General features: G+C 37.7%; 2 protein-coding genes across 6 annotated transcripts; one reads left to right on the forward strand and one right to left on the reverse strand.

Annotated features, from left to right (window-relative positions):
• Positions 1-2845: 2845 nt before the first annotated feature.
• Positions 2846-33472, reverse strand: CCP110 (centriolar coiled-coil protein 110). Of its 4 annotated transcripts, none has more exons than XM_043975902.1 (15): positions 33277-33472; positions 28644-28799; positions 23464-23592; positions 17142-18801; positions 15048-15178; positions 13193-13370; positions 12466-12605; positions 12053-12169; positions 11523-11624; positions 10540-10656; positions 9807-9880; positions 9273-9335; positions 8050-8109; positions 7399-7484; positions 2846-4871 (listed from the first exon to the last, which is right to left on the reverse strand). In XM_043975902.1, the coding sequence occupies exons 2-15, from the start codon at positions 28782-28784 to the stop codon at positions 4819-4821; spliced, it is 3051 nt and encodes a 1016-aa protein (XP_043831837.1). In that variant the 5' UTR covers positions 28785-28799; positions 33277-33472; the 3' UTR covers positions 2846-4818. The 4 variants fall into 4 exon arrangements, with proteins under 4 accessions (XP_043831837.1, XP_043831836.1, XP_043831839.1 ...); XM_043975901.1 differs by having other exon boundaries at positions 33273-33472; XM_043975904.1 differs by having other exon boundaries at positions 7356-7484; positions 33273-33472.
• A 1234-nt stretch (positions 33473-34706) lies between these two features.
• GDE1 (glycerophosphodiester phosphodiesterase 1) lies at positions 34707-53190 on the forward strand. Of its 2 annotated transcripts, none has more exons than XM_043978356.1 (6): positions 34707-35143; positions 43869-44044; positions 45549-45654; positions 48477-48569; positions 51479-51690; positions 52509-53190. In XM_043978356.1, the coding sequence occupies exons 1-6, from the start codon at positions 34883-34885 to the stop codon at positions 52654-52656; spliced, it is 996 nt and encodes a 331-aa protein (XP_043834291.1). In that variant the 5' UTR covers positions 34707-34882; the 3' UTR covers positions 52657-53190. The 2 variants fall into 2 exon arrangements, with proteins under 2 accessions (XP_043834291.1, XP_043834292.1); XM_043978357.1 differs by having other exon boundaries at positions 35005-35143; positions 43873-44044.
• Positions 53191-60401: the final 7211 nt, after the last annotated feature.

The following is a 60401-nucleotide window of genomic DNA, read 5'->3' on the forward strand; positions in this document are numbered from 1 at the left end:
TATAGTACCTCTAGGTAGGAGCTCTTGCCCCCATCTCCTCAGTAGCCACAGCTACTGAAGACCCAGAAAAAAAAAGATCTACCCGCTGTGTACTTTCTCAGACCATTACCCACTTCTGACCTCATTGTCCCTTCCTAATCTCGACCCTCTAAGTTAAACAATTCCACCACACACAGTACTCTTAAGTCCTTCACCCCTTTGCCCTATCTTGGCTTCACCCAAACTCTGTCATTCTAACCACCCACCCATTCTTACTCCTATGCTGCCAAATGGAGCTTGAGAAAATCACACAATTGTGCTAAATGAGTATGGCAGACATTTTTGTTATCTAACTTCACCTGCACCCTCATTGCAGCAAGGCAATCCTTTTTGCACTCCCTAATTTATTCCCTATCTCACTCCTTATGGAAGCTCTTCCAAACATTCTCTTCTCAATTCAAGCATCCCATACTTGGCCCTTCCCCCCATGCTCTCAGCTAAGGACCATTCACCAGGAGTTTCCTCTTCTCCCTGTCTCTTCTTCATCTGAACCTTCTTGACATCAATCCCTACTCTCTTCTTCTTTTCTCCAGTCTCTGATACTGAAATGGGCCTTCTACTTGTTATGGCCTACAATCCAAGGCAGCAAGGTGGCTCAGTGGATAGAGCTCTGGGCCTGGAGTCAGGAAGACCTGAGTTCAAATTCAGTCTCAGACACTTCCTACCTGTGTGACCCTGGCTAAGTTATTTAACCCTGTTTGCCTCAGTTTCCTCATCTGTAAAATGAGTTAGAGAAGGAAATGGCAAAACACTCCAGCATCTTTGCCAAGAAAACCCCAAATGGGATCACAAAGTGTTGGACACACCTGAACAACAAAGGTTTTCTACTATATATGTACTTCATCCTATCTTTTCCATCCTCTCAAGCAAATTGTCCCGGCAATCATTCCTTTTCTCTTTCTACTGATTCCTTCCCTACTGCCTTTAAACATGCACAAATCTCCCAATACTTAAAAATTTTTATTATACCCTACTACCCCCCCAAACTTTTATTCTATATCTCTCTTCCTTTTTTTCAAACACCTAGGAAAAGCACTCTACCCTCCTTGCCTTCACTTCCCTTTCTCACTCAGCCTTTTGAAAGCTTGCCTTCTCACTGAACCAAAACTGCTCTTCCCAGTTACCAGTGATTTCATAATTGATGCATCTGATGGTGTGTCTTCATTCTTCCTCTTTCTTCACAGCATTTTAAACTGCTGGCTGCTCTCTCCTCTTGGATATTCACTCCTCTCTGGATTTTCATGTTAGGACAGAAGGGGAGGTTTTGGTACTATCATAGGAAGCTTAATATATATTTTGCAAAACAAACTACATATTGTAAGTTGGATTTCACATGTAATTCTTTTTTCTCTTCTTTGCATATTGAAATGTTCTTATTTGTTTACATATGGTCATTTCAAAATCTTTTTTTTTTTAAAGTGAAACTAGGGGAACAGTCTAAACAATGACCACAATAACATAATGGAAAACAACACCAAACATGCTTCAGAACTCAGATTAATGCAATAAACAATCTTGATTTCCAGGATGATGAAATCCATTTTTTACCTTTCATCAGAGATGTAGTGAACTAGAGATAGAGTGCTTCATATTCAGCCAGAAATGGTCACTATGTCAGCTTATTTTATTTAACTGTTTCTCATTATTACTAGGGAGGGTTCTATGGGCAAGAGAGTCATGGGGAAGAAGTAATGAAACAAAAAAACATCAATAATTAAAAAAAAAAAAACAGTCCCATCCAGAGATGCAAAACCCTCACAGGACAAAAGTGGGCCAGGGGTTGCCTCAGGCACAGGTAACTGAGGGGAAAAAACAACTTTGTTGCAAGTTTCTCTGATAAGGGTCTTGTTTCCAAGATATATAAGGATTCAGATGTATAAGAGCCATTCCCCAATTGATGAATGGTCAAAAGATATTAATAGGCAGTATTCTAAGGAATAAAGTCCAAGCTATTGATAGCCATATTTTTTTAATTCTCCAAATTACTAGTAATTAGACAAATTCAAATTAAAGCAACTCTAAGGTTCAATTTTTAACTCAAATGATTGGCCAAAAAAAAAAGAGTAAATTATAACTGTAGGAAGAAACTGGTACATTAATGCACTGTTGGTAGAATTGCAATTTGAATGCCCCGGCATTCTGGAAAGCAGTTTAGAATTAAGTTCCCAAAGTTACTAAAGGTACATATCCTTTGATACAGTGATATCACTTCTGTCTTGGTATGCCCTCTGTTTGCATTATCTTTGAGAATTTAGGATTAACCACCAAACTATGATGAAACACTTGATAATATTCCTTAATATTTCTTTTACTGATTGGATAAAATGTGATGATGCAGATGTGGCAGTTTTAACCTAAGAGACCCCTTTCTTGGGAAGTCCAATTAATCCAAGCTCAAATCCCATACCATGCTTTGGCATCATTTCCAGCTGGCAAGAACCTCAGAGGTCATCTAATCCAACCTCCTCCTTTTACAGAGGAAACTGAGGCCAACCCAGAAAACTGAAGAGATATGCCCAAGATAACACCAGTGAGTAAGTAGCAGAACCATAAATGGAACCCTGGTCCTTGGACGCCAAGTTGAACACATTCCTTCCTACTGTGCAGGGCTGATTAAAAGAAAGTATACTTTTGGCTGAATTTTTAATTCTAATTTAAGAAATATTGTATTTGTGTTTTGATGATATGAAAGGTTTTGACAAATTTCAGTTTTTACAGTGACCCCTTAAAGTGGCACATTCTTTTCTCATTCCTCCCCCCCACCCCCAAGTAACAACTAAAGAACAAACTAGAGATTTATGGATGAAAAGTTTATTTTGCTGCCTGCCTAGAAGCAAAGCTGGTGGAAATTACAGTAAGTACAAAAATAAATATAATTTAAATCAATGGGCACTCCACTCAAAATAAAAAACAAACAACAACTGAATACAAAATAGTATACATAAATAAAAATCCATCCAAAGCACAAAAAGGTATCTGGCACATTTTAAGAGAAAAATCCATGGAACATAAAATTTGTAGATGACAGTAATGTAACACACAAACTTTTTAAAATTAAAATTAAAAGATAATCAAGATTTTCAACTTTATTCTAAGACAACTTAGGTTTTTCTAAAACATATTGCTTATCTTGCTAACCAGCACTGCCACACACAAAACAATGGATCCATCTTTATCAATGGAGAGACCTACAGTGATAAGTAAGCAAATATCCTGAGGTTTTGATTTTTATAAAACAAGGTTTATCGTATTTAAATAGTAAACAATTTGATATGTTTCACTTATTAATAAGAAATCTAATTAGGGCATTTTGCTGGCTCTCCTATAATTTCCTGGTTCACTCAGGCAATAAATTATGTAAAAATTCCAAGAATGATAATCAAGTTTATTCCCAGAGTAATTGTTTTCGGTCTGTAGTTGGAGGCAAAAAGTGATTTTTAAATGGAGCAGAAAATTGGAGAAAACCAGCCTTCACTTAAGTAGACTCTGCTTTACAAAATTACCAGTATTCTCTCTAAAATTCAACATTATCTCTCTTTAAAATTCTAGTTTGAAAGATTAATGGTCCACATTTACATATGAGAGAAGCATAAAGCCTTTTCCTTAAGATTCCAAAATGTCTTGATAAAGAAGAAATGAAATTGTCTTTTTAAAAAATTGAGTTTTCTTGGCTCCTGTTATTCTGGGTAATGTTTAAATTTCAATTGTATGTGTATATAAAAACACACCATTATCTGTGTGGATACTGTGTGTTGTATGTGTATAAATACATACATATATGCACGTATATATTCATTCACACATTAAAAATCAACCCTTATTTGAAAATTTGGATTTCTTAAATACAGCCCTTTATTCTCTCCAAAATTTAGCATCCTAGAAAAAGCAGAATGTCATAAAGGAGAAAGACTGCTGAAAAAAACCTGTTATACTCAAAAAGAAAATATAATTGCATGCAATAACTTGTTTTTTAAACTATAGTGGATTTAGTACATTCCTAAATATGATATATTCAAGAAGATTGTGCTGTCTTCTCAAAAAATTCTTGCTCCATATGGGGAAGTGACAATCCTATGAAATTGCTTTAACAAGTATTAGTAACATATATGGGGATTTAATATATCTGTTGTTAGCATACAGGTATCCAGAAGAATAAAAATTAGTCAATGTGACAAAAAATGATATCCCAAACTTTCATTCTATGTTAATTTTTACCCAATTAATGCTCCCTAAACCATAGTTTTAGTTTATTTATGTAAATACCTTAGTCCATGTTAATATTTACAAATTGGGACTCAACTCCACTGAGGGTCTAATGAAAATTGTTTTTAAAAATTAAAAAAAAACCACAACAAAATATGTTTCTACACTATTCTCCCCTGGAACAAGGTATCATGAAATCTGTTTACCAAATACAATAGTACACATAAGTTTCTTATAAGTAAAATGTGTGTGTTTCCAGGACTGATGAAAATTTTGCCACATCTTTTTAATTTTCCACAAAAACAGTTCAAATGTCCTTAAAATCTGGAAAATATACATCTTTTGCAAGCTTATACACATAAACAGCAAAATTCTGACTACATAGTTAAAGCAGACTTGAAATATTTTTTTCTGTACTGTCTGTCCCTACCTAAACCTATTATTACTGAAAAAGTGGATTTAGAGTAGGATTCCTCTACATTATTGAATAATCCTCAACCTTCCACTTGACTTTCTTGGGCTGGGAAAAGTACATGAACACAACCACATTGTTTTATCCTAATGAATGCTGTCTTCTTAAATTGTCGCAACATTTGGCTGCTTTCTTTGGGTTTTTCCTGCATATGCTCCTAAAAATAAAGTAAAACAAGTTATTTTTTTCTATAAATTATAACTTTATAAATTACACTGTAGGTCACAAACTATCCAATTAAGTATACATAATTCAAATTCCACCTCTGACACCTAACAGCTATGGGATTATGGGCAAGTTATGTAACCTGTCAGCCTCAGGTACTTCCTCTATGATAGTAAGTTATCCATGGTTTTAAATCCACATGCACGGAGGGAATTTTCCCAATGGGAATTCCCAAAGTGATGAAATCATAGGCCTTTGATGTGAATGAAATAACTGATTTCAATTTGACTGATGAAAATCATAAATGAGCCTCCACAAGCTTCATAACTTTTACTACAGAGCCTAAATTTTCCATTTGAGATTTCAATTTTTCCTATTTTATGAATCCATCATAAATACAATAAGAAACACATAAAGTTCTATAATGTCAAAATAAAGCAGATGTTCTCTACGCAGGTCAGGTCAACATGAATTAAAATTAGAATAAACTATGTATTCTGTGAAGCAAACATTATAAATAGGGAAAGGCTATCTTTTAGAGAGACCTGCCTGCATCCCAGCATAAATAAATTCACAGATCATATAGGAGTCAAAAGTCATATTCCAATACTGTTGTTTATAGAACAGGAAACTGAGAACAAATAAGGAAAACAGTTAATATTAATTTTAGTATTTGATTAGGTGCATGTTAAATTTTACATTTCAAGGGTGAAATTCATCTGTAATTAGGTCAAAATACAAATCCATATGATTGTAAATACTTTATGGTAGACAACGAGCCTAGTGACTATATATGTCAAAATATACTGTTGAGTATTGATTGATATGCACTTATGTAATTAAGTGGTATTAAATAAGTGCAGATCATACAAATATGATGAATCAAAAGTGACAGACATTTGGAAATGAAATGAGAGGAGAGGGAAGATATAACAGGGGAAAATTCATTGAAGTCAACTGAATATTTGATTTAAAAAAAGAACCCCACAAATTACCTATTACAATCTGGAAATATCTAGAAATCTTCCAGTACTTCCCAGAATTTATCAAAATCTTTGTCTCTTAGACGCTAGAAAGAATTCTAATGCTTAGAGGGATTCCATCTACTGCCATGGCCTTAAAAAAAATAGCAGAAGCTGCATTAGTTGTTTTATGAAATTTTTCTTGATTTTGGACATCATTAAAACTATTAGATTCTAAATGAACTTGAGGGTAAGGTGATAATCAATAAATGATTCCCTTTAAAGTAACCCCACTTACTATAAATCATATGATTATAAATGGCTGTTTTAAAGTGGATTATACTACATACGCACTATTAAGAGTTATACTCACAAAGGGTGGTGCAGTAGGGTCAACAGACCTGCCTTCAAGGCCTGAAACTAACTGTGTAACTTTAGACATGTCATCTCCCCTCTCTGGGTCTCAGTTTCCTCATCTGAAAAATGAGGGGGTTGGACTAGATGATCTCCTAAGATCCCTTCCAAATGTAATAGTCTATGCTCGCTTATATATTTATAAACTGGGCATTTGTCTCACGAAGCAATGATCCCTTAAATTATTTAATGTTAAACTCATATTTAATAATGTAACATGAAAAAATCCTCACATTGCTCATTTTTTAACTCTGATGATATATTTTATTCCTAAGTAATAAAAATTCTGTGACTATGTCAAATTTTATATTTGTTATAGTATTAGTATTAATCTAAAGATTTATTCCACATTACCTGTTAGAATTTACTTTTTTATGTTGTTAATAAAAGTATTTTCAATAGTACCATGTAAATAATTTTAGTGAATCATTCCCAAATATTTTGTTAGTAAGAACTAAATATGAAACAAAAAACAGGTTTTATAAGCCCTTTGGATTTATTTGAATATTGTATTTCTCTTCTTGCCACCATTTAAAAAATAAAGCTCTGAAACAAGCCCCCTGTAATAAACTTGAGGATAACTAATGGATTTCTGTTCTGTATAAACAAGAAACTAAGGAGAAAAGAAAAAAAACTTTTCTAAAAAAAAAAAATCTCCTAAATCATCTTACAGTTGGGGGAGGTGGGGAGAGAACAAACGATTCTCCCTTTTTTTTGTAGTTACCATACTGTGCCACCAAACTACAAGGTCATTACTCTTCCTCACAGCCAAACGAGAGACATGCATAGATTTAGAGCAGCTTAGGCACAACACTGTCATTGCCCTGCATTCATTTTTTAAAGGGGGCAATATAATTCCTATTTCATATTTTTTTCTGAACTAAAAAGTTCACATGGTAGCTTCAGGATAGATATGTTTCCAGAAACCAAGAACATAATCAAGAATTTCCTTAATTCTCCACCACCCTCTCAACCCCACTAAATTGCAAACATATTCCTCTGATGAGGAATGATTTAAGAGACATGCCAAAGTGATAGTGGCAAGAAAAAGAAAACAATATATTCCACTTTAATGACCCGGTTTTGAGCATCTTACTCACTTTTTTCAATTACATGAGATTCAGAAACTCATTTTCTACACACCTGAAGCACGCACTCTGTTAGGCATTCTGCTGTCTGAGGACTTCTCTCTATTTTGCTCAACCCCCTTCACTGATGTCTTAGGGGTTCTAATTAAATATAGAAAAGTTAAGAAGCCACACATTAAAGTCTAAATGCTGTAACTTACAAAAAAAACAAGCATCACACTGTGCAGTAGGAATAACTGAAAAAGGAACACAGTAGCAGTCAGAAACCCTGTAGGAAGCTATAACTTGTTCTCAATGAGAGAATATAATCCATATTCCACAACCGCATAAAATGACTGCTTAAACCTCATCATTTTGCTTATGCTGACCTATACCCCTTCTAGCCTTAATGCGGTTTATAATGGCTGGTTTCTCATTGTTGTTAATGGAACCCAAACTGTATGAAGTGAATGCAAAAAACATGGCGAAATATGATGATAATGAAAACACAATACGCAACAGTATGCTCAATTTACTCTCAAATTGTTTTCTAAGATAAAAAGAAATCTGAAAAAATTTAAACATGCTTTTGTTACAGAAAAAAAGTGAGCATGTTTTAAAAGTATTTGCAACATTTATCATGAATATATTGGAAATAATTTCCTCTCAAAGTTGTCTTTTATTCTAAATATTTTCAAATATAAACAAATGTATATAGTGCTCTTACCCTTGTCTACAAAGCGGCCTATGAATAGGGGCATTCTGTCCTTGACTTGGCTGAAGTACTCTGTTAACAAAGAAAATAAGTTAGTTTACTGAAAAATAAATTAAATTAAACTTAGCTTTTGGCTTTTTACATTATCTTTCGATAACAATTTTTTTTTTCTCAGTGAGGCAATTGGGGTTAAGTGACTTGCCCAGGGTCACACAGCTAGTAATTGTTAAGTGTCTGAGGCCGGATTTGAACTCAGGTACTCCTGACTCCAGGGCCAGTGCTTTATCCACTGTGCCACCTAGCTGCCCCTTTACATTATCTTTCAAATGTCAGTTTTCTTAAAGGAAAATATTAAGTCAGGGGCCAATTGTGTAATAGGTTTTCATTGCCTATGTCCAAAGAGTTTTTACTGAATTTATAACCAGGAGCACTCATGTCAAATATGGCAGACAGTATTTATCTACTAACAGACTGGACCTATAGAAAACTATATAATGAAAAAGAACATTGTCTAAAATTAGCATTGTCTTTTTTTCTTCTGGGTCATACAGTGCTTCAAAAAAAACCACCAACCAAATCTTCTCAAATCTGATAGAATGTTATTCTCATCTTACAATAAGGGAAAACAAGTTAGAAACTTTAAGTGACTTTCCCAAAGCAGCTAAAAAGGCCATATCAGAGCAAGCCTGGATCCTGAACTTAAGTCATGACACAACTGACTAAAATTTCCACCAGAAGCAGCATTTTCCAAGGATGTCCTCATTATGTTCTTGCTATTATCTGGTAGCTCTGATTGGTAGCTAAGAATATATGACGACATCCTTATGTAATCCCCAAGTCTGTAATCCTCTATGTCAGCAAATAATATTCTACCAATGGAAGGCAGGCAGGCAAGAAGGAAGGAAGGAAGGAAGAAAAAGGAAAGAGAGAAAGAAAAAAGGGGGGAAGAGAGAAAGGAAAGAAGAAGAGAGAGAGAGAGAAGAAAGCAAGCACAGGATTTAATAAAAAACAATTCTTTCTCCCAGGAGAAAAATAACTTCTTAGAGGAATAGCTTCAGTTACTTTTTTTGTTTGTTTTTTGGTGAGGCAATGGGGGTTAAGTGACTTGCCCAGGGTCACACAGCTAGTAAGTGTCAAGTGTCTGAGGCCATATTTGAACTCAGGTCCTCCTGACTCCAGGGCTGGTGCTCTATCCACTGTACCACCTAGCTGCCCCTTCAGTTACTTTTATTCACCTTGTTTCAGAAGGCTTTTGTCGTATAAGAATTTTCTTATTTGGCATTCCCATTTCAGCAGCCCTAAAGAAGAAAATTAGGACAAAATGTATTTGAAGAAAAAAATATGCTTATAAATATCACAGGTAAAGTACATTACTCCAGGTCAAAACTATGTAATCTTTTTGTAAGAGAAAAACTTTAGAGCTTCTATGTCCATTTTCTCAAATACAGTCTTTTCTCACTAACTTTTTTAGTTCTGGGAAGCCACAAGCAGAAGGTGTCTAAAAGCTGAGGCATCCAATGTAGGGAACAATCACTTGAATACGAACACTAATGTTCTGGTCTCACAATTAGCTGTATATGTAAAAGTCACAAAGCAAAGACAAAGAAAATCAGACAAACACAAACTAATCCATATAAAGATGGATTCAGATTTTACAACTTTATTTTAATGGACCTGCTTTCTATGAATGAAAATTACTTTATTCACACTAAAAGTAAAGATTACTTCATTCAACTGGAAAAAAAAAAAAGGATTATGTCAATACTTACTTCATGTACTTCTTCCTATCCAGAGATTTCTGTGTTGCAGCTGAAAGAGATGCTCGTGGGTTCTTCATTTTATCCTTTACATGGAAAAAATATATATGTGATAAGATCAATTAATTGAGCATTTGTGTACTGTATCTAAGAATCTATCAATTTTAATTGAAAACCTTTTTTAAAAATAGAATTTACATGTACCTAACATAATCTTTCTTGGGAATTAATCTGCTGGCTTATTTTGGTAAAATATTTTTTAAAAATTTTCTTTCCCATATGCACACTATAAAAAATATGATTTCACATTTTTGTTCATCTTGTCAACCATCAATGGACAAGTTCATTCACAATCAGACATTGAACTACTTTAAAATGTTGCCTCTTCAAAATTTACTTGGGTCAGACTTTCTGCTCTGCTCTCCCACTTACTTGCAAGTGTAAAAATTACGTGACAATCAATGACTTAGAAAAATCAATAAAGGTTAGGTAGACTTCTCCAGGTATCATAAAAGGAAGCCTATCAAAATCAAGCTTAAAATCTTCCCAAGGATGATAGGTGAGAGAATTATACTATGTATTCCTTTGCATTTCTACAGGGACCAATGTAGCTGGCATTCTTGACTGTAACCTATGCCTCAAAACCTGAGAAGAGCTTAGATGCCATTCAATGAGAAATGAAGTAATGTTAAAATCCAGAGTGATTTCATGACATAAAATGTTACATCAATTACATTAAACATACCATTTGTCTAAGCATTTTCTCTTTACGCACTTCTCGATCGTGATGTAAAATGGACATTCTTTCTGTTGCATCCATTATGAAGAATATATCATGAATATCAAATAAGGCAGCTCGAAGCTATTTTTGAAACAAGAAAGAAGAAATTGTATCTTATTCTATTAAAAAACCAAGCTAAACAATAACTTAGTAGCATATGTTTTAAGTACATTTCAAAACGTTTCCAATGTTAATAATATGCATTCTTCATTCACATAAATAGTTCAGATAAAGATGCTGAAATGAAATGAAATTCTGACTTATTCAACAAAGTAAATCTCAGCAAAGTAAATAGAATATAAGCTAACTTTCCTATGCCAAAGACTGGTTCCATGAAAACACATATTACAGACACTTAAGAGAACTATGTTATAAGAGTTACATTCTTGGCAGCTAAAATTTAGATAATAAAAGCTACAGAGGTGACAATTCTTCTCCCTACCTCACAACTTTCCTCTTTTCCCACTCCAGAAATTTGTAGTTTTTTTGTTCTTTTTTTTAAAACCTGGGAAGCAGGAAGGCCTATGTGGCCTTCTATATTGTTGGTATCTAGCTAAGTGTATGGGATCAGGGAGGAGAAGGGGAGAAATGAAAGGGGATTCCCTTCATGGTCCTCCTGCCCTCAAACTTCATACCTTTATTCTCTACATTCTTACTACTTACCAGCTCTTCACAGAAGATTGGGGGACAGAAAAGGTCAGTGTTCCTGTGTGGCTGCCCCCTGGTCCCAGTATTAAAGATTCAAGCAGGCTGCTTCACATTCTCACCAATTAGAGGAAATCCAGGAGCTGTGCCTCCTGGAATCAGCTACCATAAGATTTTGCTACATCATTGTAAAGTTTGACTATAACCTATTAACCATGTTATTGCAAAACAGCCCTGATTAGGGAGATGTTATGTGAGGTATACTTAGAAATTATGCCTAATGTAGGCACGCAGACAATTACCTGAGCTAATACTCTTTCTTGGAGAGAAGCATCTTGTGCTGAAACCGAACCTCTTTTTAATGGAGCTTCTGATTGAAAACTTCTTATGAATTCCATAGTATCCTGTAAAAATTGAAGCAATTTTGGAAAAGGAATCTTTATGAATATTCATAGGATTTTTGAAGTCCCCCTTCTTTTCCTATTCCTTCCATCTACTGTATTTAAATCATTCAGGTTTCACCTTACCATATGAAGAATTATATCATGAGCTGCCCCAAATTTGTCAAGAAAACTATCATTATAGGTCAAGTTATATTTATCTTGAAGAATGATAAAGAACAGAATGCACCATTTAATTTTAGGCTGTAGAATCAATGACTTTTCTTCGCAACAACACTCAAATAGTTGCCTATACTACTTCATAAATAATTCCATCTGAGTTCTAATCTTATCTTGCAACTTGCAGAAGTCAACAGAAGATCAAGGACAGAAGGAAGAAAAAGGGAAAAATACTTACATAAAATAAAAAAATGTTATACCAATGCTCTTACTTTTACTGTTTGCCGGAGATGTTTCACTTTTTCTGTCTGTAGCAGCCGACGAGTAAGAAATCCTTTTGCCACTGCAGTTATTTTGTCAAATTTTGCTTGTACTTCTAGACTAAAAACCTTTAAGAAATAAGGACAAGCTTTTTAATATTTTGTATCATAGAATTGTTACTTAAGCTTGTAATGAGGTACTGAAACAAATTCTGGTTTTTATATTTTATATAGTTTCATTTTTAAACAATTTAAAATATTTAAAACTGGTACTGTCAAGGCATTCATGTTCATTTGCAGAGCTTGACAGAATAATGTAGCATATATATATACATATATAAGTATAATATATAATGTAGCATATATGCATATAAATATATAATACATAATGTAGCATAGATATATAAAAATTCAATTTTGCTAACCTGAGACCATCTAGGTTTGCCCCTTCCAAGAGGCCTTGTTACTGGGATTTTGGGCAAAGCACTCGTTGATGATCCCCAGAGGTAGAATGGTACTTCACTTGTAGAACCAAAGCTATGTTGTAGGGTAGAATTTGTAAAACCTAGAGAAAAGGTAAAAAAATAGACTATACTTAATATGGCATAAGTGGCATGCATTTACCAGCACCAATCAGTATAGATTATTGTGGGTAATAATAAGAGCTTTGCTCTTGCTAGGAACAATAACCCCCTAAATCCTGAGCCATATGTAGGGTTTTTGTTTTACTTCACTTTTAAGTTGATGCAACAGATGGAACTTTAAACAGGTGCACACACTCAAATAACAGCATCACTTGAAAATAAATGATGTGAAAAAGCAATCACAGGGGCCAGGGAGTTAGATATAATATAAGGGCACTCTGAAGATGACAAATTTTGGTTTTATTTGCCATATGTCACCTGCCACATGAATGAACACAGGCTGGGATACTTCCCTCACTAAAGTGATTAGTTTTCATTCAAACACCTGCTTAGAAAGACCTGGACCATTGCCAGCATTTCATTTCTGACTGGTTACCAAGCAGTTGGCAGATGGAGGTAACCTGGGAAAGCTATCGCCTAATAATATTTCTTAAAGACCTATCTACAACTTTCTGTATTAAGTAAAGTAGGAGAATTTTAAAGAAAGGAAAAGACTTTAAATATTTACCAGAACTATTTGAATTTGCAATATGGAGAGTGTCCACTTGTGATAGCATTGTTTCTAGTAAGCCACTGTCACTTATTTTTCTCCATTCTGATTCCACTGCATTATTAAGGTTCACTTCAGGTTTTTCTGCTGTAATTTCCTTCTTCTCTTTTAATATTCTCTCCTGTTCTTCTATTTCCTGCAGATTAATGGTCTATTATATGCCAGATCTCATGTTCAAACACATTTCCTTTATAAATTAATCAATCTATTCGTACAATGAAGTCTACTTTCCCTCTGATACAAATCTGACAATTTCAGTGTACTGAAAGTAAAGTGAATCCAACAAGCATTTTATTAGGCACTTATGTTTCAAACACCGTTCTAGGAGCTGGGGATACAAAAGCAAAACCCACTCACTCCAGAACCATACATTCTTCTGGGGCAGTTGGGGGAAGGGAATAAAAAATATACACAGGTAAGTAAATACAAAGTCATTTGAGAAGAGAAAAATACTAAAAAGTGAGTATGAAGGGGAAGGGTCAGGAAAAAACCTTCTTTGAAAATGGTACCTGAGCTAACCCTTGAAAGAAAAGAACTCTGAGAGGAGAAGGAAATGCTGTTCTGCTTGTGCAGATTTGCTGAGTTAGAATGTTGAGGAGAGGGGGCGGCTAGGTGGCGCAGTGGATAAAGCACCGGCCCTGGAGTCAGGAGTACCTGAGTTCAAATCCAGCCTCAGACACTTGACACTTACTAGCTGTGTGACCCTGGGCAAGTCACTTAACCCCAACTGCCTCACTAAAAAAAAAAAAAGGAAACAAAAGAAGCCACTACAACAGTCAGGGGTGGGAGTGGGAGTGGGGGTGGGGGGTGGGGGTAGGGACCAAACTATGATGGTAGCTACACAAATGGAGACTCAAGATAGATTTCAGAGATAATGTGGAAGAACTATTTAAAGGCATTTATTATCTTTCATTCCCACTCCCCCCACAACAATGAAAAGAAATAAAAATAAAACCCTCATAACAAATAAGTATGGTTGAGCAAAACAAATTCCCACAATGGCCATGTCCAAAAATGTCTGTCTCATTCTAGATTTTAAGGTAGAACTGACAGGACTTAGCAAGCTATTAGATACTGGAAGGTGGGGAGGAGCAAGAATATGTGACAGGGAAAAGAAAAAGAATGAGCAGGAGTAACTGGTGATGCCCCCAAGAGAAATAAGGAAATTTGGAGGATTTGGTAGGGAATTGATGAATTCTATTTTGGATATGTTGAATTTGAGTGGAAATGCTCAGAAACCAGTTAGAAATACAGTTAAGGAAGAGTCAAGGAAGAGATTAAGGAGGGCTATATTTGAGAGTTGCTTGAATAGAAACAAAAATTAGACCTATGAAAAAGGATGACTCAGCAGATGGTTTCTGGATTTGCCACAGCTAAAACAATTTATCGCCTTACAGTGATCATTTTCTTTGACATTAACTAGGCTATTTCTCGGATAATGGACACAATCAAGAGGCCTGTACCCAAAAGCTGTAATAGCTTACTCTTTACTAGCAAAGCCTTTGACATCTCAGGTTGTCTTCCACACAACACTGAGGTATCAGAGCCAAGGACTTTTCTTATCTAATAATGACAAAAATAAAAGGTTTGGATTAAACATTAAGCAGACTATGCTTTTGACATGCAATACAATTTTCTTTCATTCTCAGATGTCAAATGATTTCATATAGAGCCATTTTTTCATAAAAATGCTACAAACATGTCAAAATCAACTAGCACTTTTACAATTCACATTTTAGAAAACACCAAGGGCTATAAATGTTGTGCTAAATTTCACTTAACACCTCTACATATTTGTATTATAATTCCTCACCTTTTGTAATTTCTCTTGTTCTTTCTCCTGCTCAGCTATAAGTATTGATAACTGCTGAGCATGCTGTTCTTCGAGTCTCTTTCTCATTTCTTCAAATGCCAACATCTTATTTTTTAGCATCTCTTCTCCTTCTGCAAAGAAACGTGCATTTTGGGGGAAACTTATTGCATTTTAAACACATGACATTTTACAGTGTCATTGCATTGTTGCACCAAGTACTAAATCTCCTCAAATTATACAAAAAGTATGTTCCAAATACATGTAACCTCCATTTCCTACCACTTTGTATTTCACCACTGTACTCCATTTTTTTTTTAAGTGAGGCAATTGGGGTTAAGTGACTTGCCCAGGGTCACACACCTAGTAAGTGTTAAGTGTCTGAGGCCGGATTTGAACTCAGGTACTCCTGACTCCAGGGCCGGTGCTCTATCCACTGTGCCACCTAGCTGCCCCCTGTACTCCATTTTGATGCTACTTAATCAAAACCTATATTTTCACTTATGCTCTTTTGCTCTATTCCACCAATGTCAGAATTAAAGCAAAGCATGTGCGATCATAATTCTGTCATGTTAGTCTACTACAAGACAAAGCTTCTGTCAATACATTACACAGAAAAAGCAGAACCACCTGAATTTATTCCCTCACATCTTCTCTCTCTCCTTTGGGTTCTCTGTGGTTGTTTTTCAGTATGTTACTTTAAAAATTAAAAGACCTGAGTTTGGGTTTCTAAGGAAGAACATTTCATTTAGTTCCAAACATGAAAAAACAGGTGAATATGTAAAGATGAAACTTAGAGATAAACCCACTAAATGTCAGGATCATGAGATGCTACTGAATTTAGATGCAGGCTACATACACTGAAGCATTCCTCTTATTTGATGAAACTCAAAGAAATGTTCTTCTCTTACTGTTAGAGATTTTCATGATAGATAATATCAAGCTATTACAATGGTTCTCTCACAATTTGTTCTGAATATGTCAAATGGCCTAATTTACTCTATTCCTATCAAGCTTTTTTGTTAGCAATGACAATTATAAATGTCAAGCATCAAAATCTTTGATACGGTATACTTTATATTGTAAGACTGAAAAAAAGGGACATTAAGATAAAGGTTTTGATAAGACAGGATGGGGGAGAGAAAAATAATTATAATCAACAAAAAAATTATTCCATTTGGATTAAGCATTAAGCAGACTATGCTTTTGACATGTAATACAATTCTCTTTCATTCTCAGATGTCAAATGATTTCATATAGAGCCATTTTTTCATAAAAATGCTACAAACGTGTCAAAATCAACTAGCACTTTTACAATTCACATTTTAGAAAATACCAAGGGCTATAAATGTTGTGCTAAATTTCACTTAACATCTCTACACACTTGTATTATAATTCCTGACCTTTTGTAATTTCTCTTGTTCTTTCTCTTGCTGAACAAAATGGGGCAGTTAGGTGGCACAGCAGATAAAGTACCAGCCCTGGATTCAGGAGGACCTGAGTTCAAATCCAGCCTCACACTTGACACTTACTAGCTGTGTGACCCTAGGCAAGTCACCTAACCCTCGTTGCCCCGCCAAAAAACAACAAAAAAAACCCCCCAAAACCCCCCACAGGATATTTCTAGATGAAGTACACACATTTTTATTTATAATTTCTTGCTCTAATAATTTGATGTCAGTGTTTACTGAAGTAGTCAATGCCTTGCAAATTTAGCAATGAACATCATAGAAAACAGAGCTAGCAACTATAGCCCAAATGGAAGTGTACCAGATTCAAATCAATAGAAGATGTTCTATGCAAGACCTTTATTTTGTCATTAGGGATATCTCATCTCTAATACCATTACAGTGTGGACATGACATGGACCTCAAATAAGTACCTAAGTTTCATAATCTAATTAAGAAAGTCCATATGAATACAGAAAAACTCATTAAATGACAAAGTTGATCATTATAGACTGTCTTGCCTATATATCATGATGCGCAGATTAGAACAACTGCTTCCTTCAGAACTTAAACTAAAGAGATTTATGATAACATTGCCATTTGGTACGTGGTTAGCACCAACTGCATGTAAGTTCTCGAGTACCCTTACCTCTGGAACTAATTTCTAACATCTCATTCTTGTTCATGTAGACACATCCCTTGGGAAATCTTTTTTCCTGTATCCGTCGTCTTTCCCGTTCCACTGTCCCTGTTAGGATATAAGGGCTGTTTTCTTTTTGCAAGCCGTCAACATCCAAATCAAGTCTCCGCTTAACCTTCTCGAAACTGTTTTCCACAAACTGGTCATTTCCACAGGACCCATTCGGTGTATCCATCTGCTGTCTTTTATTCTGGCATTGCATCAGTAGTGGGGATGGGTTTTGTACATCGTAAGATTTATTCAGTTCCACTTGTGAATTATAGTTTTTTTCTAACACATGAGTTGGCTTAATTACATTCATTATTCCACACGTTTGACTTGCTATACACTGACTTGTTGCATATGGCTCGTGCAATTTTGGAACTATAGTACAATTATTGTCTGTTTTATGTGACTCTCTCTCATTAGATGTTATTTGACCCTCCATTGTAGCAGTTACATGAATGACTTTGTTTTCTAATTGGCTGATTGAATGTTGACATATTTCATTTGATTTACCTAAGACTGATTCTTCACCTCCAGTTTCAGACACATTTTTGCTGACAACATGAACTTTGCTAGAACAAGCTTCAGTTAAATCAATAGGGAATTTTGGCACAGACTCAGGTATATCTGTTTTTTCATTGACATCTTGTATGATTAAATCCACAGCCCTTCCTTTTTCCTTGGGACTCAATTCATAGGCATTGACTGGGTTATTTATAAGTATGTGACCTGTTGATGAAGACTTAGGTCGTCTCCGATGCATTTTAGGACTCACACTTGGCTCTGGACTAGGTAACTTGGCATAGGAACCTGTAAAACTTTTGACCACACTACTTTCAGGATCATATTTGGAAGTGATTTTAAAATCTTCATCTTCATCCGAATCCAAAAGAGTTGGCGTGCCCATTCGCACAGGTATGTCTGCTTTGGAGAAGCTTACCAAAGCTAAAGCGCTCATGTTGCTCATCTGGGTGGTAGCACTTTGGAGAAGAATGTTTGATTGATTAAGGCTTGGTTTATCAAGGGAAACTGAACTACAACTTTTGCTTATAAACCTTGTATTCTCTTTCCCAGAGTGGCTCATCTTAACAGCGTCATTCTCTTTGTCCGAGTGGCTCTCAGAACTGCAATTCTTTGAGTTATTTCTCATGCTGCGACGAGTTTGTTCTCGTTCTATATATTCCTTTGACTTTTTCATAAGATTCTGAAGGCTCATCATATAAGGATCTGAGGGGGCTTCCTCGACCAGGGAGGGCTCCAATTCTCCTTCTCTTTTGGGGATCTCATCTACAATCAGAGTCTTCTGTGAGGTATCTGAAGATGTCTCTGTAGAATTTTCATTTTCCAACAAATTAGGATTAGGGCTGTCACTTTGTTTGACAGAAATGCAAGTTCCTATACCTTGATCTGACTCTGTCCCATTCAATTTTACTTGAGCGGTGGTATCAGAAGGCAAAATTTCAATAGTCTCTTCAACCTTTTTTGAGGCAGACTCTTCAGGAAGACTTGGCAAACTATTGTTTGGAAGTATAGTGGGATCATCCAAGTCTCTAACTTCTGAATTAAGGTAAACTTCTTCAGGTTCCCACCGATCAAAATCACTTATATTTGGTGCTTTTCTGACCTGCAAAGAAAAATGTGAAAACTGATTATTCTAGTTATAGAAAAATGCTGTTTAAGCTTTATGTTATCCAACTGATATAGGTCAATGTGTATTTCTTAAGCACCTACTGTAAGCCAGGCACATTAATAGAAGCTGGGGTCATAAATAAAAAGAATGAAACCATCCCTATTCACAAGAAGCTTAAGTCCTAATGGTGGAAACAAAAAAGTACATATAAAAATATATATAGTATAACCATAATACGAATAAACATATACAGAGCAGTTAAATACAAGGAAGTTGGGGGGAGGGGGGCAATCAGCAGTTGGGTGGATAAGAAAAGGCTTTATACAAAAGATAGAGCTTAAATTGCACCTTAAAGGAAGAGAAGGACTCTAAACAGTAGAGATACGGAGGGAATACACTGCAGACATTTGGGAGATGGAGTTTCATGGCAAAGGAAAAGAAAGGCTAGTTTGGCTGGACGGCAGCATTGTTGTTGTTTGTCCTTGGTTCTCGAAGAGGACCAAGGACGTCAGGAGGGTGATGTCTTGACTTGCAAGTGAACTGGATTTAAGTGAGGCAGAGCTGTGCAAAGTCATCAGCCTCTCTCCTCCAAGGTTATCTGAGTCCAGTGGCAAGACATAGATCAAGATGACTGGCAATGACCCCAGATGTAGTGAGAGACCTTGGCCTTTTTGAGTTAAGGTTCTTCCCAGGTCTTAGTCTGAGGCAACACCCATTCAGTAATTTAAGACTAGGTAAGAAATGAGGCAAAAGATGGCCTAATTTGCCTACTCAAAAAAAAAAATCAAACAGACAAGGGAAGACTCTCAGGGTTTCTGATCAGAACAGAAATGATTGCTATTAACACTTACTCTGAGCCATCAAAACCCAAACAATGACCAAGTGAGATGAGGTCAGAAAGATAGATAAGGAGCTGGCTGTGTATGGCTTTTAAAGTTAAACAGTGGAGTTTATTTTTGATCTTAGAGGCAATGGGGAGCCACTGCAATTTCCTGAGTAGGGGAACCACACCATCATATCCGGGGTTAAAGAAAAATACTTTCACAGCAGAGTGTAAGATGCACTGGAGCAGGGAAAGATTTGAGGAAGGAGACTAATGAGGGGGAACATTGCAATTATTTAGGAGAGGGCTTGAACTAAGGTGGCAGTTATGTGAGTGGATAGATGAGGCAAAATGCGATAGATGTTGTAAAGGTAGAAATGGCAAGATTTGGCAAATGATTAGATGGGATAAAGGAGTGTGAAAAGTCCAGGATAATGCCAAGGTTATGGACGTAGGATACTAGAAGGATGGTGATGCCTTTGACAGAAAAAAGAAAGTCTGGAGGAAAAGGGGAAGGTTTGGAGGGAAAGACAATGAGCCCAGTTTTAGAAATGGTGCTTAAGATGACTCTGGGGCATACAGTTTAAAATTCCACTAATTTAAATTTCCACTAAGCATTCAGTGATACAGAACAGGAGCTCAGAGAAGACAGCTGGGCTAAATACACAGATCCCCAGATAGGAAGGATAGTCAAAAGCATGTGGGCTGATGAGGTTATCAAGAGAGAGAAAAAGTGTGGAGGGAGAGGTCTAGGGCAGAACCTTGGGGAACACTCCTAGTTCAGAAGACAGCCACAGATTACCTGAAGCAGCAGATGGATCTGAAACCTATATAAGAGGACTCCACTAATCAGGCTAGATTGTGGGTTTTTGGGGTTGGTTTTGTGGGGCAATGAAGATTAAGTGACTTGCCCAGGGTCAAGTGTCTGAGGCCGGATTTGAACTCAGATCTTCCTGAATCTAGAGTAGGTGCTTTATTCACTGTACAACCTAGCAGCCCCTAGCTAGATTGTTTAAAGAACAAGATGAAAAGTCTTATCTAAGTCAACTTAAATATGTGTCTATATATTATGCACAATTACATTTGTCTTTATTAAGGAAAAAAATCAGCATTATCAAAGATAAATGCTACTTACTATTCTTAAGAGAATTTTTTCAACTGTGTGATGGCTATGTTATCATAGTAATATTTCCTCCCATGATAACTTTCATATTGGGATACCAAAGCATAACATAAGCTATTAGTCATACAAAAGTGATGCTTTATAAGAAACTAACGTGTAAAGTAACTCGATGTTCAAAATAACTGATTCTTTAGAACAAAACTACAAACATTCTATAAATTGTGATTGAGGCAGCTAGGTAATACAGTAGATAGAGAGCGCTAGACCTGCAGTCAGGAAAGCCTGAGTTCAAATCTTGGCATAGAAACTTACTAGCTGAGTGACCCTAAGGATGTCACTTAAATTCTATCTGCCTCAAGTTTTCTAATCTATAAAATGAGGGTAATAATAGCCCCTAACTCCCAGAGTTGTTTTGAGGAACAAATGAGATCATATTCTTATATATAAATGTTTGTTGTTGTTATCATTCTTATTGATTAAACAGACTTAACAAATGCTTATTCAAAGTTTAGTAATATCTCAGTATTAACAATTATTTACTTAAGGAAAACAAGGCTAAACCATAATCTGGCAGTGTTTAAAAACAACTAGAACTGGGTTCTTAAATTTTCTGTGTTATGGAACCCTTCAGCATTCTAATGAAGCCTAGGGCCTTTCTCAGAATAATGTTTTAAAGTACATAATATTAAAAAGATACACAACACATGATATTTTTTTTTTAATTTATGGACAGCAGGTTAAGGACCCTTGTACTAAAGAAGGTATTTCTGGATAAGGAGATATGTAGAGATCACATGCAAATAAATAAATAGCAAACAATACTAAAAATGAGTAAAATATAAACGCAAGAAAACTTTCACAGAGCACATTAAAATAACATCTTGAGTCCTAGATATTTCCCTCTGGAAAGATGCAGATGCATAATTGGCAAATATAGCTTGAACTAGAATGTTTTCTGATACCAAGCAAGTTTGACTATAACAAAGGGTGCTGCCACCCATGTCTCCTAACGGCAGAGTATCTAAAATAGGACAACACATACTCCCCTCTTACCTTACAAATCCCCAGACATAATGGTTTCCAGGCAGTAAGCAGTAAACATTACAACAATACCACCTTGTTTCCATACATAGAAGGAAAAATAACTATATCCATACTTAGCACAACAGAGCTAGAAGGGACATAAGGGGATTCTTTAATTTCACACTACTCTTTTCTCACCATTTTACTGAGGAGGATACTGATAGCCACAGAAGTGAACTGATTTTGTTCCAGGCCCCAAAGTTAAGGTCAAAGCTAGGCCTGGAAAGAACCCAGGTCGTCTGGCTCCCAGTCCAGTCCACTTTGACTACACTATATAACAGTTAAAGCAAATCCTCTACCTGCTCACTAAAACCATGGACAGATCTGCAGTTCTAAACAGCATGGATTATTTTGCCAGAGTAACCACAACAGCCAATAGTTTTATCTCAAATGATGCTTATTTTTTCAATAAGCAATAGTATTTTTTTTTAAGTTTTCAACATTCATTTCTGTAAGATTTCGAGTTCCAAATTTTTCTGCCTCCCCAAGACAGCAAGCAATCTGATATAGGTTACATATGACTTGAAGTTTTGATTATAGTAGATAACATTTTTTAAAATTGTGCATTTTCTATAAAATATCTGAACCTGCATGATTCATAAAAATAATCTGAAGTGCCAATATTTCAAAGGTTCATTTAAAAGAGATTATTCTCTAACTCTAATAATCCTATTTCTATCGTGTAATTTATTTTGGTAATCTTTTGAAAACAATAACATTCAATTTTCTTTTTAATTGTTTACAATATTAACGTCATAGCCTACATGACAACTGATTATAGGTATATATGTGTTTTGTGATTTTAGAATTTATGATGTGTACTGACTAGGTTGATTACTATTGTTATGAAACTTAGCTCAGATAAACATCAGTGAGTTTATCAGTTACCCAGTGATATCCTAAAACATGATGCTAATATCAACTGGAGTGTGCAATTACACAGGTCCAACCACAAACCCTGGGGATTAAGAAAACAACAAAATACGTAACCAGCAGCATTAAGGTACTGAACATGCTGGCAGCTGCTGGGTTTGTTTTTTTCAAAGGGAGAGCCTTTATTTCATTTGTAGTGCTTGTTTACATGGCCTTTCAAAAGAAATGCAGTGCAGTAAAAGAGTTTTAGAATTAATTGCAAATGGTAAACAAAGCAAATAAAATAGCCCCCAGCTACATGTAGATAATTCTATCTTCTATTTCATTTACATTCACAGAAATTGTCCCTGGGTACTCAAGAGCATAATTTTACCTAAAATGAGTTTCTATGGATTATTTACCTTGTCAGAGAATGAAAATGAGATTACTGGTCAACTGGGAGAGCCAACTAATAAGTACAAAAGTAAACCTCAGTAAATACATCCAGGAATTTGCAACTAAACAGCCAAGTGTTTTACAATAGTAACAAGACCCAAACAATAGCTATTATATTCGTGTATGGGCCCCTTGTCTAACCATTCACTGATCTAAGTACTAGTCATCAGTCATCACTTAGAAACAAGCACATTTTTTGTGCAGATATAGAAAAAAAATCACAAACTGTGACTTCTCAAACATGATGGTTAACATAGTGGATCGTTAACAACCTAAGAATTATAAATAAATATCTTGGGGAACTGACTTTATCACACACCTGAACATTTTCCAGAATCTCCTGGACACGATTCAGTAAGGCTTTCTTCCTACTAATCTGTTTGCGTGCTTCTATGTCAAGTGCTTTCTGCTTCTCTTGCTGCATTTCTTTTCTTCTCTCAACATTGAGCTGTGAAATATAATAGCAAAGTATTTAGCAAAGTATTTTTTTTAGTAGCAAAAACACGATATGATCAAGGAGAAATTTTAAAACCAGTCAGTAACAAAACCAGTGGCTAACAAAGTGACTAAATAAATCTGTAAAAACTTGTTCACTTTTATCAAACACTCTTAAATGAGCCAGATATTAGACATTTTTACATCATTGAAATGGCATTAAGTTCCTGTTCTCAGTTAAATATGTTAAATCCATCAATTTTTATTCCCTCATTGAAATGTTTTACCCATTTTTGCCTTTAAAATAAACTACAAATAGTCCCGATAAAGAAAAAAGACAAAAAGATCCTATTTGTCACTATTCCAGAGAAAATGTATTTCTAGTTCTTTATCTTTGTACATGTCAGTAAAAAGGTACAGGATCTGAAATAAAAACAAAAGCTACCAATCTTCAAATCAAAACACCTATGAGGCTTCACTAGATACCCAGCAAATTGGCAAAGATGACAAAAGATATAAATATTAATTTAGGAAGGGAAGTAGAACGGCACGCCTTTTATGGAATTGTAAATTAACCCAACCATTACAGAAAGCAATTTGTAATTATGTTAAAAACAAAAGTTACTAAAATGCCCAAACCCTTCAGCCCAAAGATCCCATCACTATAAGGCATATACTTCCTGGAAATCAAAGACAGAAAGATACCAAAATGTTCATAGCAGGGTTTCATTTGTTTTTGTGGTAGCAAAGAACTGGAAATTAAGTAGACACCTAACAATCAGGGAATGACTAAACAAACTGAATGTAATGAAGGTAATGGAATTTTATTGTACAATAAGAAATGACAAAAATGAAGGATGCATGGGAAAACGTATATAAAACTGATGCAGTGTGAAGCGTGCAGAACAGGAAAAACTATACACAGAAACAATGTAAAAAGAAAGAACAATAAAATAATGAATGAGAAAGCATTTATTATATGCTTACCATGTGCAAAACACTGAGGATACAATAAAATTAAATGGAATACTGTGTAATTATAATGATAAGCTTGGCCTCAGAGGATAGCTAAGTAAATGTAACGCCCCCTTCATTGCACAGGCAGAAACTGCAGAGTGTGAAATACCATACATACTGACAGACAGAGTCAATATGAAGAGAGTTTAAAGGCCTAAAAAAGCTTATAAAGGAAGACTTTGCATTTGATTCTAGATATAACAGGGGCCCACTGAAATTTAATGGAGCAAGGGAAAGACATAATAATAACTAACATTTAATAATTCTTTAAGGTTTGCAAAGTGATTTACATACATGATCTCATTTGAGATCGTGCTATGGTCAGACTTCATGCCTTAGGACTATCACTTTGGCAGCTATGTATAAGAGGAAGAAACTTGAGGCAGGGACACCAATCGAAAGGATATTGTAATAGTCCAGGTAAAAGGTGATGTGGGCCCAAGCTAGGGTAGTATTACTTATTGGAAAGAAGAGAAGAGATGCACAAGATGGTTTTAAGGTAGAACTGACAAGTCTTGGCAACATATCTTGGTAAGGAGTAATGAGAAGCTGAGGATAAATAACTGAGGTTGCAAACTTGTGTGACTCAAAGGAAAGTAGTACCCTCAGTCGAGAGAGGGAAGTTTGAAAAAATAATGGGTTCAGGAAAGATGATAATTTCCTTCTGCTTTATGATCCCTACTACATTGTTTGTTATCGTTCCTCAGCTTCATTGTGGTCTCTCATCCTTCTACCTCTCACATCTTTCCCAGGCTATCAACCCAAAACTAGCTACCCTCTTCTCTCTTCCCTATCTCGACCCCTCAATCTAACTCTATGCAGTCCTCTATACTCCCTTGCCCCACTGACCTACTGCCAATCATTCCTTGCCAAACCCCAACCCAAACTCCTACCATTTGTCCCCTCTGCTCTATTCCTGTGCCGCTGACATGAGCTGGACAAAATCACAAAACTGTGTTCATGGCATCCATCCCAAATCTATGTTGTATGATCTCAACTGGGACCCTCCCTGTAGCAAGGCAATCTTTTATACTTTTCTAATTAATTCACACACAAACCTCCACCTTCTCACCATGACGACTGCTCCAAACCTTTTCATGCCCTTTCAAGAAGCTCATGGTACCCTTTCTCCCTATACTATCAACTGAGAACCTTGCCTCATCTATTGTTGTTTAGTCATTTTCACTTGTGTCTGACTCTGTGACATACTCCTTTGGGACTTTCTTGGCAAAGACACTAGAGCACTTCATACTTCCTTCTCCAGCTCATTTTACAGATGAGGAAACTGACGTAAAGAAGGTAAAGTGACTTGTCCAGCGTCACACAGCTAGTGTCTGAGGCCAAATTTGAACTCAGGATTTCCTGACTGCAGGCCCTGCAATCTATTAACTGTACCACCCAGCTATCCCAATCTTGCCTCATACTAATTTGAAAAAAATTAGGCCATTCATCGACTTTATATCACTTAAATGTCTTTCCCAACATCTCCTTCATCAATCTCACATGAAGAGGTAATCCTTCTCCTTGTCAAGGCAGATCCCTTTAACTGTGCAAATGATCCCATTTCATCACACCTTCTTCAGAAGACTGCCTCTCTTTCATACCTACTTTCTCACTAAGCTTCAATTTCTTCCCATCTGCTGCCTAAATACATCCATTTCCTCCATTTTAAAAAAAGCCATCCCTGCTATCTGTTTTCTTCTACCTTTCCTCCCTTTTAGTAGCTACACTTCTCGGGAAATCAATCTACATACAATCCATGCCTCCCACTTTCTCTCCTGTCACTCTCATATAAGCTCTCTGCAATCTTGATTCTGACTTATCATTTAACTGAAACTGCTCTCTCCAAAATTACCAATAATTTCTTAATCGCCACATTCATTGGCTTTTCTCTGTCTCTATCCTTCTTGACTTCTCTATGGCCTTTGATACCAACTATCACTTTCTCCTAGATACTCTCTCCTAAGTTTTTCTTTTTTTTCCCCGGGGTGGGGGGGTGGGGGGTGGGGGTGGGAGAAGGTCACACAGCTAGTACATGTCAAGTGTCTGAGGCCGGATTTGAACTCAGGTCCTCCTGAATCCAGGGTAGGTGCTTTATCCACTCTGCCACCTGGATGCCCCCTCTCCTAAGTTTTTCTTTTTCTTTTCAAATTTTTTGTTTTTTTGTTTTGTTTTGTGGGGCAATGAGGGTTAAGTGACTTGCCCAGGGTCACACAGCCAGTGTCAAGTGTCTGAGGCTGGATTTGAACTCAGGTCCTCCTGAATCCAAAGCCAGTGCTTCATCCACTGCGCCACCTAGCTGCCCTCTCCTAAGTTTTTCAAACAGTTCTTTCTTCTGGTTTTCCTTTCACCTGTTTGAACACCCCTCAAGTCTCCCTTGCTGGTTCTTCATCCAGGTTGTGACTACTAACCATATGGGTTCCCAAGGTTCTGCCCTAGGCCTTCTTTTGTGTCTACCATCTTGCTTGGTGATTTTTAGCTCTAATGAGTTAAATTATGACCTATATGAAAATAACTCCCAGATCTTTATATGCAACCCTAGTCTCTTTCCAACCAACTACTTCTTAGACATCTCAAACTGCATGTTCTGTAGACATCACAAATTTTATACATTTAAAATGGAACTCATCTTTTCCCATAAACCCTCTCCTCTTCCTATTACTGTCAAAGCCATCACCCAGGCCAACAGTACTATCTTTAACTCCTCCCTCACACTCACCACATATATCCTTATCTGTTCTCAAGTCTTGTTTATTTTACCTTCACAACATCATTTCCCTTTCTCTCCACTTACACAATCACCACTCTGGCACAGGCCCTTATCATTTCACACTTGGCCTATTGCAGCAGCCTGATGGTGGGTCTCTCTTCTTATTCATCTTTTTTTTTCCCCCTCTCATTCATCTTTAACCCAGACTGCAAAAATGATATTACTGGGGGCAGCTAGGTGGCGCAGTGGATAAAGCATCAGTCCTGGATTGAGGAGGACCTGAGTTCAAATAGGGGCTCAGACACTTGACATTTACTAGCTGTGTGGCCCTGGGCAAGTCACTTAACTGTCACTGCCCCACAGAACAAAACAAAACACTTAAAAAAATGATATTACTAAAGCATAAGACTGACCATATAACCCCCAATAAATTCCAGTGAATCCCTATTACCTACAGGATCAACTATAAAATCCTCTGGTTTTTAAAAGCCCTTCACAACCTATCTTCTCAGGACTCTTATTCTTTTTTCAACCCACTTCATGTACAGTCCAGCAACACTGGTCTTCATGTTGTTCCTACCACATGACCCTTGGTCCCCAGACACTGTACTTTTTCCCTGTTACTGGTACCTCTTGGCTTCCTTTGAGACTCAGCTCAAGTGCCACCTTTTTAAAGAAGCCTTTCCTGATCCCACTCAAATTCCAAAGCTAGTATCTTTCTCTTTCTCTCTCTCTCTATCTAATATCTTGCATGTTCTCTCCTTCATTCAAATTCAAGCTACTTGTGCAGGGCCTCTATCTTTGCATTTCTTTGTATCTCCAGCACTAAGTCCAGTGGCTAGAACAAAATAAAAGCTTAATAAATACTTGCTGACTGAGCACTGCCATAGCTAGCATGTGTCAGAGGCAGGAAATGAACCCAGATTTTTCTGACTCCAAGGCTGTCCATCTCAGTATAATACCAAACTGGCACTACAGAATGAATTAACATGTTAAGGGGGGGGGGGTTGGCTCAGCTAGGTGGCGCAGTGGATAAAGCACCCGACCTGGATTCAGGAGGACCTGAGTTCATATCCGGCCTCAGACACTTGACACTTACTAGCTGTGTGACCCTGGGCAAGTCACTTAACCCCCATTGCCTTGCAAAAAAAAAAAAAACAACAAAAAAAACATGTTAAGAATGGATTCCACTGCCCTGGTTAGTGTGAAAGGGTGGGAGTAATGGGAACAAGTTAATTGACTTCATTTATCTAAAATATTAATGTTACCAAACAGACATTTATATAAGTGGAAAAAATATAACCTCTAGCCATCAACTGGAAATAAAGAAATTTTACCAATGGAGAAAGCACAGCAACTCCATGGAAACGAATGAGTGAAATATTCTCAGGTTGACTAGGTGGAAAAGTTTCTCCAGATAGTGACTCTCCCTGGATTCTGGTGAGGCTTTTCTCACAAAACTTCTCATATTCCTCCATTATCACGCAATTAAGCTGCAAGAATAAAAACAATATTAATGCTTCCTAAAAAAAAAAGCTAAAAACACATGAAATATAACTTAAGGTACCTGGAAAATGATTTAATGTATAACAAATATCTCCCAAATTTAAAGTACCTGCTACTAAAATTGTTTATTCTGAAAACTAAATCCATAATTGTGAGACTTAAATAGTAGCTAACTCAAACGAAGGCACATCAACATACTACTATACAGGTATATTCTACTATGTGCAACTGACATGTTTATGGGTATCTATATGTAACTGAATTTTTAGAAAGCAAAGTGATTTTAAGAACAAAAGGAATCTAGCATTAAATGGGGGAAACCCTCAAATATCTCAATACCCACATAATCAGACCTCTCAAATATAAAAAAAGATCTATGAACTTATAAATTTTGATGTTCTCTCTAATGATACAATTTGCAATACATCCATATACTTGTCCATGTACTTACTCCCTTGAGTTCATCGCAAAAGATCTACCCAACATACTGGAGGACTTCAATTTCTCCAGATGTTGCAAAGATACTCTCCATTACCCATTTAATACGTTTAGATTTAATTTATAGTATTATTAGGTTTTCAGAAATGGGGTACAGTATAGAAGAAAAACTATACCTACCCATGTCAATAAAACTTCCCTCCTAAATAGCCAGAGAAGCTGATATATCAATGAGATAAGATTTTACGTATTTTAAAAGCATGGTTTATTTTATGGTTCTGGCCAAGTCCTTTCTAATGTATGGAATTTAAGAAATGCAAATATTCCATGACTGTGTATTAATGGTTTTTTGTTTTTTTGGTTTTTGCACAGTAATGAGGGTTAAGTGACTTGCCCAGGGTCACATAGCTAGTAAGCGTCAAGTGTCTGAGGCCAGATTTGAACTCAGGTCCTCCTGAGTCCAGGGCCAGTGCTTTATCCCCTGCGCCACCTAGTTGCCCCTTAATGCATTTTTATTATGGAAAATTTTAACAATGACAAAAATAACATAATTCTTCTAGTAATTCTACTATTTCTTTGTAATGGCATCTATAAAAGTAGCCAGGAAGAAACCAGCTATGGTATTAATTTACTCATTCATATCAATCAACCAAGAATTTACTGGATGCCCATTGAGTGTGAAAAAAACATTTTTTAAAGCATACTAAAATTGGGGCAGCTAAGTGGCACAGTGGATAGAGCACTGGCCCTGGATTCAGGAGGACCTGAGTTCAAATCTGGCCTCAGACACTTTGCACATACTAGCTATGTGACCCTGGGCAAGTCACTTAACCCCAATTGCTTCACTCCCCCCCCCCCCCCGGGAAAAAAGCATGCTAAATTTAAAAGAAATGGAAACATTTTTTAAAAATGTAAATATTCTTAGTATAGATTGACTTCATTACAAGGAAACCAATAAAACCATGTTTCTTTAAGTATTGATTTACAAGTTACTATTTGACAAAGAGACTCCAGACCAAAGAAACTTTAAAATTTAATGGAATTTTATAACTGGAAGAAACCGTGGAGATCTAGAAAGTTTCTCATTTTGTAAGTGAAAACACTGAGGTCCAAAGAGGAGAAATGATTTTCCAAAGGTTCACATAGCTAGTTATTTAAAACTAGTGTTGGGAGCTCTAGCTAACTAATGTTCAGCTGAAAACAAAAATAAAGAATTACTGAAATTAAAATAAAGTTAATGGGAAAATAAGATTTATTTTCCCTCTTATCTAGGGAATCTCCGCTATTCATAATAACAAGACTTCTTCTGTCAGCCAAATTTTAACATGATTTTGACTTTGAAAAATTTCCCAAAAGTACTTCAAATAGAATCATAAAAATTTGATGTCAATTTTTTCAACAAGTTTTGCTCCATTGAGACAATATGTATACTTATGTATACTCACTTCAAAGCTGGACACTTTCAAGTTCTCATTAAAACATCATTTAACAAAAACTAACATTTATATAGTGCTTTCAGGTTTGCAAAATGCTTTACATTCCATTTTGTTCCTCACAACAACCCTATCAGGTATGATGACTGCCTTACAAATGAAGAAAAAGGTGTAAATTGTTTAAGTGACTTGCCCTTGGTCACACAACTAATGTAAGTAGTATAATCTAAGGTTTCCTTCTTTGTATTTGTATCCCCTAGTACAATGCCTGACACATAGTATAGATGTTTAATAAATGTTATTGATTGGTTGATTTGAACACAGGTTCTCCTGACTCCACTTACAGAACTCTTTTCTTCTTACAGAAGAAAAGCAAGAAAACAAATGATCCTGGATTCAAAGTGGATACTGAAAAAAATAGTTTTAACTCCATTCACAAAAGCATCTACTTTTACAGATTTTTATTATGCACTGTATATTTAAATAATTTCTCTCTGAACACAATAAAGCTAACCTTAACATTCCATTTTACCTCTGTCAATCATGCCAAGTTTTACAAGTTTGTCTCATGAGAATCTTGGAAACAAAATGCCCTAGAATGTTCTAACAATACTACATATCAAACACACAGCTTCAAGTTCTATTTACAGAGGGCCTCTTGCAAAATGCAACGGTGATTTAGAAATAGAAATCTTCTATCTACTAGTAGAAGTTAATCAACTTGATCTCAAGAAAGCAGCTATCAATGATTCCCATTTCCAAGTCCTTCAAAAAAGAAACTCAAATCCAGGAACAGGAGAATTTAGAGAAGGATGATTTCAATGGCAACCCTCCTCTGATGGGCAAATTATTACCTCTAAATTACAATGTCAACCATTTAAAAAGTGAGTAATCTATGTTACATATGATTAGGCAGATAGATGCTGAATTACTCACATCACAATCCACTGTTAATAAGTTTTACTTAAAGGGGGCCTCTGGCCATAAAGCCATCCCAGGCCACAAAGCCACCTCAAATATAACTACTAAACCACAAATTCCCTCTGTATAGCTGCTCCTGATTTGGACATAATTGAGTGATCCACCCTTTCCTAAAAATCCTGTAGCAATCCCACAATATTAGGACCCTATTCATTATTAATTCAGCACTCTAGAAATCTAATATTCCTTTCTACCAGAAATTTCAGAAAAGGTAAGAGATACAACTATGCAAGATAAGACAGAGTTATTGTAGTAACCTAGCAATAAAGATCAACAAAATCTACTCTAGTCATTTGGTTCACAACTTCAGAGAGCTCATTTTTATTCTTCTCTCCCTTATTCCCCGCATCCAATCAGTTGTCAATTCTATTAGCTCCACAACAGCCTTTCACATCTGTCCCCCTCAACTCAAAATAAATCAACTCTCATCACCTCTTACCTGAACTACAATACCCTAATTAATTGGTTACCATAATTCCAATCTCTCCCCCTTCCAATTTATCTTCAGCATAGCAGCCAAAATAATTTTCCTAAAACTTAAGTCTGATTACATCAAGATCCTCCTCAAAATACTTTGGTTGGTTCCCTATTGTCTCCAGGGTCAAATATAGATTTCTCAGCCTGGCATTTGAAGCTCTTCACAATCTGGTACCAGCCTACTTTTCTAGACTCATTTTTATCCTATTCACCTTCAGGATTCTTCCTTTCCAGCCAAACTAGCCTATTTGCTATTTCCTGACCTCAAACATTCCAATTCCAGCTTTCAAGCTGGTTAACCCTCCCTCCCCAATTCACCACCTCACCCCAGCCTAAGGAAATCCTATTATCCTTTCAGCTCTGGTACTCCTTAGACTGATCTACCCATTTGCCAATAGGATCTCTCCCTCCTCAAATTATCATACATTTACTCATCTGTTTACATATTGCTCTACTCAGAAGAAAGTAATGTCCCAGTGGGCAGGGCCACTTTTTCCCCCCAAACCCCCATTTTTGTCTTTAAATGCCTAACGCCCATACTAAAGAGCTTGGCAACACCAGCAAACACCAGCTGAACTTTAGAGATGAGCTTGCTACAAAGAATTAACTGATAAATAGTGATCCTTATGCATGCTCAGCAAGAGAAGTGCTCTGCAGAAAAGCAAAGGGAGGATCAGGCAATCAATCCCTCCCAAGCACAGTGGAAGACAGACATGCAATTCCCAGCGTGGAAAAGAACTGAGTGTTGGGTTTTGTTGTTGTTTCTTTTTTTGCTTGTTTAAATAAGATGAGTACAGACTCCCCACTCCATGCTTCCCACAGGCATTACAGTCCTCCCCTTACCTCACCCCACCTACCGACAGCGAGCATTAAGCTCGGGTCTAGTCTACACCCGCAATTCCATCAACCCATCATCTTCATAACCACCATCATCATCATGATCATGATCATGATCGTTCCAAAACCTACCACAAATGCACCCCGGCCTCCCCTTTCCCCAAGTAGCCGGGCAGCGCAGACGAGAGACCGCCGGGGCTGCCAGGAAAAGGTACGGAAGCCCCTTCAACCGGGGCGCCGCCTCATCCCCGCCCCCGCCCCCGGGCGAAGCTCCCAGCGCCCCCATGTACCCACCTACTTCTCTTCCGCAACCCCCAGCGCTCCTTCGTTCTCTCTCTTTCTTTCCCTCCTTCCACGACCTCAGGAGGAAACAAAAGGATTAGGCTATATCTGCAGAGCGTAGCCCGCTCCGCCGCCGTCTCCTCCTCCTCCTCCCCGCCATATTACGGGTCTCAAGGCGGCAACGCCGGCACCTGGCAACCGCTGCCGCCGCCGCCGCCACTACCTTCACTCCGCCTCCCAGGCAGGGCACTTCCGGTGTCGGACGGCGGGAGTAATACGACTGCCTCCGCTCAGGGGGTACACAACAAAAACTACAATTCCCGAAGGACTACGCGTGTCGTCTGTCTGGCTTCCAGGATTGGATGAACAGCGTTGCATCCTGGGATATGTGGTCCTCACTGGAGACAAAAAAAAAAGAGGCTGGGAGAAGCGGAGAAGGCTCTATTCTTAACTAAATCATATGTTATACAAGTCAAAACTAATGCAACGTCTCACTTTGGGGCTTTAAAAATATCGACATGGCCTTGAATGCTGGTCCGAGGGACCAAAGTGTATGAACCCTGCTTTTCCCAAAGAGGCACAAAGTGTTTAAGTTATTTGCCCAAGGTCACATAGCTATAAGTGACAAATAGAACGCAGTTAGTTCACTAATAGTGAGGGAAACGGCTTCAGAGAGTTCAATTTGATCAAGTTCACACACTGAATGAATGAGTGCAGAGCCAGAACTAGAAGCCGAGTTCTGTTTCTTGAAGGAATGAAATGGTGTAACAAAAGCCATTTTAAAACAAGTTCTCTCATACTATCTAATCTCTTCTAAGGAAACGACCTTATATTCAGCAGAGTGGTTTCTCTGTGAACAAACTGGTTTATAGACAACATCTCAAGCCTTAGAACATCCTCATATTTGCAGGGTGCTAGAGGATTTCATTAAAAAGTGGAAAGAAGAATCACAGGAAGAAGGCAAAGGGGCAGATCTCTTAGCTCTTCTGTGATGCCCTGCTTCCAAATCTGCCAGTTACTTCATTCCCTTATGAAGTTTAAGTGCATTTAAGGTATGTGTGATTGCACAGTGCCCACTTCTTTAATCATAGATGAGTGCTTTAATGTTTGCAAAATACTTTACAAATATAATCTCATTGACCCTCACAACAACACTGCGAGGTAGGTGCTTCTATGATCATCCTTTTTTTGCCGATGAGGAAACTGAGGCAAGGACTAAATAAATTGCACACACAAGCATTTGAGGCTGCATTTGAACTCCAGGGAGACCGCCCTAGCCACTGCGCCACCTAGTGGCCCTTCTACAGAACGCGGTACCGCGATAGTCCGTAGAGTCAGACCGAAGTTCTTCTGGAACTCGAGCCTCCAAACTAGGTCTAGTTGCTATAACAGCGGCCCCGCCTTGCAAGCCCCGAGCTCCGAGGCGCTGATTGGTCGGCGGGGTGGCTCCTTTTCCGGATGTGCCGAGGCCGGCCATTGTGCGCGCCGGTTCCCTCTGCGGGTGACGGCTCTCCGAGCTCGGTTCGTCTCGCTATCCCGCTCCTCTTTCTCTTGGCGGAGCCCGGCGGGTCCGGGACTCTGTCCCGGAGGCTGCGGGTGCCGGCGCCGGCGCCGGCCCCGGGATGTGGCTGTGGGAGGAGCAGGGGGGCCTGTTGGCCTCCTTCTCCTTCCTGTTCCTGCTGCTGCTGATCCTGACCCGCAGCCCCTTCAATTCCTGCCTCTTCACCCTCAGCTTCTACCTGCTGCTGCGCTTCTTCAGCTTCGAGCCGGTGCCCAACCGCCGGGCTCTGCAGGTGCTCCGGCCCCGCGGCCGCATCTCCGCCATCGCTCACCGCGGCGGCTGCCACGATGCCCCTGAGAACACTCTGGCCGCGATTCGGGAGGTAGGGAAGGGGGGCCCCTCCCCCAACCTTTGTGGTTCTCCTTCACCCCGGGCTCTCCCCTCGCACCCTTCCAGCCTCGAGGAAATGGGTTCTCTCAGTGGCTCCTTGTTGAACTCTCTGAATGTCTCCGAGCCTCAGTTTCCTCCTCTGCAAAATGGGAGCGGGAGGGGATGTGTGTGATAAGAAAGCCTTGCCTGTGAGGATCAAGTATGATCATGTATGAGGAACGCTTTGCAAATATTACAATGTTATATCATTCTGCATTATTATTATTATTAAAGGCAGTTAGGTGGCTCAGTGGATGAGAGCTGAACTTGAAAGACCAGAGTTCAGATGTGGCCTCAGTCACTTAATAATTGCATGACTACAGGCAAATCACTCAACCTCAGTTTTCGCATTTGCAAAATGAAAACAAAAGCCCCACCTGGGAGGATCGATTATGATCATGTAAAAGAAACAGACACTTTGCAAATCTTATAGCCCTATATCAATGTGCATTATTCTTATTCGTTATTAAAGGCAACTTGGTGACTCAGTGGATGTAAGTGCCTGACCTGGAGTCAGGAATCCCAGAGTTCAAATGTCCAGGCAAATCACTTAACTTCATTTTCTCCATTTGCAAAATTGGGGGAGGTGGAAGATGTTAGCCTCTGTTCCACAGGTGTGAGCATCCACATGATGCTAGCTAACACTTTGCAAATCTTACAATGCTCTATCGATGTGAATTATTAATAAATCGTTAAAGGCAGCTAGATGGCTCAGTGAATGAGCGTTCTGGACCTGGAGTCTGGAAGACCCAAGTTCAAATGTGGCCTCTGGTTACTTTCTAATTGTCTCGACCTCTGACTCCCTCAGTTTTCCTATTTATTTGTAAAATGAGGGGAAGAGGGTAATAGTCCCTAGTCTACAAAGTAGCTGTGAGCATCAAATATAATTATATATAGGTAGCACTTAGGTCAGCCAGGTGGCACAGTGGATAGAGTTGCTGGGCCTGGAGTCTGAAAGACTCATCTTCCTGAGTTCAAATCTGGCCATAGGAACTTAGTAGCTGTGTGACCCTGGGCAAGTCACTTCACCCTGTTTGCCTCAGTTTCCTCATCTGTAAATGGCAAACCACTCCGGTGTCTTTGCTAAGAAAACCCAAAATAGGGTCACAAAGAGTCATACAAGACTGACCATATAGTGCCATATAAATGTGAACTATTATTAATGACCTATTTCCATCTTGGCCCTAACTTCTTAAACTTTGGGTGGAGGCCCTATAAAGGGTCATGTAACTGAATGTGGGGGTCATGAAAAATTTGGCAACAGTAAAAGATTAGGTATACCTATTTTATATACCTATATACCAGGGGTCGAGTAAAACTTTTTCAGGCAAAAAGGAATTGCAAGTGGAAAAAGTTTCCGAAGCCCTGCTCTAGACCAGGGGTTCTTAACCTTTTTTTAGGTCATGAATCCTTTTGCCAGTCTGTTCTAATGACCTCCTTGAAGGGTGGGTGTTTTTTATGTTAATGCAGAAACTAAACAGCACATAAGGAATGCAAAGGAAACCAATTATATTGAAATAGTTATGAAGATATTTTAAAAAACATTCAGGGACCCCAAGTTAAGAACCTCTGCCCAGACAAATAGGCGACATAACCTCTGTGTTAGTTGTCTGGCCACCCTAGTTCTCCTTTTTCCCTCTGAGGAACTCCTGTGATCCTTGAAATTCCCAATTTCAGTTACTATGAAGCTTCAGATTTTACTTAAGATACTTACCATAAGTGAAATGTACTAGGTAGTGCTTTGGACTTTGGGATTCAGGTGATCTGGTAGGGTTGTACTAATCATTAGCTGTATGACCTTGGGCAAATGATCACTTAAACATTCCAGGCCTCTGTTTAATGTAGGGAGTCAACCAGATAATGCCTGATAAAGCTCTTTAAGGTTTGAAAAACACTTAACAAATTTTAATCTCATTTTATCCTCTTAGCCACCCTGGGAGAAGCTTTTGTTATCCTGATTTTGCAGATGAGGGAACTGAGAAAGACAAAGATTAGTTGATTTGCCCTGGGTCACACAGCTAGTAGGTATGTGACAGGATTTGACTCTGGTCTTCCTGAATCTAGGTGTATTTTAGCACCTGACTGCCCCCTTTCCTATCCAATTTTCTGTAATTTTCATCTTTCTGCCCCATTTTCATGCCATGAGATGCATCAGTGATCTCAAGGGCTTCCCTTTGGGCCCAGTAAAAAAAAACAAAAACAAAGCTTGAAGTCAAGAGACCAGAAAGAGCAGAAATGCAAGGGTGGAAGAAACACTTGAGTTAGTGGTGGGTCATCCATCACCAAACTCTTATCATTCTCCCTCCTCTCCCATCCCCCACTTTGCTTATATGCCAGAGATTTGAAGGTGTATTGAGAGTCTTTTTAACTTCTTGTAGCCTTATATGACTTCTTTATAGATGTTGTCTGATGAAATAGACAACAGTTCTCATCACAAAATATCCATTGATGTAGGAGGTAAAGAAGGGGTTAACAGACAAACCTAAGACCTGAACTCTAATTCAGATCTGAGTTCTGAAAGGGATTAATGGGTAATTTAAGACTTGGGGCCTCATCAAAGTCAGAGCCTAGGTTCTTGTTAATTGGTACCTGGAGGTCTGGCTCCTGTTAATTACCCCCATTAATCAACACACACAACAAAAAACAAAGAGACAGGTCACAGAGACCCTAACTGGTAAATGTTAATATCCAGAAATCAGGCCTAAAAAAGAAAGAGATCAAAAACACAAAGACACTCTGACCTTGGCAAGTTGAGGTATGTTCTTATGAACATGTGCAGAAAAGGCCAAATTTGTTCCCAGATTCATCTTGTGACATGTAAACCCCCAAAACACACCTCCACGGAAAAAGGTACCTGCCTTGGGGGTTGGCTTAGGACCCCAAGAAGTCCAAATTAGAACACGAACCCCCATATACCTCCCTGAGGTGGAGATTATTATAATGAGACCCATAATCAATTTATCCATATTATAAATATAACTGTCTTGTCTTTCCCTGTTTGAGAGATACCTTTCCATTTTTCTGGTACTCTCCCTGTGGTCAACAGTCTTTCAGTAAAACTTGGGAACCTGAGTCACTGAGTCTTGTAATTCTTTTGGGATGACTCAGGATCAATTTGATCACCTTAATTTTATCTCACATCACAATGATCTTAAAAACATGAAAGTAATGGAGACAAAAATGATCAGACTTAATTTTCTTCAGGATAAATGCTTTCAAAAAGTTTCATCTTCCAAGTATTTAACATAAACTTTCCTAAAGTATGTACATTATTAAGGGCTAAAATTCTAGCTAGTCTGTTTAAAATATCTAATGAGTGGTCGCCAATAAATTATAAGCTTTAGCAAGAGTTAGACTTTTAAGCATTTATTAAGGAGAATAAGAATTTGGTAAAGAGAGAGAGAAAGGCCTAGATTCTTATCTATTAAAGGGAGAGCACATTTCTAGCTCCCTTCTCCACCAGAGTCCAGAGGAAAAAGCCCGAGACTGAGCGCCAGTCTCTTCTTTCCTCCTCCCACTAGCCTGCGTCACTTCCTGACGCCAAAGAAAAGACTCCTGGTCTTGCCCTCAAAGACCTTCGCTTCATGGGCAGAACTCTTCTACAGTAAGTCTCCAGCAGGTGGCATCATTCCAATCGTTACAACATATAGCAGAGTTGATATTTAGTGAATATTTGTTGATTTTGTGATGTGTGTGTGTGTGATTGAGGTAGCAATATGTTTGAGGACTTTTGTAAGGAAAAAGTTGTTTTATGTACATGATAATTATTCAGAAACAACCAAAAAGCCAAAAATATTTACTCTTTCTTAGCTATTTGACTGAAAGCATGAAAGCAATCTGTTTTTCTATCTACAGGAAACTAAATTCCATCTCTTTCTTAGGGAATAATATTTGGTGCCATCTTGAGTCAAGTAATAATGAGCACTTTAGCAATTTGAGTACTTCTCGTAAGAAGTAATTGACCTCTTTTTTAAAAAATCATTTTTTGGGGGGGGGGAGAGAAGGTTGTGGGCAATGAGGGTTAAGTGACTTGCCGAGGGTCACACAGCTAGTAAGTGTTAAGTGTCTGAGGTCAAATTTGAACTCAGGTCCTCCTGAGTCCAGGGCCAGTGCTTTATCCACTGCCCCACCTAGCTGCCCCCAATGGAAGTCATTTTAGGGCAGCTAGGTGGGGCAGTGGATAAGATAAAAAAAAGATAAACAAAAAAAAAGGAGGAGGCAAGTTGGCAGAAGGGTGTGTCACAGAACAAAACATTATATTAAAAATATGGGTGTGAAATACTGCCTCCAACCCTGAGTCATTAAGGTATTTTTCTGTATGTGTATAAATACAAGATCTAGAAGATAAAAGAAATTGATCTCTCTAGAATAAGTTAGGTTTGTTTCATCAGCCTTTTATGACCTGATGTTTTTTAAAAATTGAAAAAAGATTTTGAAGCACTTTTTATTTGCAGAGAGAGTGTTGTGTGAGTAAAGAGTTGCCTAAAGTTAGTGTTTATATTTTGTGCCTGCTATATCCCTCCTTGAAGGAGTCATTTTGGGTGGGTGGGTATATTACTGAGTTGAAATTTCCATTTTTCAAAGATTTTTAGAAATGTTTAATCCACTGCAACCTGAAAAGTACTAGAAGTAGTTCTGGAAATCAGGCAAAGTAGTTGAATAAATGTACAAAGTAAAAGGGGGATGAGCTACCAAAAATCATCTCCAGGGTTATGGAAAATTTAAAAAGGAACAAAGCCAGGTAAATCTTCCATTTGTAGGAATCATCATACTGATATAACTTTTTAAAATTTCAATTTTATTAAGTACTTCACTGAGAAAGGGAGGGACTCTAACAATGAAAATATCCTACCAGGTAGAGGGTCTCCAATGGAGATGGAGATGGAGAGCTAGAATGTCAAGTACATGCAGTCAGATGAGCAGAAAGAAATCTGGAAAGACAGACCAGAACTGGATTTTGAAAGACTTGAAATGGCAAACAGGGCAGTTTTTTATCTTATCCTGAAAGCAATAGGATTTTTAAGCTGGGAAGTAGCACAGGCAGGGCTGTACTGCATGGTGGTGTCAAAATGTGAGTTAACTTCCACTTCCAAGCCTAGTTAAAAGCAGCAACAAAGGTGCAGTGTATTTTATGTGTTCTGAGGTAGTAATAAGCGCCTGAGTGGTATTTTTCCTTCATTTGAAGATTTATTGAGTAGAGTACTGAGCTAGTTTGTGGTGAGAAGTTCGGCTTTTGAAAAGATTTTTTTCCCAGTCAAGTTATAAGATGAAGACAGTGTGTTATCATTGGAAAAGCACTGGACACTTTGCCACTTAACTACCTATTCATGCTCAGAGATAGTTACATAGTTTCCTCTTCACTCCAAAATGAAAAGGTTGCATTAGGCTGTAGTAAGGTATTTTCTGGGTTTGAATCTAAGGTCTTAAGTAGGCTGTGAAAATAGAGGTTACAATGTAACTGTCAATTATATCGAACATCTTAAAAATCTTAAAAAATCGCAACATGTATAAAAAACATTAAACGTTTTGAAAGGCAGTGAGGAAGTTCCTTTAAAAATACTAAATGTAAATAACAAAATTGGTAATGAAATAGGAATAGAAATTTATCAATGCATTTCTGTTTCTTTAACTGGGTTTGGGTACAAGTAATCGGTAATTTCTATTGGTCTTGTAAATTCTTAATGTTGAAACTTGGGCTTTTCCCCTTTCTGTTATTTTCTGTGTTGTAGATAAATTAAGATCACCTTAATGAGGAAAAATGAATAAAAGTACAGTAGCACCTCATTTTTGATACCATATAATAAGGATGACATCTGTTCTGTGATGGGAAAGAGAAATTATGTACACAGGTGTTAAAATGATACTCCCAGTTTAATTGATTGGCATCAGGTATTGATAAGTTATTGAGTCATAAAAATTACTCAGTAACTTTACATAATGTGCCTTTTGGGGTAGTTAATTATAATAATGTTATCACTTATGCAAAATATTTTTTATAAAATCCTAAATATAATTGTGTTGGAGAAAAATGACTATAAGGAAACTTCAGTCATAAAGAAGTTTTAAAGAAGTAAATACAAGGTTGGCATGGAAATCATAAGAAATAGATGACCTAGGGAAGTATGGCCTATGATAATATTGAAGGCTTCTCAATTCAGCTATTACTTTTATGATGTACTATATTTGACTAAGCTATTGGCCAATGTTGAGTACATCTAACAAACAAAATTATAAACGTCACCTGAAAACATCTGGGTTTTAAAGGTAATGAGGTAAACAAAAGAAAATTGGTTCATCCTGGATGTGCAAATGGAATGAGCTGTCTAACTAATTGTCAAGCCTTGGGGATTAAGCAGAGCTACTACATTAAACAGATAGATAAACAGAACTGATATATAAACATTTGTGAGTCATTAATGGAAAACATAATTACCAGCTATTTTCAAAGGATTCAGGGAAAATATAAATCCTGTCTGCCACTTTTCTGTCTTACTACTTGTTTAGTCTGTACTTATTGCAATCTACATTTCCTGCTTATACCAAATTCACACTGAGCCAGGATTCTCCATTTCTTTACATTTGTTCTTTCTTTCTGTATGATAATTAATTTTTAAAAAATTTTATACTATGTCTCACTAAACTATTAGCACTGTATTAGACATGATCTCAGTTAATTTTCATCATGAAGATTTAAAAAATAGTTTTGTTTAATTGCCAAAGTTATTTTAGAATAGTACTTCATTTTAGAATAAAATAATTGAAAAAATGAGGTTGGCTAATAAAACTTTTAAATTAATCTTTTCTGTATAGAGGATATGCTACCACACTGAGCAGCCTGGTTTGATTTGAATGAATAAATGTTCCTTAAACTTGATCTTGATAAAGAGTTGTCCTTTTAAGTAATGACTAACAACCTCAAGTCAGCACTATTGAAGGCTAAAATTTAGTATTTAGTTTTCATCTTAAACTAAAACTTCTTGCTTTTAATTCAACCAGCAGCTTCTTTCTTCTCCCAAGACTATTGGGAAACAATTATTCTCATCTCACAGGAATTACCAGTCTGTTAGCCTCCTATGGTAATCTTTATGTTTGTATTTATAAGTAATGTATTATCTATTTACCTCCACTAGTACATATTATCATAAAGAAATGTCAAGCTTCTTTGTGTTCTATTACAGCCTACATTGCACACAGTCTCAAAGCAGACTTTTAGTAACTGATGATTTGCTGTTTAGAAAAGTGGAAACAGGGGCAGCTAGATGGCACAGTGGATAAAAGCACTGACCCTGGAGTCAGAGGACCTGAGTTCAAATCTGGCCTCAGACCCTTGACACTAACTAGCTGTGTGACCCTGGGCATGTCACTTAACTCTCATTGCCCTGCAACCAAAAAAAAAGAAAAGTGGGAATATAAAGATAAGATAGATTTTATCATTTTCGGGAGCATCATCTTAGATGAGTCGATTTCTTCTCTACTTCCTTGCTTTTAATTACACTACTAGCAAAGTAACCATATTTCTAACATTTCAACTTTTCTTTCCCCAATTATATACTATAATTGCATAAGGATGGAAAGGTTGGTCTCTTTTGATGCCAACTAAGAAGTTAGAGCACTTTGCTATTCAGGCCCACCAGGATCATGAGCCCATTAGGTTATATGCTTCATCTTCCATTTGGTTTCAAGACTGAACAGAGGAGAACCTCTCTTCTCTGGTATTTAATCATAATGTAGTAACCCCACTATGGTTCAAAAGAAAATTGTTTTATTGTGAAATTTGCTTTGTCAAGGAATGTTACAGAAAGGACCTTTTTTATCTAGACATTTTCTTTGCTCAATATATTCCTAATTGAGAGTCTTGGGGCAGTTGGGTATTAGTAAGGGTTCTAAGTGCTGCATTTAAGAAAGATCTGGATTCAGATCCCAGTTGTGTTGCTATTTCAAAAAAAAAGTAGCATAGTGACTGAAGATAGAGACGACAGGTGCAATCTTCATCTCCTTGACCCTCAATTTTGTCTTCTGGAAAATGAGGTTCATAATACTTAACACAATACCTAGTTCACCAGGACTCTTTTAAAGAAAGCACTGTGTAAATTTTAAAGTGCTATATAACTAAATTCTTATCACTTGCCTCTTGAGGTCTCTCGTTCTACTTTTGGACAGATCTAATTATTAGGGAATTTGTCTTTATGAAAGCCTAAATTACTATTATCCAGCTTCCAAGTTCTTCCCTATGGGGTCAAACAGAAAAGCCCTAATCCTTCCTCTAAATGACATGTTTTCAAATACTTTAAGACCCTATCACGTCTGCCTTTAAGTTTTCTTTCCTAGGCTAATCCTTGAAACAGGATTCCTACTGTAGGGTCATGACATCAGGTCCCTTCACCTGGTTACCTCCTTAGAGATAACCTAGGAGCTTGTCAAAAGCATGTCAGTGCCTAAAATGTATTGCCAAGAAATGAACCCAGTACTAACCATCTCCTTAGTGTCCCATTCCCTCTGTCTCATGGGAACTGCTAGTTATTAATCTGATTCATATTTTAGAATGGATTAGGTTCCATGACAGAGGTGTCCCCTGAATTCCTTCCCTATCAAATACCTACTAGATGTGGTTTAGTGATTGGACCAGAAAATAACATTTGTGGCCATTTGACATTAATATTGTTAATGTTTTTGTTAAGGCAGCTAAGAATGGAGCAACAGGTGTGGAGCTGGACATTGAATTTACGGCAGATGGTGTTCCTGTCCTGATGCATGATGAAACAGTAGATAGGACTACTGATGGAACTGGTCGTTTGAATGACTTGACATTTGCTGAAGTTAGGAAGCTTAATCCAGCAGCAAACCACAGATTGAAGTAAGTATATTACAGTCCCTTTAGCTTTCTTTTTAATTGGTTTAGAGATTGGTGGGAAATAACCTAAGTGTCCTTTAAAGTCTGTCTGGTATATGTAACCCTGCTGCGTTCAGGCATATCAACAAAGATGGAAGTAGGACATGGCGGCACTCATTTGTAAGTATCTGCCACTGTCACTTAGATATATAATTGCATCGGTTCCTTTAAATTTTCTATATTTTTATTTCCCAACATTTTAATAATTTGCTATTAACTCCTATTTAAAAATAAATTATTTTTTTAAAAAACTCTTAAATTATCCATATTTTTGAGACTAAAAATTGAATCTAGGACATTTATATATACCAGATCAATACCATACATAGTAGGAATATTTTCTCAAACATAGTTTGCATATATGCTCTGAATTATTTTTTTCCCCAAAGCATACTTTAACATTTAAATTTGTTGCTGGTGCTTAGTATATGTTGTGAGACCCTTAGATTCTTTTCTCTTTCACTTGCACTAAGCCAATGATTTTTTTTTTTAATTTGCAGAGATTGTTTTTCACCTCCTTTATAATTAACTTTGCATTTGTCCCAAAATAACATCATTATAGTCCTATCTCTCACTTCTTCAAATGGTAAATATTATTTAAATATTTCTAAAAAGTTACCTATTCTTCTTGATTTACCTTAATTGGCAAATTTAATATGCATATTTCATCAATGATTTAATCATTTCAAGTTAAAATCAATGACATTATTAACCAGGCCTAATGCCTTGAACCAAGTCTTTCTGTGTTGTTTCTCCTGAACATGGATTCCTAGCATATGTAGAGCCCATTAACCCAGTTGTGGATATCCTTCTATACTTTAAGATCAGTGTGACCTTATTTTCCCAGAACAATCAGAATGAAGGCACAAAAAAGAATTTTAATAATAATAGAAAGTACAAACCTTACACTGGCTATTTGTGTTCAGTTCTGACCACTGCTGCTTATTGTAGTCCAATATATCATTACTTTGTTATGAGTGTGAAAAGGGTTGGGAAACCCCTTAGAGGAAAGGTGTTTGGGGTTTTTTAATGTATTAGAAAAACTGAATTTTTTCCCTCTTAACGAAGGGAAGATAAGATAGTGGTTGGCATCCATTTTCTTTATTAGTCCATCTCTGAAAGAAGTACTGTTGGCCTTTCTAATGTGTAGCCTCAGAGTTCTTTGAAGATAACATATTATACTTCCTTTTTTTGTAGGTTTACTAAACATAGATTTACAAAGCTAGAGTTAGGTCACAAATTTTAACTTAGTTATACTGTGTCCAAGACACTACACCCTGTAGTTGTCATTCGGTTCACATTGCTTAAAATTCTCTTTAATTGGATTTGGTTGAGTCGAATAAGGGGTTGATGCCATTTCCTTGGACTGAAAGATTAACTTGCAAGAGAGAGGGGAGGTCTATTCAACCGAACTTTTGTTTTTCCCTTCTTTTCCTGTGATCTACCTTATTTTCCTTCCATTTTATAGGAATAATTTCCTTGGTGAAAAAATACCTACTCTGAAGGAAGCCATTGTGGAATGCCTAGATCATAACCTCACAATCTACTTTGATGTCAAGAGCCATGCAGCTATGGTACAGTTTTATGCCATGGACCTTCACTTTAAAAAAATCCTATTTAGATACCAATCATTTCCAACTTACTCATTTTAGATGTGATTTTGTCATAAATGTGGTTTTTTGTTTGTTTGGTTGGTTTTTTGGTTTGTGGTTTTTTTTTTTTTCGGGGCAGTAGGGGTTAAGTGACTTGCCCAGGGTCACACAGCTAGTAAGTGTCAAATGTCTGACGCCGGATTTGAACTCAGGTACTCCTGAATCCAGGGCCCGTGCTTTATCCACTGTGCCACCTAGCTGCCCCATAAATGTGTTTTTTAATACAGGTATAACCTGCTTCAAGAAATCTCATCATAAAAACATATAAGTTGATAGGATAATAAATGTAGAAAATGCATTGTTTAAAAGTTCTTAATTGCCTCCCAAATGTTCTAACATATCAGGGGGAATACAAAAGAGAAAAAAGGTCAGGCTATTTTTTTCTAGCAAAAAACATAAAAAGGAATGCTGATCATATCTACATGTCTTAAAATAATTGTTTTATCCAGAGACCTAGTTAATTAATTAAACTGTTTAAAGCCTAAAATAAATTCCTTGAATAAATCACTTTAAAACTAAAAACTAAGCTTCTGTGGCTATTTAATTTTGGCTGATAAATTTAGGATTTCAGAACCCAAAATATTTAAGATATTTTTACATTTTCCTTTCACATGGATCTTGTCCCATGGAAATATTGTTTGGGGATTTTTTGACATATCTCAGAGCATTCTTTTATTACGAATTCATTGTATATTCTTTAAATAGTTCTTTTTTAAAAGATTTGCTACATTCTTTCGATGTTTGCTTTTTTTTTTTCTTTTTTTTTTGGTTTTGTTTTTGCGGGGTAATGAGGGTTAAGTGACTTGCCCAGGGTCACACAGCTAGTACGTGTCAAGTGTCTGAGGCCAGATTTGAACTCAGGTCCTCCTGAATCCAGGGCCAGTGCTTTATCCACTGTACCACCTAGCTGTCCCTTTGAGTAGGTGGCTTTTGATGATTGGGTTTTGTTTTGTTTTTTGTTTTGATTTGCTACATTCTTAAATTTTGTTTTATATCCTAGAATCAAAATTTTTTTCCCCAGAAAACACGGGCACATTTTTATAATGAAAATCATTGGGAAAACATGACTCAGTTTATAGACAATTTTGCAAGAATGTATTTTGTAAAATAAGGTACATCCATACTTAAAGTAGGATAAAGGGGTGGTGGTTTTGCACTCTCGCTCCCTCCCCTCCCCATTTGAACAGAACAGGCAGGTATTTGTTCTATCTAAACAATGTTTCATTTGCCTAGTTATAAATTCCTGATTGTTATATAACATAGTATGTTCGGTCACTAGACAGACCCAGAGGAAAGCCCCAGTTCTATTTCCTTGTACTGGAGAATAGACCCTGTTTGCTTCTGTGAAGTGAACATGAATGGAAATAGGATTCTTGATGAGTTCCTGATGAGTGGTGGGAGTAGAAAGGTTTGGCTACCTATTCAGGATCCCCTTGGTTCTCTTCTTCCTTCATCCTCCAGTATTCAGGGCTATAATGGAATTCCTCTATTTCCAGTAATAACTACTAGAATAGTAACATTCAAAGTTAACTATTGATGATTTCATTTTTTAAAAAAGTTTTCAGAGTGGTAAAAAAATAAAATAAAAAAGTATATATGTACCAAGCCTGATTTATGTGGTACCAGGGAGTACCAGGTCTTATTTAAATGTCTTGAGGTGCAGCTAGATGGCACAGTGGATAGAACGCCAGCCCTGGATTCAGGAGGACCTGAGTTCAAATCCGGCCTCAGACACTTAACACTTACTAGCTGTGTGACTCTGGGCAAGTCACTTAACCCCAATTGCCTCACCAAAAAAAAAAGTCTTGGACATACATAAAAATTGAGCTATCAAAGAAAAATAAAATAGCATACAGAATTTAAATTTATACTATCAAGGGATTTTTAAAAAATCTTATCTATATAAAAGCAGTTCATTCACTGATCAAAGGACTTGGATCATCTCTAAATCATTTCTATGAAACTCATTGCTCAAATTTGAATGTTCCATGACTGACATTCTAGACATATCCACTATTTCAAATAAAATAATGAAACCATATGGTGCCTATATGGAAAGCTAGAGAAGGACTACCCCTGCCCCAATTCATGTCTAGTTCATTTGGTGCTGGAGATAGAAAGAATCATTTCTTACAAGACATTAGAACCAGATGGGAGCTTACTTAGAGATAATTGAGTCTCCTCGTTTTGTAGCTAAAGAGAAGAGGCCCAGAGAGATGAGGTGAACTCACAGAGCAGAACTGAGAGCCTGTTCTTCTGCCCCTGCCCAGGGTTCTTTCTACCGTGCCCTCTGGGGCTCCAGCCTGAGGAGAGTCCCTGTCCTCTGAGTTCCCCATCTTCCTAGCTGGTGACTGTTCTAGAATTGTGGAGGTTTGTGTGTGTAACAAATATTTTAGCTTAAAGGAACTTTCCTAAAGGCTAAACCAGGATATGGGGGAAGGAATTTCCAACCTTTCCTTCTAGGAGCATCCCACCTGTACAATGAAGAGGTGAGACTACCAACAGAGAAGTAGAAAACAAAGTAGCAATGCCACAGCCTTCTACCTATGTGATGTGAGTTTAAACATTTGAGATTTTACTGTATTTCTTTCAGCATCTCACCTCTGGTGCCCTCCCTCCCACCCTATGTGATAATCTCTCTGAATTATTGGGCAGTGCTATAGACAGTACATGATAATAAATTCTTGTTGACGGACATATTTCAAATGGCTTTGCGCATGTGACTCTCATTTTCTTCTCTGTAGGCTGCCGATGCTCTAAAACATATGTATATGGAGTTTCCTAAGTTATACAATGTCAGTATTGTCTGCTCTTTCATGCCAGAAGTTATCTATAAGGTGAGATGCATTTTTTTTTAAGTACCTATGATCTGTGATGATAATACTGATATATCAGTACCGAATTGAGATGAAGTAGTTACATTTGACAATCTCTCAGATAGATCGATAGATAGATCAATCTGGATATATCTAGATATAGATATAGCCTATCACCAATCTCTCTGCCTCTTTTGTGATAAATAACACAATTTTTTCAAAATTAGTTTAGAGGCTTAACCTTTGATGGTAGATTGGGGCATCACTAACCACAACCTATGTGGGGATTAACTTTCACGTTTTTAGTACTGAACTGTACCCAAATAAGTCTATGATCGATAAGGATTCATTAAGTTCTTGCCATGGGCCAGTCACTGTGCTAGGTGATGAGGCTGCAATTACAGCAACTTAAATAATCCTGAAGAACCTGGCATTCTATAGGTCAACTAGCACGTACACGTGTAAGTTTACACAGAATAAATATAAAGATCATAAATGCAAATGAAAGGCTTCATGTTGCAAAGTAATGCTTGAGCTAGAAGAAGAGGGATTCTGTGAGGTAGAGATAAGGAGTAAGTATGTTCTAGGCATAGGGCAAAACCAGTACAAAGGCTTGGAGATAGGAGATGGAGAGTCATGTGTGAGTAACAGAAGGCTGGCTTGGCTGGATCAAGGTGCAGGAGGAGAGTAATGTCCATTGAGGTTATAAATATAGGTTGAGGCCAGGCTTTGAAGGGTTTTTAAATGTAAAATAGGAGTTGACGTTTGACCACAGGAGCAATAGAAAACCACTAGAATTTGTTAGGTATAGGTTTGAAAGGGTCAGAGCTATGCTTAAGGAAAATCATTTTAGCAGTAGTCTGCAGGAAAAACTGGAATGAGGAGAGACTTAAGTCATAGAAACTAATTAGGAGGTCATTTCAGTAATCTAGTTGAGAGGTGGTGAGGGCCTGAATTTAAAGAGTGACTGTAAGACCAAAGGAATTAAATTTGAGAAATGTCATGGAGGTAGAAGTCACCTGGAATGGATATATGTGGCAGAGGTAGAGAGTGAAAAACCAAGAATAGCACTGATATTGTGAACTTGGGAGACTGAAAGAGTGGTGATACTTTTGATAAAAATAGGTAATTTTTTTTAAAAGGGTGGGTTTGGGGAGAAGGAAACTTGAATTCTACCTTGGATGTGTTGAATTTGAAATGTTGACAGGACAACCAATTTGAAATGTGCAACAGGTGAAATGAGACTAAAGCTTAGGAGACTGGAGCTGAATATATTGATCTGAGAGTCTTCTGCAGAGAGATGATAAATCCATGGTTGAGCTGATGAAGTCACCAAGAAAGGATGTAGAAAAAGAAGAGGACTCAGGACAGAGTCTTGGGGAAATGTGGGGAACCCACAGTTGGGGAATGACGTGAAAGATAAGCCAGCAAAGTAGATGTAGAAAGAAGGGTCATCCAGATTGGGGAGAACCAGAAAAGAGTAATGTTGTGAAATCTACTAGAAGATGATGGTCAGCAATGTCAGAAACAGTAGGTGAAGGGGAGGGAGGGAGAAATAAGCATTAAGTGCTGCCCACTGTGTGTGCCTGACACTGCTAAGATTTTGCAGATTATCTCATTTGATCATAAATTGAGAAAGGATGAACATTTTTAAAAGACCAGTAGATTTGGCAGTTAAGAGATTGCTAGTAATTTTGGAAAGAGAAGTTTCCGTTGCCTTATGAGGTTGGAAGTCGGCCTGCAAGGATTTGAGGAGAATGGTGAAGATAAGAGATGGTAGGTTCTAGGACAGATAGAGAGATTAGCCTTAGGAGATACGGAATCAGTTAGGGAGTCTGGCCAGAATCTACCTTCATATACATTAACATTTGAATCTTCAGTATTATTAAAATACTGAAACTGCCTTATAATCATTAATGGTAATCAATTTTTTCTAGTTTTTGAAAAAGGTTTCTTTGTGAGCATCATTTCATATAATGTGCTGAAAAATTCTTGGTTTTTTTTGTTTGTTTGTTTGTTTTTTGGCGGGTCAATGAGGGTTAAGTGATTTGCCCAGGGTCACACAGCTAGTGTCAAGGGTCTGAGGTCACATTTGAACTCAGGTCCTCCTGAATCCAGGACCAGTGCTTTATCCACTGCACCACCTAGCTGCCCCCTATGCTGAAAAATAGACTCTCAAAGAACTCAAGTACCAGACAGAAGGGATTTCCAAGATCATCTGTCCCACCAGGAGTATCAAACACATAACAGGCTCACATGTGACCCACAGTACTCCTGAGTACAACCCAAACCAGATTAAAATGTATTGGGGAAATATTTAACAAGATAAATAAAAATACAATTGAAGGGGCAACTTGACACTTACTAGCTGTGTGACTGTGGGCAAGTCACTTAACCCCCATTGCCTAAAAAATTAAAAAAATAATACAATTGAACATAGATAATATTCATCTTAAAGCCAATTCAAGATGAGTCCACAGGGATCCTTATGTACACTTAATGGTACCCATTTCTGTTTGAATTTGATACCTCTGGTTTATCTCTCTCATTCATACACACACACACACACACACACACACACACACACACACACACACACACATCATTTTACATTGAGGAAACTGAGCTCCAGAGAAGTGATAAGGGCTTTCACAAGGTTACAACACAATAAGAATTTATAATTTATTATGACAACAGAAAAGGAGTGGGAAGGGAGAGCAGGAAGAGGAATGGGTTAGGACATCAACTTGGAAAGCAGCCTTCTACTGTAGGGGCCTATTGAATCTTGGGGTTGTTTTAAGCAAAAAGTGTTATTATATCCTTCATGTTGCAATGTCTTTTGTGTTGAGTATATTCACCAAATCTAAAGGCATAATTTAAAACTTTTCCCTTTGTGACTTAACTCGTTATTCTGCAAAATTCTCTTTCAGATGAGGCAGGCAGACCGTAATGTTGTGACAGCTTTAACCCATAGACCTTGGAGCCTTAGCTATTTTGGAGATGGGAAACGACGCTTTGATTCTCTTTGGAAGCATTTTTTATATATGCTGCTGGATATTCTCCTAGATTGGAGTTTGCATAATATCTTGTGGTACCTTTGTGGAATTTCAGCTTTCCTTATGCAGAAAGATTTTGTGTCTACGTAAGTTGAAAATCTTTATTATTTCCCATCACCCTGCTCTAGTGCTTTTTTTTTCTTTTTACGGGGCAATGGGGATTAAGTGACTTGCCCAGGGTCACACAGCTAGCAAGTGTGTCAAGTGTCTGAGGCCGGATTTGAACTCAGGTCCTCCTGAATCCAAGGACAGTGCTTTATCCACTGCACCACCTAGCTGCCCCCTGCTCTGGTGCTTTTAAGGAATAAGAAAGATTTCTTTCAGTGGAAGTTTCATCAACATGGTAATGTACTAGCTCTTATTAAAAACTGGGGGAAAGTGAAGAGATTGTGGTTGTGATGTGGATTGTACCCTCCCTTCCCCTGTTATCCTTCCTTCCGTTATTTAATCACAACCTTCCCCCAGGGAATGTTTAGTTCTTGAATCCCTCAACCTCTAAACTACCCTTTAACAGTTATTAAATCATATATTTCTATTGATTACATGTTTATCAGTCTTATTGCCCTTTTGGGGGGGGTGGGAGGTGGGGCAGTGGGGGTTAAATGACTTGCCCAGGGTCACACAGCTAGTAGGTGTCAAGTGTCTGAGGTCAAATTTGAACTTGGGTCCTCCTGAATCCAGGGCCGGTGCTTTATCCACTATGCCACCTAGCTGCCCCCAGTCTTATTGCTCTTAATAAATTATAAACCCTTTGAGGGTATAGTCTTGTATCTTTATTCTGTATTCCTAAGCATTTCTCTATACACTGCTTATTGTAGGTAAATTCCTAGTAACTGTTAACAAAGGATGGTTGGTCAACATCCTTATAAGTTGTCTGTCTGTCTCTCCCCTCCCTTTCTCCCAGGGCCTATTTGAAGAGGTGGTCAGCTAAAGGCATTCATGTTGTTGCTTGGACTGTGAATACCTATGAAGAGAAAAAATTCTACGAAGGCCATCTTCACTCCAGCTATATGACTGACAGCATGTTAGAAGACTGTAGCCCTCATTTCTAGACCACCACCCTTTTGCAGGGACTCTGGTTTCAGAAAACTCTGCTCTCCTTATTCAGGGAAATCTAAAGACCTGGATGGAGCCGTGAGTTCTCAAGGGTCAGATTGTTCACAGGACTAGCCAGAAATTGCATTTTAACTTGAATCAGAGCAGAATGGTGTGGTTGGCACCTAATTCCATAGCCTGCTTGAGTTCGTCATGGCTGATCTTGGGGAATCAGGTCTGTGAGGAGATTTGCCACTGCTTGCCCCTCATCCAACTGAGTTATATACAGAGACTCAGTAGTGATAAGCACAGATTCATGTAATTTGTATGTATTTTAAAAAAAAATTACTGCAAATGTATGCAAAATGCATGTTGACTCAGACTGGACTCTTGTTACTTTTCACACTCGACGTATTCTTCCACTATTTGTACTTGGCCATGTTGAATGGTATATTATGGAAGTCAGATTTGGGAACCATACTAATACAATTGTTAAAATGTATATTAAACATACAATACCCTAAGTAATAAATGATTTGAGAAAAACACTGGATGTAATGGAGTGAACAGAGTTGACTTTTTCATGTTAATACAAAGCCCCATCCAGGGTATAAATTTGGACATTCATAACAATTTAAACACAAATCAAAAGAAGGTACTGAAACTTGCTGGTGAGATTATTTTAAAGCATGTCAGATAGATAAATAGATCGATCTGTTGATCTAACCATACCCCCTGGTGACTACAGCAAACAGCAGTCTTTTTAGACCCTCATGAATTCCTACTATATAGCTTCCATTGCTACTTAAAGTGAATTAAATTGTGTAATACTTCTGTAATAGTTGAGACTTAACATCTTGGGAATTCTTCATAATGGCCTCTCAGCCTTCCCACTGAATCTTCCTAGCAAAAAAATGAACTATGGTGAAAACCATTCTTTTCCAAAGCTTTATTCCAGTCCAAAGAATATAATAAGATAGCTAAGAACAATCTCCTTAAGCTAGTCCTAGTTTGGCCTATTACATTGTTCCGAAGTCATTCCAGATTTTCTCCTTGACTTCATTCTGTGTATCTGCTAGCCTCACCTCTCGACACCATCTCTACCACTTAAGTTGGGAACACTTTTGAGGATCAGAAGACCACTTCAGTATATCAGGGATTTCATCTGTGAGGTACCCTCTTCAGTGATGCAGATCACAACTTTGTACACCTTTATTAGATGGTTTTCATAAGTGTATTCAAAAATATTCATGAAGTGACTAAGCCTGTCATTATTTGCTTAGGTAAACTGGTCCCTGGACATTAGATAACACTACCTTTTTTTTTTTTTCCTTTAAAAAAAAGATACTGGGGGCAGCTAGGTGGCGCAGTGGATAGAGCACTGAACCTGGATTCAGGAGTACCTGAGTTCAAATTCGGCCTCAGACACTTGACACTTACTAGCTGTGTGACCCTGGGCAAGTCACTTAACCCCAATTGCCTCACCAAAAAACAAAACAAAAAAAAAGATACTGGAATAGTTTACCATTTCTTTCTCCAGCTCATTTTGGTTTTTGGGAGTTTTTTTTGGTTTTTGGTTTTTGCAGGGCAATGGGGGTTAAGTGACTTGCCCAGGGTCACACAGCTAGTAAGTGTCAAGTGTCTGAGGCTGGATTTGAACTCAGGTACTCCTGAATCCTGGGCCGGTGCTTTATCCACTGCGCCACCTAGCTGCCCCTCTCCAGCTCATTTTATAGATGAGGAACTGAGGCAAACAGCCAAGTGCCCTGCCCAGGGTCACACAGCTAGTAAGTATCAGAGAATAGATTTGAACTCAGAAAGATGAGTCCTCCTAACTCCAGGTCCACCGCTGTAGCCTACTGTGCCACCTAGCTGTACAGATATACTATCTTCTGAGCTCAAATATCCACAAGCCTCTCTAGCTTTGATATACTGTCTACTAATGGCCCAGAGGCTTCTATAAGCAGGTTATAGACGCCTACCCCATGACAAGACTAGAGTAGAACTTTAGCAGAGGATTATATGAAAGAAAAAGCAATAATTACTTTTGGTGGGCTTTTCTCCCTCATCTTTGGCACCAATCCCTCTGTCGAATAGGTTGGGAATTAACTTTTCCTTGCCTTCACAGTCATGGTGCCTCCAGCATTGATCTTACTTGTTTTATTTAGAATTTTATTTTCCCAAATTACATGCAAAAACAAATTTTGATGTCAATTTTTTAAAACTTCGTGTTCCAAGGGCAGCTAGATGGCGCAGTGGATAGAGCACCGGCCCTGGAGTCAGGAGTACCTGAGTTCAAATCCAGCCTCAGACCCTTGACACTTACTAGCTGTGTGACCCTGGGCAAATCACTTAACCCCAATTGCCTCACAAAAACAAAACAAAAAAACCTTCGTGTTCCAAATTTTCTTCCCTCCCCCAAGAACTCAAGCAATTCAATATAAGTTATACATGAGTAGTCATGTAAAACATTTCCATGTTAGCCAGGTTGTGTAAGAAAATAGACAAAAACAAAACTCCAGATAAAGGAACTAAAAAATCTCACTTGTTTTAATCCAGCTGCTTTTTCCTATTTTTTCTCTTTATTTCTATTTCTTCCTCCTGTAAGCACATCCAGTACTATAAGGGCAGAATCCAAGTGTGGTGGCTCAGCTGTCATTGATGGTAAAAGCAATATATTATAAAAATATTTGCAGATTGTTTTCATTTCTATTTGTTGCCCTTCCGTTTTCATCCTTAAGTGCCCACAGATACCTCTGCCATTGTGATAGAAATTAAAGTTCCCTAATGGATGGTGAGACCCTCTGGAGGTTCCTGTTTCTGGAACATATTCTGCTTGCGTCAAGCCCCCACAACATTAATTACAAAGCTTCCCAGAAGACATCCAGAATTCCTCACACATTTGGTCTAACCCTTCCACACAGGAAAAAACCCAAGTGAATGGAGAATGAACATGTGTCTGTATGTCTGTGTATAACAGTGCCTGGCACTTAGTAAGTACTTAATGTTTATTGTTTACTGACCAGAACTGAACAAGTTAGGTCAACAATTAGAAGAGAAGGCTAAATCACCTCCAAGAAATCACAAAGCTCCTCTCCCACCAACAAAGGCCCATGTTTTTTGTACCAATCCTTTATGACTGTGAGGCATAGGACCCAACAATCTCTGGAAAAGAGAAAATTTGTATTACATAAAGGACTATAGACAAGTGTGTGGTGAGTGTGCACACAGGGCAACATAACACAAAACTGAAGAAGCAGAATCCAGGATGTTATAAGTGAAGTGTTTGATCTGAGAGAACACATCACTGGTCTGATGTCAGGAGAAATCAAAGACCCTCCAGCAGATTATGGGAGGACAAGGGCAAAAGTCTGGATAGGTTTTGATGATTGGAGGGAACATCTAAATTGAAATCATAATGAGCAGACATCCTAGGCCTAGGCTCAGAGGTTTGTCCAGTTATATTCCCTCAAAGCCTCCCCTTGACATGAGGTGGGAAAACAGATTTAGCCTATCAGTTGCCCTTCTTAATAAGAATGATGATGAGGGGCAGCTAGGTGGCACAGTGGATAGAGCACCAGCCCTGGATTCAGGAGGACCTAATTTCAAATCCAGCCTCAGACACTTAACAATTACTAGCTGTGTGACCCTGGGCAAGTCACTTAACCCCAACTGCTTCACCAAAAAAAAAATGATGGTTAATATTCTATATTACCTACTATGTGGCAGGCACTGTGCTAAACACTTTGCAGCAATCTCATTTGATCCTCAAAATAACCCTGGGAGGTCAGTGCTATTGTCTCCATTTTATGGATAAGGAAACTTAGCCAAAGATAAATGGCTTGGCCAAGGTCACATAAGCTACTAAGTGTGTGAGACTGAATTTGAACTCAGGTCTTCCTGATTCCAGGCACAGTGTTCTCACCTGACTGCCTTCTTGGTTCAAGGTTGAGCCCTCTGTAATCTATAAGATCCTGGTCCCTGCTGGCATTTCACATGCAAATAAATCTACTCAGTTTTATATCTTTTAAGAAGTAACCCACATGTACAAAAATATTTATAGCTGCTCTTTACATGGTGGCAAGGAATTGGAAGTTGAGGGGGTGCCCATCAATTGCGGAATGGCTGGACAAGTTGTGGTATATGAATACAATGGAATACTATTGTGCTGTAAGAAATGATGAGCAGGAGGAGTTCAGAGAAACCTGGAGGGTCTTGAGTGAGCTGATGTTGAGTGAGATGAGCAGAACCAGAAGAACATTGTACACAGTATCATCAACATTGAGTGTTGATCTACTGTGATGGACTATATTCTTCTCACCAATGCAATGGCACAGAAGAGTTCCAGGGAACTTGTGATGGAAGAGGATCTCCAAATCCAAGAAAAAAAAAAAAAGAACTGCGGAGTATAGATGCTGAATGAACCATACTATTTCTTTTGTTTTTGATGCTGTTGTTTTTTTCTATTTTGAGGTTTTTCATCATTGCTCTGATTTTTTCTCTTATAACTTGACTAATACAGAAATATGTTTAATGTTATTATATGTATATATGTATGTATGTATATATATATATATATATAATGTAAAACCTATATCAGATTACCTGCTGTCTAGGGGAGGGGGGGAGGGAGGGGAGGGAGGGAGAAAAATCTGAAATTTAAAGCTTGTATAAACAAAAGTTGAGAACTATCTTTACATGTAACAGAAAAAAAATACTTTATTAATTTAAAAAAAAAGTATAGAATATTCAGACTACTTGTGAAGATGCAGCTCAAGTAGGCTTAGAGTTATATCTCTCTCTAGCTTGAATGATTATTGTTTGTCCTTGACAGATGTCATGAATCATGACAGATGTCATGACTTGCACTGAATTGGATTTGTGAGAAAAGACTGGGGGGCGGAGCCAAGGTGGCAGAGGAAAGGCAGTGAGCTCCCGAACTTGTGACACGATCGCTCCAAAAAACATCCAAATAATGCCATAGGAAAATGCCCGGAGCAGCAAAACTCACAGAAGAATGTGCTGAAATAATCTTCTAACCAAGAACAGCTTGGAAGGTCAGAAGGAGGGAGCTGCTGTGCTTATACAGGAGTTGAGCCCAACCCCACAGTCACCCTGACACAGATCCAGTCCCAGGAAGGCCTCACCAGAGAAGCAGACCCCCAGAGCCTCTGAATCAGCTGAAGCACCAGTGTCTGGAACTAAGTTCACAGTCTGGTGAGTGGGCTGAGCCCTGGGCAGGGGGGAGACTACAGGGGTCTATGCTGATACTGAGGCAGAACTTGGATTTTACACCCCTGCTGAGAACCAGGAGGTAGGCTCGAGTAGCAGTAGCTCAGGTGGAGATGGGGCACAGGCTCGTTGGAGCTAACAACCACAACACACAAAGCTGGTTGATTAGCAAGTTGGTCTGGGGTCATCTAGGACCAGGAAACAGGCCAGGTGTAATGATTGGAATAATGCCACCTGCTGGATACTTACTGTAGAAGAGTTCTGCCCATGAAGGGAAGGTCTTTGAGGGCAAGACCAGGAGTCAGGAAGTGACGCGGACTAGTGGGAGGAGGAAGGAAGAGACGGGCGCTCGGTCTCACTCTCTTTCCTCTGGACTCTGGCGGAGAAGGGAGCTAGAAATGTGCTCTCCCTTTAATAGATAGGAATCTAGGCCTTTTTCTCTCTCTTTACCAAATTCTTATTCTCCTTAATAAATGCTTAAAAGTCTAACTCTTGCTAAAGCTTATAATTTATTGGCGACCACTCATTAGATATTTTAGACAGTTTAGCTAGAATTTTAACCCTTAACAGATGGCTGACCACGAAGAGGAAAGCTGAACCTCACTTCTGATCTTCCGGTTGGGTAAGAAATTTCCCCTACCCTTTAAACTGCTAAGTACTGGCGCACTGGCTGTGTTTTCCCTTTAAGTTTTTTCAAATGGACCTTTTAAACTCCCTAATTACCCTATTTTTGATTTTAGTCTGTTTAACCAGACAAATGGGAGATAAGATCATGTTAATGCTTTGTTTTTGTGGATTTTCTATTTTTCTTTTTATTTTTGTTAAAAGAGCCAGCAACTTACTCACACAAGGAAATATCTCTCCCTCTCCCAACCATGCTTTTTCAGAGAAACCTGAAGAGATTCCCGCAGCTTTTCCCAGTTCTAACAGTAATTGTTGCTTTAATTTTGCATGCCTGGAGGCAATGACCCACCCTCTAGAAGCTTTTAATCCCCTAACTCCTGGAGGCAAAGTGGGGGAAGAGGAATCCAGGCCTGAGTTCAAAATCAAGTCTGATTCAAATTGCGCTGGTCCCTCCCCTCCTCTCCAAACCCCACCCTCTACTCCTCCCATGGCCAAGCCCATTGCTTCCCCTGCCTGGGAAGTCCAGAGAATTGATGCGCATGCTCAACTTTCTCTAACTACATTTGCAGCTTCAGGCTCAGCCCTTCCCTGGCCTGGCTGTGCTTTTGAGACAATCTTAGAAAACTCTTTAAATTCCAGATATGCTCGTTTTGTTCATAATTTTGCTAACCTGCTTTTGTCTTTAATTAGTAATCTTATAAAGCATTTGTATGGTGAAAAGCCCGACAGACAATATAGAGGGGTTAAAGAAGAAAAACTTAAGCTGAATAAGAATGACAATCAACATAGTTCAAGACTCTGCTTCTTTTGCCATGGAAGGGTATATATTTTACAGAAATGTAGAAGTAAGCAGCAAGGTATTGATATGAGTATTGGGGATTTTAGATATCGGAATCAAAAGTGTTCTGAATTCATTCAGAGTATTAATGTCAGTTCAGAGGTTACATAGGACTTCTATGCTATTACATATACATTTTGAAATTAATGGTATGGGTTTATTTTCGTAGAGATTTTCCTGCTTTTGAGATTGTGTTTTATACTTAGTTTTTAAAACAAGGAGAATATTTGTAAAAGCTTTTTATAGTCATGTGATCAGGTTTATATTTTATAATACTCTTGTTAATATTAAATTCATATTCATTTAGATTTCCCTAGTTTGAATTTCATTGTCTTTTATTATTCCACGTGTATTTTCTTCTATTCATTCATCTATCTAATTTTGAAACATGGTTTTGATTTCATAATACAATGTTAATTCTAGGAGTATTGTGCTCCCATATTCTGAGTTGTTTGTTTTTGTTATTTTTTTTTCCTCAACTGATTATTTGATCAAACTCTTTAAAGCATTTCCCTGGCAAATTGGTTGCCATGGCAAGTGTAAATTGATTCTAGAAGTATTATTTTTGATAAGCATACTCCCAAAAAAAAAAAAAGAGGGGAACATTTGTAAAAGTTTTCTTTTTTCAAAAAAAAAAAGTTCTTTGAGATTCTGTTGTGCTTTAACTTGTATTTAAGTATGTTCTGATTTTTCACAAAAGTAATTGTATACTAAGTAAAAAAAGGGTATTATTTGAAATTGTTGCATAATTATATATTATATTTTGAGTCAAGATGTATTCACATTTTTTGCAATCATTTATTATCCTCAATTTTAAATCCATATGAGACTTGGATTATGGGAACTTATCATTTAAGACATTAATTGCCTTTATTCTGAGTTATCAGATGCCAGTTGGCCAAGATGCCATCCAATCACAAGAGGAATACATGCAAGAGCAGACACTGAACTGTCACATGAGGGGAGACATGCATGAAGTCAAGGTATGGCCGAGGGAACGGCTTTTGACAAATGTTGAGGTTGGGTTCTCTTGGTTTAATATTTTATTCTCTTTTTCCCCACAATATT

This window comes from Dromiciops gliroides, chromosome 1, assembly GCF_019393635.1.
Source record: "Dromiciops gliroides isolate mDroGli1 chromosome 1, mDroGli1.pri, whole genome shotgun sequence".
NCBI classification, from domain to species: domain Eukaryota; kingdom Metazoa; phylum Chordata; class Mammalia; order Microbiotheria; family Microbiotheriidae; genus Dromiciops; species Dromiciops gliroides.

Bases quoted from the DNA above. Each gene is read 5' to 3' on its own strand.
- CCP110 (XM_043975902.1), bottom strand. From the start codon at position 28,784: ATGGAGGAATATGAGAAGTTTTGTGAGAAAAGCCTCACCAGAATCCAG. The intron at 12,170-12,465 runs GTTAGCAAAATT...TATTTCTTAAAG, and splicing joins GCAAACCTAGATGGTCTCAG to GTTTTTAGTCTAGAAGTACA. The intron at 9,336-9,806 runs GTAAGTATTGAC...TTTCTTCTTTAG, and splicing joins GATAGGAAGAAGTACATGAA to GGCTGCTGAAATGGGAATGC.
- GDE1 (XM_043978356.1), top strand. From the start codon at position 34,883: ATGTGGCTGTGGGAGGAGCAGGGGGGCCTGTTGGCCTCCTTCTCCTTC. The intron at 35,144-43,868 runs GTAGGGAAGGGG...GTTTTTGTTAAG, and splicing joins CTCTGGCCGCGATTCGGGAG to GCAGCTAAGAATGGAGCAAC. The intron at 44,045-45,548 runs GTAAGTATATTA...TCCATTTTATAG, and splicing joins GCAGCAAACCACAGATTGAA to GAATAATTTCCTTGGTGAAA.